The sequence below is a fragment of the Cyrtonyx montezumae genome, unplaced genomic scaffold, assembly GCF_038088225.1.
Source record: "Cyrtonyx montezumae isolate F1298 unplaced genomic scaffold, pur_monq_1.0 scaffold_30, whole genome shotgun sequence".
NCBI classification, from domain to species: domain Eukaryota; kingdom Metazoa; phylum Chordata; class Aves; order Galliformes; family Odontophoridae; genus Cyrtonyx; species Cyrtonyx montezumae.
The window spans coordinates 10,209,466-10,281,554 of NW_027072035.1; the positions used below are offsets into that span (position 1 = coordinate 10,209,466).

A 72,089-nucleotide genomic window follows, 5' to 3' on the forward strand; every position below is an offset into this window, starting at 1 on the left:
GGCTCATAAAACTTTATTTGGAAGGAGTGAAGAGCTGCATGTATCACTAGAGTGCAAGGGACGAGACACGGGGGGAGAGCACTTCAGTGCTGGCCCAAATCAAGTGTAACTGCTGGGTTACAAGCTGTTTGGGCTCACGGCTTTATAGAACGGACAGAGCTTGGCTTGGTATTAAGATGAAGGGATGTAGATTTTGAAACTGGTTGTAGCTGGGACAGTAAGTTGTATCCTCAGCCAACAGGAGTCATGGGCAGGAAATCTGGAAGTTCAATAGTGAAGAGATTGTCTGTCAAGGCAAACCTGACACAGCACCTGCTACCTGGCAAGTGCTTTCTGTGCCTACCTTCCCTCTGCTCAGGAGCTTCAACCAAACGCCCTTCTTTCTTCTGCACAGAGAGATGCAGCACAACACTGCCCACGGGGCTGGTTATCTTCCTGACAGAGGGCTGCCCATCTATTTTGTCAGCATGTCATGCTGACAAATACCTGGAGGTATTGAAGAGATGTGTGTGAGTGAGGCCTAGAGAAATGGTTTAGTGGTGCACTCAGTAACGCCAGGTGGAGGCTGGGTTTGGCAACCTTGCAAGTCTTCCCCAATCCAAATGATTCTAAGACTGTATGAACTACAGCTTAGAAGGCAAAAACATTTCCCTGACAACACGGCTGTAATGCTGTCAGCATGTGAAGTTAGTTGTACAGCAATGCACGGAAACGGGCAGCAGTGAAAGGAAACAACACAAAGAAGAGCAAGATGAACTCAGTAAGTGTACATCATACATTTATTACTGAACAACTCTCTCAACTCCAAAATTGGGCACAGGGATTAAAAATAAAACTTCATTGCACTACGTAGTAAAGCATTACTAGTAACTCTCATAAAAAATGTACAAATTTTGTTAAAAATTTATCAAGCCTTCAAACAATTTGGTTACAGATATTTATAATACATTTAAAACTACATATTAAATGACTCGAGTATGCTTTAAGGAAAACAACTGACAAAATATGATCCCAACAAAAGTCACAAGCTTTCAGAGCCGTTAACAGATCTGAAACACAAGTAGCAAAATGAGGTAACCATGTACCAAAGGAAAAAAACCAACCAAACAAAACACAAACACAGCTTTTATAAAGGCCCAAAGATAAGTCAAAAACGTGTTTTCTGTAAGTGAAATTAAAAAAGGTTGGTAAATCCCATCCCAGGTATTACATGAGTTAACAGCTGTGAAATCACATTCAAAAGCCCATATAAAACAGTATACAACAAAAGGCTTTTTTTTTGTTTTGTTTTTGTTTTTGTAAAGAAAGTCACAACATGAGACATTGGAATTATCAGTAGGCCTCAATATCCCCTTAAACTTCAAATTTAATTGGCAGTTTATGCCAAAGCCACAGCAGTGCCAATATGATAAAGCAAATGTCTTACGTTTTAGAGGGGAAGGGGACTGGTGGAGTCAGAAAGGAAGGAACATAAAAATCATCTTGCTGGATGCTGGTGCTGCCTGGCACCGCGGCAGGCGGAGAAGTTACACACAAATGTACAGAACACATGGCACTGAGCAGCTCAGCACGAATCCCCATCAGTAGCCACAACCAACACTGGCTGTGGCTCATCTGAGCTGATCCAGAACATGTGCACGTGTGCTGTTTATACACACTAACCACAGGAAGCAAGTCCACACACATCTGCAACAAACCCATGCAAACAAATGAACCATTTGAGAAGAGACAAGCTGTAAGAGTGCAACAAATCATTTCAGGATTTTACCACATTAGACCCTCCAACTCAGTCTCCCAGTGCCTCACAGAGTTCCACTGGGGAAAGGGACCTTACACATCAGGATTTCTCGATTCCAGAAGAAGGGTGACTTTCCCTGGGCTTCAGAAGAACGCGAATGCTTGGAGAAGTGCCCTCTTCCCATGCTTCAAAGTGAATATCAAGCACAGTAGTGTTACGGTTAAATTTGCACACACAGAAATTCTTCCTCTGCAGCTATATATAAGAGCCTAGGTTTTGTAAGACATGTGGTATATGCTTTTTTAAACAAGATTATTTCCCTTGTTAAAAAAATAAATTTTACTCTAGGTACTTTATAACCTGCTAGATGTTATTGTGAAAGATTACTCAGTAACTCCTCTGGAAGAGAAGAGGAATTTCAGTACTCTGAAGCTGACCTAACAGCATGTTTTTATTTGTTTAGTGTTCTTAGGTACCAACAGGAATGGAAAGACTCAGTGTTTTTGAGAACTACCTGTGTAACTATACGAACGGAGGCAAGAACATCTGACATCGGGCAAAACTGTGCTTTTATTTCATCTGCACCTTGAGCTGTGATTGGTTTGCAGAATTCTGAAAGAGGGCAAACAGCATGGAGGACATGCAGCACTGAAATTATAATTGATACTAAAGCATAGCAGCATACAAAAGCATCAAAATGATAGAGAATAAACTTAAAGCTGAGACTGGCAGCAAGTTGCAGCAATATTGCTAACTGTGCCACTTGTGCTGCTGCAACTGAAGTAATGACACAACTCAGGAGAAGCAATCTGATGTGAGAAGTGCATCCTCTAACTACGCCTCAGGTGGGCATCAGTATTTTGGTGGAACATGCTAAAGATGCTAGCAGCATGAAATGCTGTAAGTAGAGCTACTTTTATTAAAAGCACAAAGAAAACACTATTCAGAAAGCAGTTGTATAGAAGCTACCTCCTGTTCAATAGCATTTTGTTCAGAAGGTATTCCTGCTTTGTGCTGGAGTATTCTGGAAACTCAACTGCAAAGACCAAGGGAGTTCCTTCTTCACATTACACTCATCATGAACACAGTGAGGGACAAGCAGCAGCATCAGGGCAACTGAATTCTGCAATGAATGACCAAAAACCACCCTCTTTTGTGATACAACAACAACAACGAAAAAAACAAAAACAGAAGTTCTACTTCTCTGAGAAAATGCTAAAAAGTTTATTTTATTCATGAAGTCGCAGGAATAAAATTGTAACCTCTTACAGGTTATTTTACTAGTATACAAACTCCCTTGTAAATGACAAAGAATGTGTATGATTAAAGCCAAGGCTTATAAGCTAGAGGATTATCTAATTAGCAAGCACAATGGCAGAAGATGAAGGGCTGTTGCACAAGACACTCAGTGTCCTTTCTGCTTCCTTTCATGAAAGGAGTGCGTAACTGCAGCACCTTCAGGACTCAGCTCTGACCTCAAATCAACTAAATGTAATAATAGCCCAACTAGTAAAACTGGAAAGAGAACACGCTGACATTCAAATTACCAATTGAAAATGTTAATATTGCTAAACGATCTGTGATATTGCAACTTTACACTGATAAAACAACTTGTAAATCAGCAAAAAATCTGAACTTTGTAACGTATGCTAAAACCCAACATTACTCATCTATGAGCCATCAGTGACCCCTTTAGTGGTACACACTTCAAGCTTCCAAGTAAAGGGAAGCAAAACAGCTTGTTTGAATAGTAGGTAGACAGGTCCTTATACTTGTAAGCACATTGGGGAGGAAATACTAAATGTCTGTAATTGCTGCATCCATTGTATTTAGTGTGCAACTGCAAACACAAGGAAAGGAACCAGTGTACAGTACTAGTACTGTTTAAATAACACACAAGATTATACATTGCAGCATAATTAATACTACACACATACGTTCTCAGCACATGCTGGTATATAGGTTCTCAAACACACATGCACACTCATTCCCAAGCACACTTCGTGCATCCTCTTGCAAGCAAACACATTCACACCACTCACTCCCACTCACAGTACCTAAAGGCTCTATATAAGGTAGATTGCTATACTGTTTGTCTGCTGTACTGTTTTGACTGCTACCACTTTTTTTTAACTTTTTTTTCCTCTTTCTTTTATATAAAAGCACATGCTAAAAGATCACGTCCACAGTAATCTCGCTGCAACACTCAGAATGATCACACAAAAACCAGGGAATGTTAGTGCACACACAAAATTAAGCTAAAGAAAAAAATCTTTGGAGTTCCAATCACACTGTTAGAGTAACAATCCCGTAGATGTGAAGACTAGTTATAAGCTTTGCAATTGATTAAGTCACACAGTGCAAAGTAAGGTCCATTGACCTATTTGTGTAAAGGAAAGGGCTGGAAGCCACATGGGTAAGTTCAATAGATAGTTTATATATACACACAACCAGAAACACCCAAACCAGATTTGTGCTCTTAGATTGGTCACTCTAATCACGATGCACTTCTGAAGCATCAGCTCTGCAAATTGGGCAGGTACGATTTGCCTGTAAAACCAGAAACAAAAAAGAGTTCACTGTTAACGACAACCACACAGTTCATGTGTATGACATGGAACATCTGCGATGACCACCTTGCTACTTTCAGTGCTCAAGAGTACTCAGTAGTACCAGATGAGGTGTGTCCCTGCACTTTGTTACTTCAGAGCTTTATGTCTGTCAAGTCATAACTACGTTTAAAGAACAAAACAAAATGAGAGGTTTTTTAATCTTAAGAGAGAAAGAAAAGCAGCAAACTGGGCTTTATTTAAGTGACAGTGGTCACTACATTAGTGTAGATAAGCTGTAACTGTAAACTGCAGATAGGTGCAACTAGGAAGGTTCTACTGTGTGTTGCAGTGGGACCCACCAAAATCAGACAAGCCACCCTGCATTGGCAATAAATGCCCTAAACAGATAAATGAAGGTGCCATGTTGTCACAAGCTGTACTGATCTGTGATCACATCTCTTTATGCTCTCCTTATCCAACTATTCTTAAAGACACTCATCATACAGAACTGGTAAAAGCAAAAAGCAAAGCAGTGAAAAACAGAGGGCATTTTAGTAAAAGTAGAAGAAGGAAGATGAAACAACTAAATACGTAATAAAATTCAAAGCACAAGTAACACACAAATCTAAGTTTAGCCCTTCATTAAAGCACTCACTGAAGATACATATCCAGCAACTCTTCTACAGCTCCCTTAAAAATGAAGGACAGATGAAAGGTAACACTCCTTGAGCTACAGGGATTACTTTTGCATTCTTTTCCTCTTTGTAAGTGAAGGTATAATGTCAGTTGAAAAAGGTAACGATAAACAGACACATCAACTGATATCACATTTATGATACAAAATACACTTTGCAAAGGGGAGAGGGTATCTCCCAACTGTCCCAGATTTCACAGTTGCCAAAACCACAACATCAACCACTCTCAGCTCCACATTTTTCAGAAGTATCCAAACTTTTCAATGAAAACAAAACTGACAGCAACAGAAAACATGGCTCACCAGGTCCCAGTACAGAAATCACTGCCACGCATTTCAAGTATGAACTGTAGATGTCAATGAAAGTAGCATGGCATTACTAAAAAACGTTTTCTACTAAAGTAATTAAAATGAATCACCATGTTTTCTATTATTTCTGTTATATCTGAGATATAGTTTATGCTGTAGTTAATAATCTTTTATGTTTTCTATAAAGCATGGATTGGAGAATCATTCATTATTTACTTCTTGCTCCATCTCCAGCAGTTCTGTAGTTACTTGAGGACAACACCATTACTTGGTTGCTACTTTGCATTCTACACATAGTTCAGTTAATACAGTTTCTAAAATAAAAAGGCAAATTACTCAAAATTCAATGAATTAATATGACTCAAGTGGTAAACGCAAGATAGATAATAAGTACATACTAATGTAGCATGAAACATCACTCTTTCACATGACTCGTGTTGTTTTTAGGGTCTTTTTTTGGAGGGGCGTGAGACAACTGTTCTTCGTTGTCTCAAAGCTTGCTTCTAAGACCCTATCTGACAACTGCAAATTATCTAGGTGGGGCTACAAAGCCGGCAACCCTTCGTGTACAGTGTTTACATTTGAAAGCACTTCTCTGGGAGTGCTTTGCTCTGGAGTATTTACTTGTGGAAGATCAGGCCTGTAACCGGATAACTGGTAGGGGAGACTGGGAAATGATACCATTGTATCCCGTGAAGGCAAGATGCAATTCGGCATCTCCCTGCCCCCTCTCATCTGCCGGCAGGGCCCGGAAAACGGGAACAAAGAAGTTCCTGTGGAGATACAAAAGCCAGGAGCTGCCTCTCCAAAAAGAGCTGACTCGCGTACCTTGGACTTAGAAATAAGTTATACCTTTGTTAAGAATTTAGAGAGAAAAAGAAAGGGGAGAAGGAAAAAAGAAGTCAACATATTCAACCAAGCAACCGTGACCCATCGCTACAGGAGTTCACCACCTGAACTACGAACCTTGCTGGACCCACAGCGGTGATTCTCTCTCTCTCTTGCTTTCAACCAAGTCTCCTTGCTTTTTTCCTACCTCTTTTCTATCACCCACCTTCCCTTCCCCATATCCCAAAGCAACTTTTAATTGTAATAAACTGGCTGGGCTAACATTTGACCCGCTGCATCTTCATCTCACCATCGGGTATACATGTACAAATTTGAAAAAGAAACTCTTCTCCCTCCTATACATTGTAGTGAGACAGGGGGAGGGGGGCCTTTCTTAGGTCTGAAGCTCTAAAAGCTAAGATTTTTACCTTTCTTGCATATTTAACAATATGACATTGATTGGATGTTGTGTATCATGCGGGCATGGACATAACTATACTCTCAACATATGAAACACGTAAGAAAATGGACAAAAGAAAAAAATTATAAACCAAAATATCTTGTAGTTACCCTCACCTCCAGTTGGTTGCTGCTTTAAATGTAGATAAGGGCTTTACTTAAAATAGGCTCATGTTATACGGGTCACTTATTGTGGTTTGTAAAGCAAAATAATCTTCATTTTACGCGGCATCTTCTTAGCAGTGTAACTAAACCTATGTGGTATAAGCATACTGATTTAGCACCCTCCATTACAATGCTTTATCCTTGTCTAGCTCATTTTGCATCCCATTTTAGGACACATTAGCCCAATACAAGCCATTTTTGGTGGGTGCAGCTGCACCCCCTACTAAGTCCACACTGCATGCCTTTTACCTCATTCTGCCACCTAGCTGACACTTATGCTAACAACATTTTCCTCTGACAAGTTAGAAAATCCCACACTCAGACCTGCTGGAAAATAAGTGGTTCCTAACCTGGGAGAGCAATCCAGCTTGGGTCAAAGTTGTTTCACCACTACTACAGTACATCTAAGATTATGAAAATAAAGGCTAAAGTAGGTTGTGGGATTTCTTTAATTTCCTGGTTTGAGTTCAATTGCTAGTTGACTACCAACTGGAAGTACTGAATGCAACTTCAGAACTGCCACAGAGTCCCAAAAAAGATGCATTTAACTCAACTCCTGACTCTTGAGACCAATAACGCATAACAAAGGGTGCAAGAACATGACAACCACGGATGATAACTTCCCTGCTGCATTTTCCTAACTCCCAATAATCTGCAGATTAGAGACTTCATGGATCACAAGTATGTCTTCTGCACTGGTAGCCTGGGAAGAGTTTCCTCTTCAAAATCTTTATAACTAATTTAATGTACATAAGCTTACAACATCCTCTGTCTCACAGGCTGTGTGAAGCCCAATGAAGGAATTTCTTTTTCCATAAAATGAACTGAGTACTATCTGAGGTTACTTTGTCAACTGCATAAACTATTTCAGAAGTTTTATGCATTGAAAAGACTTCACAATCTAGTGTGAACACTTCCTGAGCACTGAGAGTAGGGCACAACAAAGAATGCCACTTTAAATATTTACTTAATTTGTAGTTATTGAAGGAAATAGCATACATCTTTATTATTATTATTATTACTATTATTCTATTTATTAAATTTGAAGTTGAAACAACTTGATGTTTATATTCCTCTTGCTTATTCTCACATATGTATGTGGATTCAGATACAAAAGAACAATAACTACAGAAAGTTAGCTGAAAGGATGCTATCAGTATTAACTCCATTTTTCATTCTTTGCACAGAATATTTCAGTGTATGCAAAAGAAAGGCACTTCCTTGCTATTATGAAACCAAAAAGCCAAGAGCTTTTAATTTCTTTTTCCAGCAGATCACATCTGTAAGTCTCTAGAGATTGTTTCCAGCATGCATTTTTTGACATGAACACTGCAGCTTCAAGTGTTGCACAGAGATTACACACAGATTAAACTTATGCTGAAGAAAATAAAATAAAGAAAAAAGGTGCAACAAGATGGGAATCAGTACCTTGCTGGCAATAGGTCTGGTTAATGCAATTTGTAGAGATGTTCTGCATGTCTTCATCTACTTATTTACATCTCCTATTCTTCACACCTTCTCCAAAGTTCCTATATCCTCTGTCACCTTATTAACCTTATTAAGCTTCTAGATCCTTTCATTTCTCCCCAAACTGTTTTGAAAGGTTATATTCAAGGTTATATATAGTCCCGACAGATCCCGGCAGCACTCTCTCGCAAGAGGTTAACGAAAAGTACGAGTGGTGTCCCCCAAGGGTCAGTATTGGGGCCCATCTTGTTTAATATCTTTATTGATGACCTAGATGAGGGGATTGAGTGTACCCTCAGTAAGTTTGCAGATGACACCAAGTTGGGAGGATGTGTCAAACTGCCTGAGGGTAGGGAGGCCCTTCAGAGGGATTTGGATAGGCTGAACAGCTGGGCTGAGCTCAATGCGATGAGGTTCAATAAGACCAAGTGCCGGGTCCTGCACTTTGGCCACAATAACCCCATGCAATGCTATAGGCTTGGGGCAGAATGGCTTGAAGAATGCAGATAGGAAAAGGACCTGGGGGTGTTGATTGATGCTCGGCTTAACATGAGCCAGCAGTGTGCCCAAGTGGCCAAGAAGGCCAACGGCATCCTGGCCTGTATTAGAAATAGTGTAGCCAGCAGGAGCAGGGAGGTGATCATCCCCCTGTACTCAGCTCTGGTACGGCCGCACCTCGAGTACTGTGTTCAGTTTTGGGCCCCTCACTACAAGAAGGACATTGAGGCCCTGGAGCGTGTTCAGAGAAGGGCAACAAAACTGGTGAGGGGTCTGGAGCACAAGTCTTATGAGGAGCGGCTGAGGGAGCTGGGATTGTTTAGTCTGGAGAAGAGGAGGCTCAGAGGAGGCCTTATTGCACTCTACCACTTCCTGAAGGGGGGTTGTGGTGAGGAGGGGGTGGGCCTCTTCTCCCTGATAAATAATGACAGGACGAGAGGGAATGGCCACGAGTTGCGCCAGGGAAGATTTAGATTAGACCTGAGGAAACATTTTTTCTCTGAAAGAGTGGTCAGGCACTGGAATGGCCTGCCTAGGGAGGTGGTTGAGGCACCATCCCTAGCGCTGTTCAAGAAACGTTTAGATGAGGTGCTAAGGGATTTGATTTAGTAGTTCAGTGGGTAGGGATGGTGATAGCAGGATGGTTGGACTAGATGATCTTGTAGGTCCTTTCCAACCTAATGAACCTATGAACTTATGAACCTATATCTTAATTATGTAAAATCATAATTACAGTTTAAGTCTTACTAGTGCATACTGCATTTACATAAACGTGCGTATGTATAAATGCATACGTACACACATTACATATTTGACATGTCTCAAAACCTAACACTGATAGCAAAGCAGAGAGGTAATATTAATATTTACTCTTTGCTATACAGAATATTGAAAAAAAAAACAACCCATGAGTAGAGAAGCTCTAATTTGTACTTCCGATGTTACCATATAATTTCTTTTTTGATTTCAGGTTTCATGAATTCAAAGGCACTGTTTTGTGGAAAATGAACAGATCTGACCGTAAAAATCACTCTCCTTATGCTCCTCCTTCCTTATCCCAAAGATTATAAGGAAACACACCAATTTAATTATTAAAAAACAACATAACTATACAGTGCTCTGAAGACTGCTGGCATTTCTCCTCTAAAGTTAGAGAGAAATGAAATAAGAGGAAATGAAGAACAGTAAAAGAACAAACAAATCCCAAAACAACAACCATCCCACCTAAAAACCCACACAAAATGAATTCCCTCTAAAACTTCTCTCTTTTTTTTTTTTTTTTTTACCTTAAGCCATTTATCGACACACTTGGCATGGAACTCGTGGTTACAGGGTAAGACTCTAAGTAGCTGCCTTGACTCAAAATCACACATGCAGACCACACACCTAAAAAAGACAGCAAAGTTCAAATTTATCTGCTATTTTAGAACACCAAACATATATTCTACACACAACTTTGCTGATACAACGGCAGCATGATAGCTGCAACAGTTACCTGTATTAGTGTTTGAAGATGTGCAGTCTAGCAATTCAAACTGTGAATACTAATTGAATTGTTTTTCATTAACGAAACTTTTTACTGATAATCACTGCTTTTAGTTCCTCTAATGTAGCTGAGGCTGCAATCGTAAGAAATGAAAACACAGCCAGATAAACTACGCAACTTTGAGAGAGATACTTACAGTGTCTGTTCTGACTGGTGGTTGTTTGGATTGAACCTATAGGATGGGAGCTGTTCAATGTCTGCCTTTGTCAGTCCTCGTGGTTTGGCTTCTCCCAGACGTTCTGCCAAATTCAGCAGTGCCTGCAAAACATGGAAATCAGACATTGAAAAACTCATTACTTAAACAAACTTAAACTCTGGTTCTATGAGATGTGGAGGTGCTGTTACATAGCACTACACAACGTGGCAGCACAAATCACCCTTCTATGAGGAAAAGTTCAGAACCATAGCTCTCCCCTATGAAAAAAGCCTCAGCAGGAGGATTTGTCCATTGTACTGTTTCAAACATCTTTCTGAACTATGCAGGATATTTCCTTGAGATTTCAAAATCCAGAATCAAACTTTAAACTATCCCTGTGCTTGCATATACAGCTTGGCGTATATTTTGTTTCTGTAAGATCCTCTTCAATCCACTATAAAATTAATAGTGTAGGTAAACAGAAAAAAAAAAAAAGCTCAACAAAGTTGCTTCCTAAAAATATACTATGAGTCTGGTCCTGTGAGAGAAACACTGGAGTTCAGGGGACAGACTCTGATTCTCACTTCACATCTTGGGCTAGTGGAATTGAGACATGGAGATTTTATAATGAATCTGAAAGGTGAATTAATATCATTGGGGTTTACCTACACTTTTTCCAAATATTATGCTGCTTTTCTATGAGTCAAACATAGCAATGAAGAGTCTCGCACATAACTAGTTTGCACTCTGTTACATATAACTTACACTCCATCTCCATGCCTTTAGTGAAAAAATGCCATTGTGAGCTTGATGGATAAAAAATGCATTGAAAAAAACTAATCAAGAGTTGTAGAAAGCTGCAAACCCTTGCTGATCACAGACATCTCTAATAATTTCAAACTAGGGGCCCAAAGTCTCCAAAACACGATGGTGCTTCTGAACTAGCAGAGAAGTTACTACAGAAATGCTTGCAGTTAAACTAGCAACAGTATGCTGCCACTGCACAGGGCTCTTCAGAGGAGCACACGTGAAAAAATGCAAAAGAAAGCACGGTCTCAAAGCCAGCAAAGGCACACAACTACGTAGGATATTAAGGAAGGTTCTGCATCTGTAGGTGTGAATTGGTGTATCCTCCTGAGAGTAAAGAAGAAAAGGCAGTGAACAGTTTTATAAGTGTTACACTTAATTAATTCTGCAAAATTAACAAATTACTCTGCAGTTATGCAAGTAGTTTTTCTTTTGAATGTGCTTCATTTCTGTTCGATGTTTAAAAACAATTACAGTTCAGAAGAGGAAGAGTAATATGAAGAACACAAAGGCTAAACAACTTAACTTCCAACATCTGGAAGGATGGTTTCTGAAGAAGAGTAGACAAAAAGTAAAGCACTTCAAACATCCAGTACCACGAACAAAAAACAAAAGGATTGTTTCTGGATTTTGCCTTCACAGTTATTACATTTCTTTAAAAGGCAAAAACAAGACTGAAAACAAAATTAATAATTCAATTTTATGTACTGCTTAAGCTAAAACTGTTCTTTAAACATAGCTGTCGTTTTCATACTGACCTCATAGTTTTCTACCTCTCCATCTTCTACATCCAGCTCAAAGCTGAAAGCTCGTCCAACTGCAGGTGGAACTGGGAACATTGATCTGTCATGACAGAAAACAATGTAGAAGGCTCAGCATCTTGCTGAAGAAAGCACAGAAAGCCATGGTGCTGCCAAAGTTGTCTTACTGATCCCTTTCAAAACTACAGGTTCTCAGAACTGATGGAAATTTTATGTTTGAAATCAAGAACTGACGCTTGAAGTGAAAGAATCAAGAGAGAAGTTAGTTCTGACACCTCCTGATCCTGGCAGTCCTGCTTTCTAAACTGCATGCGTATCTTAAGTGATACTTAGCACTGTTACAAAAACAAATCTCTTGATTAGCACATTTTATGGGAAGCTAGTGCTACTGACGAATTCATGCTCTAGATTTAAATGATATTTTATTTTTTAAGTGGACAAAATACACGCGAAGTTTTGGGAACCCTACATTCAGCTAACTCTCCAACACATAAGTTTTGTAAGCCTATAACACACAATGAAGTTAACCAGGACTTGCTTGTGGATCAACTCTCATACCGAAGGGAAGCAAAAACTGACTCTCTCACATACTGTGGTGCTGGTCAAAGCAGAATCTCTTCAGACAGAAGCAAGAGCATGTTTTTCAGTTTTTAAGGTAAACAAGTGTTTTTTTTTAAGGTACACCAGAGTATTACTGGTTAAAACTTACTGCACACGGAAATCACACATTCACAGTACTAAGATAAACACCAGCAGGGTGACTTCAAGTGCTCGTACTGAATGCCTCAGTGTGTTGCGAATGGACAGGCAAGAAGCTATGATATCACAGTCAAAATATAAGATGAAAAGTTAACAGTTTCACTGTAGTAGACTTCCAGTGTTATTTTCATGCTGTATCTGAAACTGTGCAGAGAGTAACCATAGATCTGGTGACAACTTCAGGTGACAAGATTACCTCTTTGTCAACGTTACCTTTGTCACCAAATATTCCTTTTCCTTTTTTTTTTCCAAAACTGTCGTGCTTATTTCAAAAAAAAAAAAAATTTGTTAAGAGTAGGTAAATCTATTTTAATATACCCAAAGTCCCACAGTGCAATACAGATAATAACTCCTAAATGTTACTTGTCCCACATTTTCTATTTCTTTTTGAAAAACAGCAGCTAATCAGAGGGGTAAGAGAAATTCAAATGGTGTAAAACGTTAGCAACCCAACCAATAAAGAGTGAACTATAATAGAACCCTCCTACCTTTCTATTTCAAAACTAAGAACAAAACCAAATTTATTTTGAGTAAAGACTACAGTTTAACTATTAAATCCACCGAAGTATCCAAGAAATAAGTTTTGAACTATGTCAAACATCTTTATGTAGAGTTCAGAAAACAGACACACTGTAGGCACACAGCTATGCTAGACAAAACTGTTTCCCTTGCACAAGTATGTTATCCACAACAGGTTGGAAGTGTTACACAGGTATTTTCTTGCTTTCTGTTGCAGCAGAACTATGCTTGCTTTCTAGCAGAGTTCAACCATAAAAACTGCAGGTCTCTGTTGAGAGGACTGGTTAATTCACATTACTTTGTAATAACCTACACAGAATCAAATGTACTTTGAACTTACAGCACATAAGGTAGTAGGCTAGGATGGTAAGGGTGTGGAGGTACTGGCTGCTGTGATCGGTATCTGCTGCGCCCTGTGAGTCTTCGAGGCATAAATGGTGGGTAAGGCTGCAAGAGAGAAAAAAGTAAGTTTCACCCGAAACCTTTGAACTGGTACTTGTGTCCAGTTCTGGGTTTCCAGGTACAAAAGGGACAAAGGGAGGTACTAAAAGAGTACAGCACAGGGCCACTGAGATAATGGACCGGAGTACTCAACCTCTTCTTCTTTTAGAAGAGGTTGAGAGAGCTGAGACTGTTCAGCCTGGAGAAGAGAGAGTTCAGGGAGGCATTTCATCAATAGGTACAAATACCTGAAGGGAAGGTGCAAAGACAGAGCCAGACTCTTTTTCAGTGCTACCCAGTGCCAGAGCAAGAGGCAGTGAGCACAATCTGGAGCACAGGAGCATATCAATCATAGTATTGTGGAATGGCCTGGGCTGAAAAGGACCTCAAAGATGGTCTAGCTTCAACCCCTGACTGTGGGCAGGGTCACCAACCACTAGACCACGCTGCACGGAGCCTGAATCTGATGTTTTCCCCCACTGCTTCCTAGAGGGACACGAGGTTTCAGATTGGGGTTGGCAGCATTACCTCCTCTGAGGAGATCCCAGAAGATTCCACAGGATAGTCTGCAGGTTTTTCCCCGCAATCTCCTGGCATGACAGCAACCCAAAACCTTTCTCTGTCCCACTGCAACTCAACTCTCTTTACTCATTGACCCAGACTACTTGCTCTGTCCTAGAAAGACTCTTTGCACCTCCTTCCCCCTTTTTAAAGTCCTTTCAATGAGTCCTGCGAGCTCTTGGGTTAGGATCTTTTTCCTTTACAGATAAGTGACACCCATCTGCAGCCATTAGACCAGGTGCCAAGAAACTCACCCCATGATCAAAAAACCCAAAGCACCAGCCTCTCAGCCATTTATTCATTACCTGGGTTTTCCTAGCCTACTGTCTGCCCGAGAAGGGATAGAAGAAAACATCACTTACACTCTCACTCCACTGACCAACCACCCTAAAGTTCTGAAATCTTTGTTGATAGTTTGCAGGCTCTTCTGAGCTACTTCATCACTGCCTGCCTGAACTATCAGTAATGGTTAATAGGCACTACTTCACTGTGCACGTGACAGAGCACTGGAACAGGCTGCCCAGAGAGGTACAGTCTCCTCCTTGGAGATCTTCAAAACCACTGTCATGGTTTTATGACTTTTTGTTATTGGTGTTCCGCATCATAACATCACGTGAAGCACTAGGAGTTAAAGAGTTAATGCTCCAGTTCTGTGAACTGCTGAATTTCTGGGTACCTGGCTCTCAGAAGGGAACTACATACCCCAGGACTCTGCATTCCCGTTTTCCACCCAGAGGGAAAGACAAAAACGCACACAAGTCCTGAGACTTCCTCTTTTTGCTGGTTATCTCAGCAGTGGATGCTGCCTAGCTGCCTCACCTCCAGCTTCACATAAGGCCTTCAGTTTTCGGACACTCTCTCTCTTTATTTATCTACTAACGTCAATTCCAATTATACTGTGTATTGTGCTACTTTGTGTTCTGATATCTTATTTAGTAAATTAGTTCTCCTCCTCACATTGTTGCCATTGTTTTGTTTTTAGTCCCATCTCCCTATCTCCCTTCCTGGGGCGTGGGCCTGTGGGTCCCCTGTCCCATTCATCATGGAACCAGGCTGAATCTGCCTACAAACAGTTGACAGCCACCTGGACACGGTGCTGGACAGACAGCTATAGATGTCCTTGCTTGAGGACAGGGAACTGGACCAGAGGACCTTCAGTGACCCCTTTCAACCTCAATCACTTTGTTATCCTATGATTCAACATTTGGTTTTCTTAATCATGAAACAAACTGAAACCTGAATATCAAAACCCACTTTCAATACAGCATTATTAAAAAAATCCAGCCAGTCTGGACATCAATTATGTCCAAAAAGCCTCAGCCTCTTGTAACAATTTGAAACAAAAATTCCTATCAGTAATGCAATGATACCGTTCCACATGAAAAATGGTAACATGCAGCAGAAATCCTTGCAAGACCTTTTGTGCTCACTTCACAGGTTTGCAGGGCTTTGGGAAGGAGATAAGACCTGAAATACTGACTCTTATGTAAATGCAACAGTCCAGGTTTTAGGCTTGGTGCTATTATGCAGGCCTGTGCACAGGACAAAGAAAAATCTTGAAGAAAAAAAAAATACAAGCTACCAACAATAAACCTCTTTAAAGATCTGTAGCTGTTATCTTCACAAATTCTATCATTGCCGTAAGATTACTACCTGGTGGGGGGCACCTTTACCATGCACTACAGCAGAATCTCTGATCAGATTTAAAAAAGCAGCAGCACACAATTATAGTTAAAATAAAGTTATTCTATCTGCAGAGTTAAGTTTGTACAATTTCTGCATATGGACAATGCTTAAGGAGGCTCTCAAGCCTACAGCTTCAATTTCCAGGGATAAAATAAGGCTTCAGTGTTTTCCATTTGCATGCCAAGTTCTTCACTTCAATATTTTAAGTTCTATTATTTTTTGTAATAAAGAATGAGGACATAAATAGTAGAAGTTGTCCATTTATTCATAACTTGTTTTATTATTGTTGGTTTTTTCCCCAGAAATATTCAAGGTACTAAAAGTGTCTATTTAATTTTTAAAGCTGAAATTGATGAACCATTACTGCATTAATATTTGAAGACCTGAGGCATTTATTTCTTTGGAACAAAGAACAATCAAAATATTTCTAAACATGTATTTATCCTTCCATGTTTGCAAACACAAAATCCCAATACCACTGATAACTAATCTACAGACCCTTAACTTTACAAGAGAAATATACCTAATAGATAGCTGGAGTTCTACGTTAGATTTACTATTATCATGAACATAATGTGGAAAAAATAGGGTCTTTTTCTTGAAAGAGATCTCACAGACAGAGTAAACACTAGCTTTTCAGCTTTGTGAATTCTACAACCCAGAAATAGCACAGTTGCAGTCATTACATTATAATTTTAATATAAATGGAACATTAGTGATAATTTAAAGAACATCAAGCTTTTCTTAAAATCGTTTTAAATCACTGGAACAATTTAAAAAATAGGATTTCCTTATCACAGTGACTGAAAATGTCAAGGGAAGACCATTCACATTAATTATGTTGCATGACTTCAAGGAGACTAATAAAGAAAAGTTAGCTCTACGTTCTATTGTTGCAGACCCTAAAACTTCATTTTCATCTAAAGGCTGAAGCAACAGTGTGCCTTTAAAATTTTCTGACAACATGACACACAGGGCAATTATTAAAAAAAAAAATACTGACTTGCAGTTATTCCTTCAAGCATTACACACATGGGAAAGGCTTTTTCAAAACAAAACTAAACCCAACTGAACAAAGTGCACCACAAAGACACCAGAGACAGTAGAGATACTGGAAGCACAAACTTCAGCACAGATTTTATCTTGCACCAAGTTTAATTATTTTGTGCTCTTGCAGTTGAACTGCCTACAGTGCTATAGAACACTGGCTTAATAACACCCTGAGTGCTTTTGTAATATACTACAGCCTGTAGTATGGAAGTGCTCTATACAACTACCTGCCTGTATATTGCAAATATTTCAGGGAAAAAAAAAAACAAAACACCATACTATTTTTAAAAATTCTTGTTTTTTTCTGACTTGTAGAAACTCAAAGTATGGATGAAAAAATAGCTACAAGATATCTGACAATAGCTTTTCTAAACCAAAATAACTAGCTTCTATAGTAGCAATCTTGGCAATGTAGAAATGTTTTCAAAGTAGCTACTATCACTGTATCTCAAGATAATGTTATCAGAAATCATTTACTGGTATCATCAGCAAAAGCTATAGTTAACCTAAGTAAAATAGGGTTAAAATACTGCAGTATGCAGCTGTGGTCATTAATGGACCACAAATGCAAGAAGTGCAAGTTTTCAACGAAACATACTACATAATTGAATGCAAGACAGCTAACAGCATGACTGAGAACACAGTATGTAAAACAGTACTTACAACACCAAACGACACTTCCTGGTGTAAAGGATCATGAGTTAGGAACTGTAGAGGAGCTGAGGGAGGCAATGCTGGTGGATGAGCTGAGGGAGGATACGTGAAACCTCCTACAGGAAGATGTTCTCCAAGTAGTTCTACCTCATTTTCTATCCTTTGAAATGGCTAAAAAAAACCCAACAACCAACAAACAATATTATATATATATATTTGCTGCAATAATATAGTATTTCCCCACTAAAGAACTGCAATCTCAGATGTATACTCTGAGCTACTGTAATCAATTTTACAGGATAAAAAAAATTACAGGTTAAACAATACTCACATTCACAGAATATGAGTATGAACACAGTATGAACAACTCCAGCATCATTAACATACCAAAAAGCAATGACAACACTACACTTCTGATATTAATTTAATTTTTCCATATAGTCATGCTAAATGACCAGGAATTTATGCCATCTAGCAAATATTAGAATTGCTGTCATTTCCTGTCTGCTGCATTTCACAGAACAAATATTTGCTCTCCTTGCCAGGCTGCTCTCATTTTACAACTATGTGAGAGATAAAAAAAAAAAAAAAAAAAAGCCAAACAACCAAAGACAAGAGCCGGAATGGGTTTAGGCAATCTGAAAAGAGGAGAGTGAACGTGGTGACTCCAGTGGCATTAAACTGTGACTGATACACTAATCAAGCAAGTGCTTTCCTAGAAGGATAGAGTAAGCAGTCCTATGAAGAACAGACAACACATAAGATTCCAGTTCAGTACTGTAATTTAGTCAACTGCAGTACATCTACAATCGTGCAGAGAAGGTCCTGGGTGTCCTGGAGGACAAGTCGACCATGAGGAGGTAGGGCAGACCTTATCACTTTCCAGTTTTCTGAAAGGATGTTGTAGTCCTTTCAGAAAACTGGAGGGGCTGGCCTGCTGTCTCAGGTGATTTACAATAGGATGAAAGGTAACAGCCTTAATTAAGTTGCATCAGGGTAAGTTCAGGTTGTATATCAGGAAAGATTTCTTTACAGAAGAAGCGGTGAGGTATTGGAACAGGCTGCCCAGGGAGGTGATGGAGTCACCATCCTTGGAGGTGTTCATATGGATGTGGCACTAGGGGATGTGGTTCAGTGGGCATGGTGGTGATTGGTTGGTCATTGGATGAAATGATCTTAACTATGTTTTCCAGCCTTAATGATTCTACAATTTGAGGGTGACGTCCCACCCAGAGAGGCTGAGGAGTCTCCTTCTCTGGAGATATTCAATACTCATGTGTATGCTTTTCCATGCAACCTACTCTAGGGAACTCGCATTAACATGGAGTTGGACTGAACGATCTCCAGAGGTTCCAACCAACCTCTGAAATTCTCTAATGTGTCAGGCTCAGCAGTTCCCAAGAAACATTCAGGAGCTATCCCTGTTTCATTAACACATCTTTCTGATGCTAAATTCCTCATTTAAGGAAACTCAACTAAGAAATCTATCTTCTGGCAGCAAAGCAAAATCGTTTCCCCTTTCATGCAGAACAAACTTTTAAATCAATGTACTCTCAAAGCACTAAAATACAGGCTATTTGCCAGAGCTGAAAGTTGGCAGTCAAATCCAGTCAATAATCTAAGTAAGCAACTGAAGCTAAAGCTGAAGTTCATGCATGCTCTGAAAGAATGCCTTATAAAGATTACCACTGGAAACTTTATTTTTCCAACTGTTCTCCAATTATCTAAACAATGCTATTACATCAGCTGGTCATACCTGAGATATGGCAGGGCAGGTCTTCAGAAATCTTGATAGGTAACAATAAAACTGTTTTCTGTTTTTGCATTACTAATATTGGCACCTTCTGGTCACAGGGGCAAACAAATGGATGGGAGATAACCCACATGGGTTAGAGAAATTAGAGCCATATGCCAGAAATGAAAATCTAATTTTGCTCCTCAAATTCAGAACCACATTTTCATATGTTTGCATAGTCCCTATTGCTAAGCCATATCTGCTTGAGTAAAAAATGCCAATAACTTTTGCAAGTGAAAAAGAGAGAAAAGGGAGAGACTACAGGCTCCTGAGTATGTCTGGAAGCTCTAAGGTCATCATGAAAACACTGTCCATTTAAAAATTAACTGAGAAGTAATACAGTGAAAACATATAACGAAAGCAACATTCTATCCCCTTTCCTATCTCTCTGCTACATTTTCACCTGAGACAGCTACTGTTCATATTCCTCTGGATTCTCCGTGGCTTCGTGAAACAGAAGTATCTGAAGAAGGTGGTAAGGATATACATCCTTTTGACAAAAAGTGGGGAGAAACAGCATCGACAATAGCTGACGAAATCCCGAAAGAAGTAGTGAATTTTAATTTTTTTGTCTTCACTCTAAGTTGTTAACGGACTTTCTAAGGAAGCAACAGTGCAGTCCTGTTACTTCTGAATGAGGTATCAGCACCGTTCGCGCCTCCAGCCATACCAATTCTAAGGAGAAAGGGTAAGAAGCATTACTTACCGAACGTGACTGCTGTGCTTGGAAAGGAACAAACTGTCCTGGAGGAGGCAAGTGAGGAGGGTGGTGTGGAGAGAGATGAGGAGGATGCAAAAGGAACGGATCACTAGAAATAAAAGGTGGAAATGCTGCATACGGTACTGGTAGGTGCTGAACTGAGCATGCTTGAAGCATCTGAAAAAAAAAAGAGAACAATGTATTTTTTGTCGCCAGCATGAAGCTCCTACTGAACAACACATGTTTATCATGGAAAGGTATCATTAAAAGAAAACATTTCTCTTGACTCCTTGGAAAAACCTCCAAAACGTACATAAATAGTAATTCAAATACACAATGACTAGCATACCACAGACTCAAACCATAGTGTGGTATCTCCTAGCTACAAAGCAGCTCTCAACTCTTGAAGACAGTGGGAACTGGGATTTTCAAGATGCACTATTAGATGGACTCCTAAGTAAAGAGTGGGTATATGTATCCTACTAACTTCCTCCCACGTTTTACCTTCAAAATGACATACTAAAACAAGTGTTCCAAACCTTTATAGACATAAACGTATGAGGGACTGCCAGCCATCAGACTGTGTCTTAAAATATCTTTCTTAACTCAGTTCTGCACTTTGAGGGTTGTCTTATGCCCTGAAGGTGGCTGAGATATACTTACTGCAGAAATGGCTCTTACTCTCTCATCTTTGAAACTACTTATACAACACAGAAGTGATGAATGCACTGTAGGTGAGCAGGAATATACCTCCTGGAAAAGCTCTGTTTTAATTCCAATTCCAAATATGAAGGAGCATGAAAACTTTCATTCTTTTTCCTATTCTTTGATTGGTCATCAGAATACCAGACATTTGTGCTAAATTTTTGCTCATTAAAAGACCAATTCATATCACACTTGTTAGCTGAGAAGAACAGTATCTTTGTTTTAGATGAACAAAGATGCTTATAAAGAAAGTTTTAAATTTAAAATTCCACCACCTTACATACAAGTCTATCAAATTTTACAAAGTAATATAAAACAGTCAGTTCTGATCTCTCACTATTTTGTCTTCTGTTACACAACACATTCCATGCATGCTGACTACAATGGCAAAATAGGAAAGAGATCTAGTTTGAGATTAGGTTACATTAGAGAAGGTGGAATCATTGCCTCATTTACTGTAATACTACGAAATGTGAACCTTTATGTGTACTGAAACAGCAACAGATTAATCTGACATAGAATTTTTTACATGCTGACTATTCTTCACCATCAGCTACTAGTTTGTTTCTACAGAAGTGTCTCTACTATTAAAATAAAATTGTTACTGTGTTTTACTAAATTCAAAACTGTTCTCTTCGGAGTAGCTGAAGCTGAATTTACAGGACAACACCATCTTTCTATAAAATAGGAAGTACTTTTGGGGAACAGCTTAAAATATATTTGACTCCAAGACTTCACATTGCAAAGATGCTGTAGCTACTTGCAGTTAATATGCTAGGAACAATCAGTGCTAAACCAGAGCCAATGAAATTGAATATCTTTTAAGTGGAAAATTAAAACCATTGTTTATTTATTCAAGTTTCTGAAAAACTTCTGCTGTTTGAACATGTGATTCTACAGGTTTTAGAATCAATGACTGCATTCTATAAATGACATCAGATTATAGTTAAATATATGGCGAACAAGAAAAATTTAGTTGAAGTGACAAAATGATACTGGGAAGTTCACAAGTGAAGTCAGAGAGTACAGCAAAGTACTCCCTGCTAGAGGGCAGGGCTGCCTTTCAGATGTTCTTCTCTAGGATACAGAAACTGGATGACAAGAACAGCATCAAGGCAAAATATGAAGTCTGGCACTGGGACAGAAAACTCTATATTTTAAAAAAAATATAAATTTTTTTTATATTCTGTATAAATTAGAAACATTAAATACATAAAATGTAGAAACAAGATAGAAATGATAGAAGATAGAAACAAATGTAGATATGATAGAAGATAGAAACAAATGATACAAGATAGAAACAAATGTAGAAAAAATGTTTCTACATAAAATGTAGAAACAAGAATCTCCGTAATCATGCATCTCTGAGTTGACACACAAACTTTTCCAAGAAAATGGATCATATTCTTTCAATTTTAAAGGTGACAAAAGTGAGTCCATCAAGACAATTTATTTCTCTCCCAGAAAGGCTAAGAGAGACAAAATTACTAAAAAAATACTTCAAATTTTGTTACAGTATTTCCAGCTCAGCTGCTCAGCTTTTAATGATCTTACCACTTGTCAGATGAAAAGTGGTTTCAGAATATCAGACCTTCTCAGTGTATAACCACTCCACGAACAAGGTTATTTATAAAATATCATTTTTTTTCTTGTTAAGCTGAGTAGTTAAAAAAAAGTATATACAAAAAAAGAATTGTTCTTCTAAATATCTGGAAGTAAGCAAAAAGCTCCTGTGGTAATATCAGATCATAAATCAGAATGTAGTTTGAATGAAAAGCCATCAGGACTTCATATCATATATGGCCACACACTATGAAGACATCAACCAAGCAACATACATATGCCCACCAGTTCTTAAGGTCTGCATTATTATGCCACTGCAATTCACCCCAGGAAAAGAAAAAAAGAAGGGCATTTTCCAATGTAACTAAAGCACACAAACAGTAAAGCTTCATGGTGCCTGCCATTACTGTCTAAATTTGAAGCTGGTTTAACTATAGAAGCCCACTTACTGGAGGAGGCACACTGCAAACTGGAAGGTGCTGCCCACTGAAAACCACTGAACACCCGGGGACCTGCTGTGTGCTGCAGGCTGGGATGTGCTGGCCTGTGCAAAGTGGTATTCCATGTGGAGCCATTGTTGTCACTGTGTATGAGACAGGAACTGTGCCCTGATGGATCTGTAGTGAAAGGAAAAGTGGTAGTGGTAAGAACTTACTGTAAACTGTACAGCATGCTGAGTAAATTGACAATCTTTTACCTACATATTGGAAAAAAAATGTACTCGCAATGAAGGTCTGAAAAAAGAGGCATGTCCCTGTAATTCCTGTTCTTTCAAATATTCTTCTCAAAGTAGAGGTTATTGATGAGTATGTTCAGGGCAGGGCAAAGAGGGCTCTTTCTGTTTAAAATGATAAAACTTTGAAGTTTGTTTGTTCTGTTTTTTTAAAAAATACTGAGTAAGAAATATCTGACGCTCTGGTAAAATAAAAAAGCCTTATTGTCAGGAAGCATGGATTCTCAAACAGGAATTATTCCAGGGAAGTTCATTCTTCCTTCTTCTTTCACTAAAAAGGAAACCATTCAAACAGCTCACTGGGAGATGAGAATAACTAAATTTAAGACTGCTGATTTACTGAACCGGTATCGTGTAGTCAGAAACAGAGGTCAAAACAGGAACACAGAATACTGGATGGATCTTAGAGGCTGTGCATCACCACAGACAGAGCCCCGTCTTACGAGAGAGGCTGAATTTGACCTGGTTCTAGTACTGATATAAAAGTTAGGCAAATAGTGTAATGCTGGTTGTTATTCAGAAATGCTCAAAATAAGAACGAAAAATAACCTCTTAAAATGGTTCTGTCTTGGAAGTATAAAATATCATCATGGAGGACCTCAGTGAGTCTGATCTTAGATGTTGCTTGGAAGGTACAGGCAGTCAGATGGAACAACTGCTTATCCAGGCTTTTCATGATGTAATCTTGCAACACAAAGCAAGAGCATGTTTTGATTTTTCAGATACCGCAGCAGTAAAGCTGTTCATCAGAACTTAAGGTTGTGAGATGACTAGCATGGTTGTTAGCTTCCACCCTTGCATTTGGCCTCTGTGCCTCTGCACAGATAATACAGTTCATCAGTTGTATGCAGCTGCATAGAATACAAGTAGGTTTTTAAGCAGAGTTGTTAAAAGTTGCATTCTATGTACATGCAGTTCAAGAAGAGCACATCCAGACAAGCAGTTCATGATTACGTAGCACCCAAAGCACATGTACTGCAGCCTGAAATTTTGAACAACAACAAAAGATGACAACCATGTCTTTTACAGGTCTTCAGTTATGAACTCTGTGCCAATTTCTGTCCCCTGCTCAGAAATTATTCGCTTTCTGGACCAACTGCAGACCTCTTTTTTTTTTTTTCCATGTGCTTTAAGGAAGAGCTGATTAGTTTGGATGGCTTATTTTGTTATGCAACAACACTATCATGATTTCTGCTGTTATGTAAGCAACCAACTACTGGCATTATGAAATCTACTTCTGAACAATATATTTTGATCATTTATAGATATCTATGCTAAGAAGAGATACTTCATGTGAAATAGAAATTCATCGTATCACATCCTAAAGACATTAAATTCATTTGAGAAGCAAAAGAACTGTATTTGAAAGGCCTGGGCCAGAGACCTACAGCGCTATGGAAATATGTGCACTGGAAAGTTGTTAACTTTCAATTGACATTACTAAGACTGGACATTTTTCCCCCTACTGCCTACTGTAGTGCTTCATACACCAAAAACAGCTCCCTCTGTGAAACAGAATTCAGAGTTACGTGACTTCCATTGCCAACTAATCTCGAAATGAGAAGCATTTGAACATTTGGGAAAAACAAAAAAGACATCTTTGACATCCTCCTGTTTGTACTCCAAACTTCTTACCTGATCATGAATGTCAACCATCACTGCATTCTGCTGTGGTGGGTGAACAGCTGGACGTAACATACGAGGAGATACATTTGGTGGGCGAAACGCTCGAGGCTCTTCTATTGCTTGCTGCTGTCCGTAAGAGAGATGGTGGTAGTTTTCATCTAGGCTAATGGAATTATGTTGAGACAGACGATCTCTCCTAGTTCTCTGACGTCGAACAGGAGGACTGGAAACACATTACAAAGATAAAGAGATTATATAAATGCCACAAGCCCTTCTTAGCAACTAAAACCAAATGAAAATAAAGTTTCAAGATAATTTTTTAAATTGTCCAGCAGATCGAAGCTTGGGGCAGCCCAAAACCTGAACACAGACTGGGTGATGAGCAGACTGAGAGCTGGCCTGCAGAGAATGATCTGGAGATACTGGTGGACAAAAATCTGACACGAGCCAGCAGTGTACAACTACAGCTCACAACAATTAATAGCTCAAAAGAAACATCGAAATATTTACTGTGTGACGTAGTAAGAAATACCAATGGCACTGAATACAGAGTCTAGCCTAAACACTCTTCTCTTGAGCTGAAATGAAGAGTCAAAAGTGCTTATCTGTCTATACAGTCTCTTTACCTCCTTCTGTTTCGTGCAGGTGTGTTGCATCGTTCCCCTGAGAAGTGGTGTTGGTTGGGTCGAGCCAAAGGAGGCTGCCTATTTGATGTCATATCCCATGGTCGCATTGGTGGCGACGAGGCTGGTGATGCCGTTGTATAGTCGAAGACTGAATGGGAAAGGCGCTGCCGCTTGGGGCTGGGACCGTCTTCACTCTATGCCAGTGAAAAACAAACTCCAAATGAGTGAATTATAACTGTTTCAGTATTACTTTGCAGCTAGCATTAGAAGGAGGCATTTGCTGCAGACTGCACTGAAACACCTTTAAGTTAATCAACTGCAAGTAGACATCTATTTATTACTCTAATACAAATTCGTGATAGGTCCCTAATTCCCAAAGAATAACCAAATTATACTTCAGAAACATGAATGTATCAAATATTCTAACACCTATCAAACCCAGATTTATTATCAGGAAAGAGAATAATGTGAGGAACATAAGGTACACCCTGCCCCTACATTTATGGGTTACAGAAGCATGAAACGTATGAGGACAGCCTTCACGCCTGTGCTCTGTGCTGCCTGCTTTTTTTTGTGAAGGCCAGGCTATCATGGTTTATCAGATATTTGATTTGACCTGCAGTCAATTTTAATTCTGCTGGCTTAGCACACAGGCGCTCATTTTTCTACTTATTAGTATAAAAATTGTCATTGGGAAGTACTGACACGTGATGTAAACAAACAAACAAAAAACCCTACAAATATCATCAACCTGCCTATGCCCTTCAACAAAATTCATCCAGCACTACATGACACCTAATTTTCAATGTTAGTGATGTAAAAGCCATTCATCTTCAAGTAACATTCTCCCAGCTGCTTCTGAACACAAGTAACTACTCATTTCCTCTAGGTAACCATGCTATTGACTCTATTTAAATAGAAACAGATGCCATTCTTGCCAAAAGATTGCATAGATGTCTCAGAATCCAGTACCAAAGGCATTAAAAATCCCTTCCCAAGCTCCAACCTACTCTTCTACCAGAATTACATTATTAACAAACTTAACAACCAAGAATGTTCCATTCCAGAACCTACTGTCTGAACTCATGAAAACTAAAAGCAACACAAGAACTGACATGCTGCATTCACCTTTGACCTCAAAAAACTTTGTATTTTTCCTTCTGTACCTGGAGCATACAAAGACAGTGGATATGTAAACTGCTCACTAGCTAGCCTTCATCACCACTTTATCTTACCACATCATACAGCTATTTTGAACTCTATGATAAATACTAGTTGACCTCTGTATTTAGCAATTGTATTTTCACTATAACTTGTTTCCTATTAGGAAAGAAATCAAAGACAAAATCAACTTTGGAACTATATGCAAGTACAATTTAAAAATTACATATTTTTCTCCTATGCTGAGGAAGAACAACCTGAAGGTGTCGGATTTAGAAACTGATTAAAAAAGCAAACAACCTCAATACAAAGATGACCTAATGTTTCATCTTAGTTGTTAGCATTTCATAGTGTAATAAACAGGATTGCTGAGTATTGCATCTATGAACTGTACTATCAGGATAGGTGCTACAGTCAGCTCAATTCTGACTGCATGCTGGAGAAGTGTGGGTGCAAAACAAGTGGCAAAGAGGAGCAAACTCTAGTTTTATTTGAAATGTTTTATTTCTGTTGCTTAGTAGAATTGACGTCAGTATATTTCCACTGAATTACAGTGAATTAATCCTCCTGACCAAGTCCTCCACCTAAAACTTAGCTCACAGACTTAGTCTGAGGATTTTCTGTATTTGCCTAGGATTTCTAGTCATCCTTCAGTCTAGATTCAGCACGACTGAATAACTCTGATGAGTCTGCCATTAACTTGAACATATCTGTACCACTTTTGTTCAGCGGCTGATCCTCTAAACAATCAATCCAACTGCACTAGTGGATTTCACATCATACACTACAATTTCAGTGCAGAAATTCTAGACAACAAAAATAAATTTTATGCTATAGAGATGAAACATCAACATGAAACTGAGTATAAAGAAATGAGGAACATAAAAACCATGTTTCAAACAATAAGTGAGTGAACATGAGCTGTGAGCTTCAGAGGGGAGGACGCTGTGAAACTAAAGTCAATTTCTAATGTGAAGATTAGAACAATATACAGAGAACACTGCAGAAGTTCTGGGGAAAATAAGCCATCACCTTAAATCCTGAGGTGGATTTTCTGCATTCACTTTTATATCTTAACGTTGCTCATGAGTAATGCTGAGAAGGGCAGAACCTAACAAGGAACCAATAGGACACAAGTGGCTACACTGACAATGGCTCTAAATTACAAGCAAGATGAGCTCTTCAGCAAGCTTTGGCAAACTTCAATTTAATCCAAAATTCTGTATTTTGCATGGATATGTTATTCACTTTCACATATTAAAATAAAAAAAGCAACCCATACATTAAAATATATCCAGAATTATTCTTGCAAATGCATTATTGTAAAATTGGAAAGTGTCCACGTTGCTTTATCATGAATCACAAAAGTCAATCAGAATCTATTATAATAAATTTATGTTGTTAGAAAATAATTAGACAACAGATAAATTTTAAAAGAATAGTTAACATGAAAGGCATTTTACAACAGCAGAAGGGCCTCTCAAAACAAGTGATACAGCAAGATTAAATCAGTTTAATAACTGATGCTTTGAAAAAGCATTAAAGCACACCTATATTAAGGGCACAAAACATGACCTGGCAGGTGTTCAATTAGAAAATGCAACAAATATCCTTATACTGATGTAAAATAGAGGGAAAAGATCTGCAAATCCATGTTAGGAAATAAAGGAAGATTTAAAGGTATCCGGATCCTTTAAACATAGGAACATACCCTATGTTTTACTTTTTTTTCAGCACAAAGCCCCCCACATGATCTACCTCTGGAAAAAAAAAATCTAATAGAAAGTAAAAGCTCATGAAAATCTCAGCATGATACTAAAAGATAAGAAAATGCTGCAACTATAGTCTAATAAATAAATAAATATAAAATAAAAATATAGGTATTCCAGGCAACTTCACAAATATCAAATCTTGGAACTACATAAATATCAGTGTGGGAGTTCTAAGTATATTATAAGACAAGAAATGTGGACTGCAGGAAATAAGCTAATGAGATGATTACAGCCAATAAAGTACAATTTGTCCCCAAAGATACAAAGCATCTTGAACTACATTTTTCATTTGTTTGAATGAGAGGAGGTATTCTTGGTCCTTAAACAGGAAAACAGGACAGGTTGTTTCTTTTACAGAGGTGTCTTAAAGATTCATAAGTCAATAAGTTTGAAGTGTATTTTATGTTTGAAATCAGAAGTTTGGTATAAATTTTTAGACTCTCCAAGTGATCAGTTTTAATTTGGACAATGTCTAGGAAAATATATTTGCGTACAGATTCTTTTCTAAGCAACTTCAGTTTTATGCTTTAACGTAACTGGAATTCAATACATTCAACTCAAGAATTCCACCTTTATTATATATTTAAAACAGATACCTGGGCAGCGAAATAAAAGACATTTTAATAAAAACAACTATCAAGGCAAAAAATAAAAAATATCCCACAATGCACACACAGGGAAGGAGAGGCACAACAGACTATCTGCCCACTCACTTCTCTGGATCCACAGTGGGACTGGGTAAGCTCTGGGGCCTGAGATTACAAACCACTGCCCCAGGGCTATGGACACAGGACCCTCAGGCCTGCAAGGCTGCAGCTGCTGGCCTTGCCTCCTCACCACAGCCTCACCAGCTGCCTGCATTCAGTCTGTGCAACACACACATGTCCACAAGATATGGGTGAGGTCATGCAGAGGGCTTGTTAAGAAAGGATGTAATGAGAAGACAGGACAGGCTGCAGTGCTCAAGCACAGGGCTCAGACAGACGAGCATTACCAACTAGCTACACAGATGAATGACTCCTTTGTGCCCTCCTCTGCCCACCCACTCTCTCCCCTTCCCAACACACCACCTCAAGAGCTGGCATAGCTCCACGGGCCCTCTAGCAGCCTGTTCCTTCGGTTGGCATCCCCATCAGTTGCAAAGTCCTTGTTTGCCTGCAGTTCCTTGACAGTCAGTATGGCTGACCAGGGCTGGCTTTGGACACTCTAATCCCTCTTTTTTAAGTCTGGCTGGCAGATTTGCATCTCTGAATACAATTTTGTTTGACACTTCTCCCTCTTCCTTATCATTCCACTTGATAATATACTTGATCATACAATCTCAGTCAGCATTCCCACATACTTTTCTCTGCCGCTGACTGACCAGATTTTGTTTGGTTATCATCTCCCTTACCATTTGTTGATCAGATTGTGCATTTTGGAGAGTTCCTTTTCATGGTTTCCCCCTTTTCTTAGCATTCCCTCTTGGCACTGAAATGCTTCTTGACGAGACACACAGGAGCACGCACACTCTCCTTCCACATAAAAACTTTTCCACCATGCAAAACTTTCATTAATTGCACACGGAGAAATCATAAGGATGGCAGACAATACAGCTGAAGAAGAATGAGATACAGACTTGTCACGGTGTTGTCCGTGACAGTGACCCAAGGGAAACCGAGAAGGGAGAGGGGAGAGAAAAAGAAACTGCGTCAGTGGCCGCGCGGCCGCCCGAGCAGAGCCGCGCTCCGGGGGGAGGGGGAAACAGCGGGAAGAGATGGGTCTACAAAAAGCAACGGCACGATCTGAGAAGGAACGGTAACTTTACTAAATCAAATAAAATTGAACAATTGAGAGAGAGAGAAAATTTCCAAATTCAAAAGCTGTGAGCTTACGCTAAGGAGGACCTGCAGGGGAAGCACACGTGCTGAACCTCCACGCAGCCCAGAGGAACGCGCCCAGACCGAGCGCCGCCTGCATCCGGTGCGGAGCTCCGCCCCTCTGCTGCTCCCACAGCATTAACTCCTTCACTGCTGCGTGATGCTCTGATGTGGAATACCGGCATCAACACCACAAAACCACAACATTCCACCCCTTATTCCACATCATCACATCATGCTTAACACACATCTATACATAACGAAAACAGTAATAAGTTACATAGAAACATATATATATATATACATACATATACATGTAATTACAGACTGCATTCCCCCAATATCAAATTCCCTTGTGGGACACACTGGACGTCCCCATTTTTATCCATTACCCACCAGGTGCACCCAGGTCCCTGCGCAAAAATGGTTCCACGGAGGGGTTTGCCCTTTCCAGAGGCTGGAAGGACCCACACCGCTTTTCCCAGCATGCTCCTCACATGTACCACAGGGACCTTATCTCCCTCTATGGTCTGTAGGGAGCTGAACTGTGTAGGACCCTCTCGGTTGACTGATCCCCTAGTGTTGACCAGCCAGGTGGCTTCTGCCAGATGCTTCTCCCAGTGCTTGAATGTCCCGCCACCCATTGCTCTCAACGTGGTTTTTAACAACCCGTTGTAGCGCTCGATCTTACCAGCAGCTGGTGCATGGTAGGGGATATGGTAGATCCATTCAATGCTGTGTTCTTTGGCCCAGATACCCACAAGAGAATTTTTGAAATGAGTCCCATTATTGGACTCAATTCTCTCTGGAGTGCCATGTCACCAGAGGATTTGTTTCTCGAGCCCTATGATGGTGTTTCGGGTGGTAGCATGGGGTACTGCATATGTCTGAAGCCACCCAGTGGTTGCCTCCACCAGGGTGAGCACGTAACACTTACCATCGCGAGTTTGTGGCAAGGTGATATAATCAACCTGCCACGCCTACCCATATTTATACTTTTCCCATCGCCCTTCCTGCCAGAGGGGTTTCATCCTCTTGGCCTGTTTAATTATGGCACATGTGTCACAGTCATGGATAACCTGTGCAACGGCATCCATAGTTAAGTCCACCCCTCGGTCTCTAGCCCACTTATAGGTCGCATCCCTTCCATGATGGCCTGAGGTCTCATGGGCCCACCGAGCTAAGAATAGCTCTCCTTTGTTCTGCCAGTCCAAGTCTATCTGACACACCTCAATTTTGGCATCTCGATCTACTTGATGGTTATTTTTCTGCTCTTCAGTAGCTCGATTCTTGGGCACATGAGCATCTACATGACGCACCTTTACACCCAACTTTTCTGTTCGGGCAGCAATGTCTTTCCACAGTTCAGCAGCCCAAATAGGTTTACCCTTCCGTTGCCAGTTGTCCTGTTCCCACTGCTGCAACCACCCCCATAAAGCATTTGCCACCATCCAAGAGTCAGTATAAAGATATAGCATGGGCCACCTCTCCCATTCAGCCACATCTAAGGCCAGCTGGACAGCCTTTACCTCCGCAAACTGGCTTGACTCTCCTTCTCCTTCGGTGGCCTCTGCAACTTGTCGTGTGGGGCTCCACACAGCAGCCTTCCACTTGCAATGCTTCCCAAAGATACGACACGATCCATCAGTGAAGAAGGCATACGTCTTTTCATTTTCTGGTAGTTCATTATGGTGGGGCCTCTTTAGCACGTGGTATCTCCTCTGATGGGAATGTTCCAAATTTCTTGCCTTCAGGCCAGTCCATGATCACTTCTAGGATTCCTGGACGGTTGAGGTTCCCCATCCGAGCTCGCTGTGTAATCAGTGCAATCCACTTACTCCAGGTGGCATCGGTAGCATGATGGGTGGGGGGAACCTTTCCTTTGAACATCCAGTTCAGCACTGGCAGTTGAGGTGCCAGGAGGAGCTGTGCCTCAGTACCAATTACCTCAGAGGGAGCCCGAACCCCGTCGTATGCTGCCAAAATCTCCTTCTCAGTTGGAGTGTAGCACTCCTCCAAACCCCTGTATGCTCTGCTCCAAAATCCAAGGGGTCGGCCTCGGGTCTCCCCAGAGGCTCTTTGCCACAGACTCCAAGTGGGACCTTTCTCTCCAGCAGCAGTGTAGAGGATGTTTTTTACGTCCTGTCCCATCTGTACTGGCCCCAGGGCCACAGCACAGGCTATCTCCTGCTTAACTTGCTCAAAGGCCTGCTGCTGTTCAGGACCCCATGCAAAATTATTCTTTTTCCGAGTCACTTGATAGAGGGGGCTTACTATGAGGCTGTAGTTTGGGATGTGCATCCTCCAAAAACCTACTACACCCAGAAAAGACTGTGTCTCTTTCTTGCTAGTGGGTGATGACATACTGGTGATTTTGTCAGTCACATCTCCTGGGATGTGACGACATCCATCTTCCCATTTTACTCCTAGGAATTGGATTTCTTGGGCAGGTCCCTTCACTTTGTCCCATTTAATAGCAAAGCCAGCTCGCAGGAGAATTTGGATTATTCACTCTCCTTTTTTAAAAACTTCCTCTGCTGTATCACCCCACACAACAATGTCATCAATGTACTGGAGGTGCTCAGGTGCCCCACCCTGTTCCAGTGTGGTTTGAATCGGCCCATGGCAGATGGTTGGGCTGTGCTTCCACCCCTGGGGCAAACGGTTCCAGGTGTACTGAATGCCCCTCCAGGTGAAAGCAAACTGCGGCCTGCACTCTGTGGCCAAAGGAATAGAGAAGAATGCATTGGCAATGTCAGTGGTGGCATACCACTTGGCTGCTTTTGACTCCAGTTCGTACTGCAGCTCCAACATATCTGGCACAGCAGCACTCAGTGGGGGTGTGACTTCATTCAGGCCACGGTAATCTACCGTCAGCCTCCATTCTCCACTGGCTTTACGCACCGGCCATATGGGGCTGTTAAAAGGTGAGTGGGTTTTGCTGATCACTCCCTGGCTCTCTAGCTGACAAATGAAGTTATGAATGGGGAGCAAGGAATCCCTGTTGGTGCAGTATTGCCGTCTGTGGACTGTTTTTGTAGCGATAGGTACCTGCTGCTCTTTCACTTTCAGTACCCCCACAACAGACGGATGTTCTGACAGGCCAGGTAAAATAGACAGCTGCTGAATGTTGTCTGCATCTACAGCAGCTATTCCAAAAGCCCATCGGTACCCCTTGGGATCCTTGAAATGTCCCCTTCTGAGATAGTCAATACCGAGTATGCATGGAGCCCCCTGTCCAGTCACTATGGGATGCTTCTGCCAGGTTTTACCGGTGAGGTTTATTTCTGCCTCCAACACAGACAGTTCCTGAGAACCCCCAGTCACTCCAGAAATATGAATCAATTCTGTCCCTCCATAACTCGAGGGCATTAGAGTGCACTGTGCACCAGTGTCCACCAGTGCCTTATATCTTTGTGGCTCTAATGTGCCAGGCCATCTAATCCACACAGTCCAATACACTCTGTTATCCCTTTCCCTCCCCTGGCTGAGGGCAGGGCCCCTCTATTGGTTACCTGCAGTGACGGGAGCAATTTCGTTGGTGGCTGATCTCTGCTGTAGTTCTCTCACCCGTGCTCGCAGTGCAGGAGTGGGTTTTTTATGCCACTTCCTCATGTCCTCTCCATTTTCTCGTAAGAAGCTCCACATGGCCACACGTGACATGATGTTACTGCTGTCATTTGCTCAAGCAGAGAGGTGGTTGCCTTTGGTGGCCGAGACTTTCATCAGTTTCATCAATTGCTTCACCAGATTCTTTGGGTCATGCTCATCTTCATCAGGTGTTTCCAATACTGACACAGGTTCATCCCTATTCATCAGTAATGACAGTTCCTCCAGTATAGTTTTCTGTGTCTTCTTTATCTCACCTACTTCTTCTGCTACTGCTGACACAGCTGCAATGGAAGCACGTGATGGTGGAAACTGTTGTTCAGGTTTTGGAGTGTAATAATTCATAAACTGGGAGTCTTCTGTCTTGACCCTCGAATCTATGGAACATTGCTACCAGTGTACTTGCGTACCTCTCTGGTGCTGTTTTTGAGAGCTTACGATATACATCAGGTGTACACCTTACTCTATCAGGATCATGGTCTGGCGCGGATTGTTAGGGGCGAAATTGGGATCATACAGCATCTCTACTATGGCTGTTTCTCTCAAAAATTGGATGCCTTTCTCCACGGTGTTCCATCTTTCCACCTTAGGCTCCAGATCATCTTTGTAAGGGTATCTATCCTTTACAGCCACTAGTACTCGTTCCCAGAGGGTAGCGACTCCATTCAGACATCTGCCAATTCCTCTGTCGATAGCTGGGTCTCGGGCAATGCTTCCCAGTTGGCGGGCTTCGCTACCATCTACGGACACGCTGCTGGCACCGCTGTCCCAACACCGCAGCAACCAGGTGACGATAGATTCACCCGAGCACTGTACAAACTCCTTTCTTGAACCTTGTATTTCAGTCATCTTTAGGGGCTGACGAGTAGTGGTAACAGTGACTTCATCATCATCGCTGTCTTCTCCATGTCTCTCACTTTTCTTAGTGGCCTTTCTAGGTGGTGGTGGTGGTGCTGAGGAGGGCCCCTCGCCTGGATCTTCCTTTTCTTTCTCTGCTTCTTCTTTCCGTTCTAGGCGCAAGGACAGCCGTGTCCATTTCTGGCCTACCACAGGGGCAACCGACACCGATACCGGTGCTTAATGTGATTGGTCAGGTCTAACTTCGAGGTTTTCATTTTTGCTTTGGACCTTGGTTTGGAAACCATTTCTCTCCAGAATATCAATTATAGCTCGATAAGCACAAGCCAAACCCCAAACAATCCGTTCCTTCTCAGACTGTCCTGAGTCACATGGCTCCTTACCTAAACACTCACGGAATTTCTCAGGATCCCACAGGTGCTCAAGATCAAAATTGCATAACACTGGGGGTCCCAGGGGGAAACAGTGGGAAGAGATAGGTCTACAAGAAACAGCGGCACAACCTGAGAAGGAACGGTAACTTTACTAAATCAAATAAAATTGAACAATTGAGAGAGAGAGAAAATTTCCAAATTCAAAAGCTGTGAGCTTACGCTAAGGAGGACCTGCAGGGGAAGCACACGTGCTGAAGCTCCATGGCAGCCCAGAGGAGCGAGCCCAGGCAGAGCGCAGCCTGGCATCCAGTGCGGAGCTCCGCCCCTCTGCTGCTCCCACAGCATTAACTCCTTCATTGCTGCGTGATGCTCTGATGTGGAATACCAGCATCAACACCACAAAACCACAACAAGACTATTCACGAAAACTGGACAAACCAACACCTCCCCATCCTTTGCCTAAAACAAGAATATTTTAAATTAAAAGTGTGCGTGAAAAAAAAATAACAGGAGAAAACAGTGATCATATTAACATTTAAGGCAACAAATGAAAAGCTCTTGGGCCTTACACATAAAGAATGAGATTACTCTAAATATTCAAAATTCTTGATCTATATATATTTAGAACAGATGGACTAAAAAGAAGCAAGTATATGCAATAAACTTGAGAATAATGTTCTAAGAATAGCCAAAGTAGGGATTATGAACAGATCAGATTATTTCCAAGCCTAATTGCTGTTCTTTTTCCAAGACAAAGTGAAAAAAAAGATTATCCAGTCAGACTCAGGGTCTCATCACAAAAGATATGCCTACATATAGATTTGCCAGCAGAATCATACTGACATGACACACAGCTTTTACAGGCAAAAGCTCTACAGAGAAATTTCAGTTGACAGAACAAATAAATATCATCAATAAGAGCCTGTTGCCGGTGTAACTGAGTTTGCCCAATGAATTTCACTGGCCTGGTTACCAGAGCTCTGTTTTGTTGGTTTGTTTTTTTATTATTTTAATTTTATTTATGTGCTGACAATCGTGTGCTAGAACAGCTAGTGTTAAGCAGGATGTGGAACTCTTGCTTTAACCCACACCTTTCATATCAACATCTTACTTGTTCTGATGAAAAATAAAATATCTGGATCAGACAACGTGACTCCAAAAGGAGGAACTAAAAAAATTATGTTCGCTGACTGGGAATGTAACCTGGCAGAACATAGCCGTGAAGTGGATGTAAAGTGGGCATGTAGTGAGAAAATAAACATTTGAATAGTGATGTCCACACTTTGCATCCTCCAAACACCAAATTAAAGCCCTAGATTCCAAACATTAAAGACAACTGTTCCATACAATGCATCACAAGAAACCTTCTAAGTCTTCATTAGGCTCCAGAGACAAGTTTCATTACCAGTAATTATTCTAGAAGTCTTTTTTTTTCTAGCTCACATTCAGTTTTAGATTTCTGACCTCCAGACATCTTGAACACATAGCTAGCAGAGAAGAAACAACCTCCTGTGTAAGAAATGTTACAGTAATGTGACTGGCTGAAGGAAGCCCAGTTAGGCAGCACTTATGGTTCAGAATTCTTAAGAGAGAGCACCCATTATCCTGTGTCCAGTTCTGAGCTCCTCAGAACAAAACAGAGAGAGAGAGGCACTGAGAGTCCAGTGAAATGTCACTAGGATGATGAAGGGACTGAAGCATCCCTCCTACAAGGAAAGGCTGAGAGACTTAGGTCTGTTCAGCCTGGAGAGAAGAAGGGGCCTCTCATCAACTTGTACAAATCTATGAAAGTAGAACGCAAAGATGATGGAGTCAGGGTCTTTTCAGTGGAGCCCAGTGCCAGGACAAAAAGCAACGGACATAACCAGGCACTCAGAAATTTCCCTCTGAACACCTGGAAACGCTTCTTTGCTGTGCAGGTGACACTGTACTGGGACAGGCTGCCCAGAGAGGCTGCAGAGTCCCTTCCTTGGAGGTTTTCGAGCTACCTGGTTGTGGTCCTGAGCAACTTGCTCTGGGTAGCTCTGAAGAGGTTGGCTCAGACAGACTCCAGAGACACCTTCCAACCTCACTCCTGTGATTCTGAGGCAGCACAAAGTAAAGCGGTAAATGATCTTCACTGAAGATCACTGAAGCTGTACACTAGGCTTTCAATAGCATTCTCTTGCCAAAGCAGGAAAAGCAAATCAGATAATACTTCAGGGGAGAGGTCCAAAAGTTACTCTACAGAGGTATCCTTGTGAGCACATATATTGTTGTCACTTGGCACATCTCAGACTTTTTAAAATGGTCCATAACTTGGCTCTGCTCTTCAGAAAGGACTGTCAAAAAAATAATATAGTTCTGTAAACAGAACTTGAGATGAAAGCTCTAGTAGTGACCAAGAAACACTAAGCATAACAGCAGCCATTCCAATGATTACAGCAAAACGCAGAGGAAAAATATAAAAAGCTCAGAAGAAAACTCCTTTTTGCCTCCTTTCTCTGTGTTCAGGCAAGAAATATTATGTACTTCAAATCCTAGAGACAAAATCTGAGTTCTTAGCAGGACTGAAAGGAAATAACTTGAGTAAGGAAGAACACCACACTTTTTCTTCATTACTCTAGAAAGATGACCATTTCCTAAAGCACTGATGAAGACTGCCAGGTAGAGCATTTGCTCAGCAGCTGCACACTATGAATGCTCTCACCTCTGATCAAACAATGACTTACCCATATCAAAACACAAATTAAAGAACTGGCTAGCTTTATCAAAGATGAACACAGCTGAGCTGACAGACACAGTAGGAAGCTGTGAAGGGAGGATACAGCTGAGTTTGTGCTATCATCAAGTTTGCCTAGGCCAGAGATGCCAGATTTAAAACAAAACACAGATTTGTCACAGCACCTACGTGAAGTAGTTTTGTTCTTGTGGGGTTTTCTGTTGTTTTTGTTTGTTTGTTTGTTTAAGTTATGAAATTGTTGTGATAAATCCAAAAGACAATGCTACTGTAAATGAACCAGGAGGTAAAAAGCTCTTAGGACAGAAACTCTGAAAAGCCTCATATTTCCCTGAAAAGGGATAGAAATTATCACCAGTCTTTTCATAGATGGAAAGTCTACAGAAGAACCCTGGTGAGGCAGTTCTGTGCTACGTAACTATTTTTCTATCAAGTGAGGAACAGTTCCTAAAGCAATCCAGGCAAACTGGTTGGACAGCAATCAGCAAAAAGCTTAATTAAAGTGCAATAGAGATTCCCTTCTCTCCAAGTGTTTTTAAATAGCTGCTGTTAGCATTTTACTGCTGTTGATGAAAAAATCTTTGCTTTAGACATTTTGACAAATGGAAATCAGTAGAGGGCACCAAAAAACAAAGGAAGTTTTCTTGATCTTTTGCAAGAGCTCAGTAAAAGAGGACCAACTCCAAATCAAGAGCCTGTACCTTACCAGATGTTTCAAGTATCAGTTCAACAGTAAATACTATTCTCCAACCTGAAACGGGAAGAAATAAAGTTGGTACTCCATCTGTATTCTTACTCTTACATTTCAGATTCCTCATGAGGAAGAGGAAGTGCTCCTCAGAAAGATTAAATGACAAAACTTTTAGGAATCTAAGACTTACTCCATACCAATTCCCATCCAGTTCAGTAGGAGTTTAGATCACATTGTTATGAAGTACAAACAAATAAGATTGGTTTGAAAAGGAATAAGACTAAAGTTCACGTTTCAACTTGCTTTTTAGTAGTTAGTCCTGAAGAACTGCAGGTCTTCCTGGTCTGCAGAAGTTGTACCACTCTTATTTGAGTACAGAAATAATCTAATTCTTAAGACTTACTGAAGAGCAGAACAAGTAACTTGACTTTAGAAATAGTATCACTTTAAATTATATTATCTCCTATATTCAGAGTAAACCATATTAGAAAAATGTATTTAGCCATGCTTATGCTAAGATACAAACAAGAAAATCTTGAGATCTTGATCCCTAACTTGCAAACCCCTTTAATTTATACTGCTCTTAGCATGCACTGCTTGCTGGTAATGAGCTCAGGGAAAAGTTTCACATTTAATACTATGTACACATATTTTATTTTCTGTGGATTTGGTGACTGAGGAAGATAACATTACAAACTTCTCCTGTTCCTTATAGCACCTCATCTACTCTGCTGTCTTGCACTCAATCCTCTAACTGTGCACCCTGTCCTCTCTAACTGCTTGGCCAAGTGGAGCTTTGTCCTCTTTTTCAGTACCACAAGTCTCTAATGCAACAGCGGCAATACCTTGCTAAAGAGAAAAAAAAGGTGTATATGTTTCAACCAACAATGAGTCTGCTGAGCCAGCAAAAAGCAAAATCCCCGAGACATGAGTAAACGTCGTGTATTTAGCAAAGGGCACCAGAGCTGGGTTTTTTTTTGTTTGTTTTATAGCAGATGGGCAGTATGAACAAGCATGTGAACAGCACTGTGGAGTCGGGCAGTAACGCCAGAACAAGGTAGGCTCTCAGTGACCACGTCTGTCTTAACTACCTTACCAGAGAGTCAAACAACGTATCAAGAAGCGTGCCTGCTCCCAATGCCACCTTCACGTGGCTTCATATCAGTAAGCATCTACATAAGTAATGACTATGCCACTTCGTATAATCACAGAAAACATCCGAACGCAGTAGTTTTAAAACACACTTCTTACACCTGGGAAACAGGAACCGGTATGCACTGCAAATCCCAACGGCAGAGCCCCAAGCCGCATACCCGCGAGCAGCACACGGCCTGGACAGGCGCTCCTTCTCGGCTCGTGGCGGCCCAGAGGCCCGCAGACACATCGCCCCGACCCGGCCGCAGCCAACCGACGAACTGGCACGGCCCCGCCCCCACCCGCCGGTACCTGCGGCCGCGGGGCCCCGCGGGGCCACGCCCCCGCCTCCTCGGCGCGCCCCGCGGTGCCCGGCGAGGCTCGGCCGCCGCCTCCTGTCGTGTCGGCTGCGGATCCCGCCGCCGTCCGGCCCGGGCCTGCGCCGCCTGCCCGCACGGTCGCTTCCGGGAGTGGCGGCCCGGCGCCCCCCGCCCATTACAGGGCGAGCCCCGACTGCGCTCCGCGACCCTCCAGCACCAGGCCCGCCGCCACCGCCGCCCCCAGCAGCCCGCCGCCGCCCGCCATCTTCCGCCCCTGCAGGCCCTGGCGGCGCCCTGGGGCGCCGGTGACATCACGCTCCGGCGGGGGCGGGCCGAGACGACTCAGCCCCGCCTCGCGCCCGGCAGCGCGCGACGCCCTTTGTTTGCACCTGGCAGCGGCTGGCGGGCCGGCCCTAGCGCGTCACTGCTGCGGCCGGAAGTAGGCGGTGAGCGGCCGGCGGAAGGAGGGAGAGGGGCCTACAGCCCTGGCGCGCATGCGCAGCGGGTCGCCGGCCTGGACCAGCCTGTCTCTTTCCGCCCCTGTTGCGGCTGCTTCCGGCCCTCGGCCACGGGGGGGTCTCTGCCTCCAGGGTAGCTGGAATGCTATGAAACTAGGCTAGTGCGATTTCAGAAGACAAGGGGAAGGGCCTCTTAGGAAGGCGCTGACATAGAATCATAGAATCACAGGGGTTGGAAGGGACCTCAAGAGATCATCGAGTCCAACCCCCCTGCCAAAGCAGGTTCTCTACACCAGGTCTCACAGGTAGGCGTCCAGGCGGGTCTTGAATATCTCCAGAGAAGGAGACTCCACAACCCCCTGGGCAGCCTGTGACCTCCGTCACCCCACTGTAAAGAAGTTCTTGCACACATTCGTGCGGAACCTCCTGTGCTGCAGTTTCTGTCCGTTCCCTCTTGTCCTGTCTCCACACACTGCTGAAAAGAGTTTGGCCTCACCACTTTGTCCCCCACACCTCAGATATTTATAAACCTGGATCAGGTCCCCTCTCAGTCTTCTTTTCTCAAGGCTAAAGAGACCCAGTTCACTTAGCCTTTCTTCATAGGGGAGAACCTCCAGGCCCTTCACCATCTTTGTGGCCTTCAGCTGGACTCTTTCCAAGGGATCCCTGTCTTTTTTATACTGGAGAGCCCAGAACAGGACACAGTACTCCAGATGAGGCCTCACCAGGGCAGAGTAGAGGGGGAGGATCACCTCCCTTGACCTGCTGGCCACACTCTTTTTAAGGCATCCCAGAATGCCATTGGCACCCCTGGCCATGAGGGCACACTGCTGGCTCATGGTCAACCTGTCAACCACCAGCACACCCAGGTCCCTCTCTACAGAGCTCCTCTCCAGCTCATCCCCCAGCCTGTACTGGTGCATGCAATTATTCCTCCCTAGGTGCAAGACTCTACACTTGCTTTTGTTACATTTCATCCGGTTTCTGACTGCCCAGCTCTCCAGCCTGTCCAGGTCTTGCTGAATGGCAGCACAGCCTTCAGGCGTGTCAGCCTATCCTCCCAACTTCATATCATCAGCAAACTTGCTGAGGGTGGCCACTATCCCCTCATCAAGGTCACTGATGAAGATGTTGAACAGGACTGGACCCAGCACGGACCCCTGGGGGACACGCTGGTTACAGGCCTCCAACTCTGCACTCTGCCAGTCAGCCAGCTCTCAACCCACTTCACTGTCCACTCATCTATCCCACACATCCTTAGCTTTGTTATAAGGATGCTGTGGGAGACAGTATCAAATGCCTTGCTGAAATCAAGGTATCCACCACCCTCCCCCTATCCACCCAGCCAGTGACAACATCATAGAAGGCCACCACGTTGGTCAAGCATGACCTCCCCTTGGTAAACCCATGCTGGCTACTCCTGATACCCTCCTTTTCTTCCAATTATCTGGAGATGGCATCCAGAACAAACTGTTCCATCACCTTTCCAGGGACAGAGGTGAGGCTGACTGGCCTATAATTTCCAGGATCCTCCTTCTTGCCCTTTTTGAAGACCAGAGTGACATTGGCTATCCTCCAGTCATCAGGCACATCCCCCATTCTCCAAGACCTCTCAAAGATGATGGAGAGTGGTTCAGCAATCACCTCTGCCAGCTCCCTCAGCACCCATGGACACACCCGATCGGGTCCCATGAAGATTTACGAACATTAGCATTGCCTAGGTGCTCACAGACCACCTCTTCCCTGACTGAAGGAAAGTCTCCCATTCCCCAGACTCTCACTAACCTCCAGGGTCTGGGATTCCTGAGGGAGAGCTTTTTCACTGAAGACAGAAGCAAAGAAGGCATTCGGTATCTCTTCCTTCTCAGCATCCCCCGTTACCAGAACACCCCCCTCACCTAGTAGGGGGCCCACATTCTCCCCAATCTTCCTTTTATTGTTAACATACTTAAAAAAGCCTTTTTTATTATCCTTTATCACTTTTGCCACGTTCATTCTGGATGTGCTTTAACCTTTCTTGTTGCATCCCTGCAGTCCCTGACAACCTTTCTATATTCTTCCCAAGTGGTCGGACCCTTGCATGCAGATCTAATTCTGATTTCTAAAGAGGATCACTTAGAACTTGACTATTACATGCCCCTTTCCAGGCACCTCAGGGCAAAAAGTCAGCTTAGTATCAAGTAAGCTGCCTTGCAAAGAGCAGGAAAACACAGCCTTGCTGTGTTTCCAGCAACCTCTCAAACTCATACATTCAGAGCAGCTGCAGTAAGGCATCCTACCTTCCCTCACAATTAGCAGAAACAATGCTTTATTAACCCAGAGCATCACAGGGCTGCAATGTTCAGAACACCAAGGGAATGCAAGCAAAAAGAAAAATACCATACATTCACTTCCTAAAAGATCATCCTTGAATGAAGTGTATTTTTAACGTGACAGAATTCAAAGTAAATCTTAAAAATGAGCACTATGCTTGCATAGGAAAGTCTTTATGCAGTAAAAACAATACATAATAAACAAACAAACAAATAAATAAATAAATAAACAAGGATCTTTTGAAAGAAATTTATGTATGCCTCACCTTGTCACCATCACTGTTGCAAATGTGTTCCTGATGGATTGACTGGCACTGAAAGGAAGTAGCAATGCTACCTGCAAAAGAAGATGGGTAAAAAACTTGTTAAAATGATAACCCAATTGCTGTGAAAAGACAAATCTACCAGCCAGAATTTTTGTTTCCTCTCCATGCAGAAGAGAGCTTTAGTTGCCAAACAGCTAAGTCTGACAAGTCATGCATTTAATTCTGATGCTGGAATAAGAATCGGAGATGAATTTTGTACAATGTGCCAGCAATAACTTCACTGAGATTTTTTCCAAACATTTAAATGGAACAAAATTTGAGCTAGTTCATCAATCCAAAGCAAACATATGCAGTAAAATACCATATGCACACAAACAGAGAAAATCTACACAGCTCCATGTACAAGTGTGATAGTCCTGCCCCATATCCATTACTAAAGAAAACGTTCAGCACCCTGGTTAGCCACAAAACGGCAGTTTCTCTCTGATGGTCTACTTGAAAAATCAAACATTGAAGCAGAAAAGTGTTGCTATCATGTGCATAGAGAATTTTCCACCTGCTTAAGGTTTTTCATCAGTTCCATTATGCCACATTCTCTACATGGTACAGCTTCAGCAATGACTCATCCCGGTTCTGAGACTCAATCCAAGCAGAGAAACAACATGAAGCTTGATAGTATTCCCAAGCATGTGCTTTTCCCTGCTCAGAAAGCAGAGGAGTTGAGTAACCACTACTGTTGATTTTGTACTTCCTCTTACTAAAAATACTGGGTGAAACAAAAATAAAAATAAAATGTACAGAGGAAAAACAAAACAAAACCCTCCAAAAAACACCACCAATAAATAAATAAATAAATAAAAACACAAAACCAACAATCAAACATCATCAACAACAAAAACCAAAAGCCCAGCCTTATTGTAAAGGTACAGTATTCTCTTGATGTTCCTCACAGAATATACATGTAGAATTTTTCTCCATGGGTTTCTTGGGGGCTTTCTGTTAATAGTTTTGAAATGTTAATAATCCTGTTCTGTAAGATAGACAAGGAACCCCATGCATAATTTTTTTCATAAATCTTTGCAGCTTATGGGATGGACAGCACTGATCAAAGAAGATGCTTATTTATGGAAGCAGGCAGACTGCCACTAGGCAGAAATCATGGCTGGTAAGAGCCATGATCTTACTGCCTCTCAAGCCTCTAAAATCATTCTGGAACTGGGGAGGGAACAGAATCCTACACTGCTTACTTTTGTCACTGCCTCAGCATTAAAACTGCATTATTTTTGCTTTTTTTCCCCATGACTTGTAAAATAGGATATATAAATGGGAAAAAGAGGAAAGAAGCCATTGCAGATGTGCTTGAGGAAGTGCTGCACAGGCAGCACCCTTTCAGCCAGCAAGAGCACACTGGGTCCTATGCAGCACGTAGCCTCTGGATGTTACTCATCATGACCTCAAGCCAATTCACATCGTTTTAGGCTTGAATCACCCCACTTGCAGACTAGTCAGCTTTACCACAGCTACTGGGAAACAATTTGTGTCATGGCTACATGTAAATAATGTCCTACAGGCTCCAAGTTTCTTAAAACAGCAAATGGTGTCCAGGTTTTCTATCAAAATTTTATTAGGTTGCACATGCTAGCTGAGTAAAGACAATGAGACATCTCAGAAGCTTTTTCATTCACTTAAATGCTATTTTACTAAAGCAAAAAGTCTCCAATCAAATCAAATGTAATCCACAAGAAAACTCAAATGTATCTTGACTTTATTAAAAAGAGTAATGCACTTGACTTTTTTTTTCCCTGAAAAACACTGTACAGCATATGATGCATGTATGATTACCTTATTTCCATATCTGCATTTCTTTAAAACCAGACATTTGTTAACAGCTTCTAAGTCATAGTGATATCTTATGGAAGTTGAGTGTTCACATATTACAATTCATAAGCTACACAAATTTCTTAAAAGAGGCACTCTCAGAAGATCCCAAAGGCTACCTGGCCTTCATCTCTGTTTAGTTCTCTAGTTCAGAAGGCAGAACACTTGGTCTCATTTTCACAGCAGAACATGTAGACTTACACTTTTATACTGAGTGCCTACCTACAGCTTCCTTCCACCATCACAAATTAACACATAGAAGCTTCAATTGATAAATACTTTGCTGTGGTTTTGTAGAATCTTGTTGTCTCTGAAGTTAGCTTGTACTTTTAACTACTAAAGCTGCAAATGGACAGGGTTCCTGTAAGCACGTTGTTTGGTTATTTCCTCTGTCTCAACACTGTTTCATGTTGTGGGAACTGTATATTCTCAGTAGGATGAGACTCTCCTGTTTGAGTTTCCCTGGCATTTCCAGGACAGAGTAATGCTTCAAAAGAGGAGAATTCATTCATTAATTCCACAGCTATGCTCCCAAGGAAAAAACAAAACAAAACAAAAAAAGGAAAAGAAAACAAAAACAACAACAGCAACAACAAAAAAAACAGAACTCTTCATGAACATACACATCCTTCTGGGAAAAAAAGTTTCAATTTAAATTACTAATTAATTACAGTTGGTATAAATAATGCATTGATATAATATAAGATCATTAAACATAGATAAAAGGGACATTAATTTATTAGGCTTGAGATAACAAAAGTGGCACCAGATGCTGCAGTCTTCTTTTTGGCATTTCTTAGTACCAAACTAAAAGCCCAACTCAGCTGTCACAGCCCATTGCAAACTGCACATGTGCTCCCAAGCAGGCTTTGAACTGAATCTAGATTCACACTTTTCATAGCTGTTATTTTTGCCTAGTGATTTAGAATGAAAAAGAAGAGTCTTATTTAAGAAAATCTATAGCTGAATTTTTGAATTTTTGCATGTAGATGTGCTTTCAGATGCTGAAAACTCAAGAGTTATTAAAAACACAACAAATAATTTAGAAACGTGAATAACACTTTGGCATCACTGTGCTAAAAACTGCTCCACAGCAGACAGGACAGCAGCAACAGCACATTCCTCTGGGTCCCTAATGCCATGACACAGTTGTCGACAGTGAAGCTCCTGCAGCCAGCCTGTCCCTATTGATTCTTAAACCTCCTACCAAGCCAAGGCTGGCTTTTAGAGTCCATCACTTCATGATTCTCAAAGGATAACCTGACTTTAAACACTGATTCTACTTACTGAAAAATGTTCAAAATTTGGTAATCAGAAAAACCAAATACTTTTTTCCTTGCTTGCTCTGTAAATGAGTCTTTACTGCTCTGTTTACAGATACATATTTGCTAGCAGATGGATCTATCTTAGCATGTTAGTACTTCATGAAGGGTTTTTTTTTCTTTTGGATGGACGCTTCAAAAGAATGTGAACCAAGACAACAAAGAAAAGCCTTGTGTTAGGAGTCTAGATGCACCTACTACTTACCACTATACTCCATAACTATCTGTGCACAGGCAACTGTATTCTGTGTGAATGCGTATACGCACATTAAGACTGACTCATATACATGTACGTAGATGCATATGCACATATGTAAAAATATAAGTATACATACATGCATATAAGTATAAATATTGTACATATGCATATATTGTGTTTATTATGGTTTTCCACAACTCCCCACTCAGTTTTAACATTGCAGCCTCCACTAAGTATCAGGCAACGGGAACAGTTGAAAAAGAAGAGAAACAGTGTTTTCAAGTAACTGTCCATAATTACCTAAGACAGAATTACATAAAATGCAACTTGTGGGCAAAACTGTTTCCAAATCTTTGTAACTTATTACTTGAAAAAAAGAAAAAAGAAAAAAAGAAAAAGAAAAAACCACTGCGGAGATATGCATGTTCTTTGACAGAATATTATCCAATGAAAATAAAATGTTAAATAAATGTTCTATGTTAAAATATCTAAGTTAAGAAAAATCCCTGGGGGTGGGAAACAGCAAAATGACAAGGTGGTAGTAACATTTAAGTTATCACAAGACTGAAATTATGTAACTAGATAAGCACAAAGAATTAGCAAGGTGAATAAGGAGTGTTTGTAAAAGAAGGCTCAGCAACACTGGAAAACAGGTAGGCTGGCAGATTAAAATACTAAAAATATATTTTACATAACATTCCAGTGTATACATAGAGGTTTTACTTTCAAAATGAAAATATAAGCTTTGATCATTTTATTTCCCCTGTTTCCACATCACTCTGGAACTTGCAAATTAAAAGAGATTTAAGTGCAGTATTCCTGAAATCAAGTCAGTCAAACAAAACAAGAAAACAACAAAAGCCCACAGAACTTGTTTAGAATTAGAAGTAGTATAGTTCAGTTGGAAGGGAACTAACAAAGAACACTGAACCCAACAGCACGACCACTTCAGGGCTAACCAAAAGCTGAAGTGTATTAATGACATTATCATCCAAACAGCTCTTGAGCATGACAGCCATGGAGCTTCAACCACTTCTCTAGGAAGCCTATTTCAATGTCTGCCCTCCTTCACAGTAAATAAATGTTTCCTAATGTCCCGCTTTAGCCTGGCTCTGTTGTGTGCCATGTCGATTCTCCCATCAGCTCTGACAAGCAGAGCCCGGCACCCCCCCCCCCCCCCCCCTTATTGCACTGCAGGGAGCAGCAGTCAGCCATTGGCCTCCTTCTCCAGGCCAGACAGCCCAGTGCCCCCATCCTGTCCTCACAGGACATGCCTTCAGCTTTGCTGCTGCCTCTGTATGTTTTCAACAACCAAAATGCTTTTTTTATTGTTGAGCCCAGAACTGCATGCAGTATTCAAGATGAGGCTGCACCAATGCTAACCGTAGCAGGAGAATCACCTCTTTTGACCAGCAGGCTGTGCTGTGTTTGATATACTCCAACATATGGTTTGCTCCTTAGCTGCCCACATACAGTGCTGGCTTGTGCTGCACTGCTGTCACCACTACTCCCATGTGGCTGTCCTATTGAGCTGCTCTCCAGACACTCATCTCCCATCTGTTCCTCTGTCTGGTATTGTTCTGTCTCAGGTGCAGAACGTGGTATTTTTCTTTGCTGAACTTCATGCCACTGCCAATTGCCCAGTGCTCCAATGCATCTACACCTCCCTGCAAGGCCTCTTGTCCCTCCAGAGAGTCAACAGCACCACTCAGACTAGTGCCATCAGCGAACTTCCTAGGGATGCATTCAGGTTCTGTGTTCATTTACCACTGCTGTTCACAAAATACATGCCAGTAACACATTTGGAAAGAAAAAGACAGCATGTTACAACAGCCTTCCACATACTTTCCTATAGAGGATAATGTAGCAACACAGATCAGTTTACTCCTCTATTGTGGTGTAATAAAACTACAAATAACTACACCTGCTGTACCATTAAATCTTCTCAATATTCATGATGCCTTTTGTTTTTTACTGGAGATCATGACGTAGCAAAACCAAGAACATACATTCTGAAAAGCCACAGACACCTGAAAGACATCAAGAAAATATAGGAAATAATGCACTAAAGAGAGAAAGAAGTGATAAAACAAACACTGGAGAGGAAAAGATCACTGGTATTCAGCCAGAGGACATTTTCTGATTGTACAACCAAACATAAGACATATTAAGGTAAATATGAAAACTAATTCCATTCTTTACATAGGGCCAAAATGAAACAAGCAAAAAAATATTTAACCTCCAACTGATAATTTTGGATAAAACATTAATTCAGTTCTGCAAATGTATCAGCTAATAGTCCAAGATCAAATCAAGAGTTTGGTGGTAGAATTACACAAGGCTTGTCCAAGATTTCTTGTCAAAACTTCTATCAATACAGATGTAATTACTGATTAAGATATGTTAAAGTAAGGAGCTGCTGGTGAATTAAATGGCTCACTGACTTCTTCAGGGAGAGGGGACAATTAAGAAAAATAATAATAATTAAAAGGCTTCTGACTCATCACTTTGGAAAAAAGTCTATTTGACACAAGGGTTACAGACAGTGTGGCCTACACAGGTCACAAGAGTTCTGGAAGTTTCTGTGTATTGCTGTAAGAAGAGAGTACAAAGAAATTACAAAAGTTTAAGTTTCAAGGTGTGATGTTAAGAAAGACCTGTTTCAAACTGTGCAGAACATACTAAACTAAATTCCCATTTGATTTAGACCCTTGCAAAGTGCAAGTATTTTCAGTACGAATGCTCCAAGTGCTTTATTGAAACATGGAATAAATTCAAGCTCAAAAGTAAATTAAAAAAAAACAACAACAAAAAAACAGAAAAAACAAAACCCACAAAGAGAACAGTGTTAAAGATAAGGCTTGTCAGCTTTCTGTCCATCACCTCAGATGCCGGATTAAATTAAAATAACACCTCTTGATTAGTCTAAGATAAAACTGTAGGCAGCAGATAATGAGAACAGTTCCATTCTACAAAATGACAAATACATATAATCTTGTTTGGAACATCTATGCATTTGGATAATAAAAGGATTTCCCAGGATGCTGCATATATGATATCTTAGCCCACATCTAACCACAGCGTCATCTAAAACTTGCTCTCTACCAGATTAAAACCGTAAATATGGACCTTGAATTACACAAGGAAAGTAGCACATGCTATTCTTTTATAGATGCAATCTTCAAGAACTGTGATCACATACACAATGACAATTAGAATTTGGCTTTGCTCTAGCTGTAATGTATGACTGCAGCAGCAACGCTGCTGCAACAGTACTGCTTCACCTGGTAAACAGAAACCTGTAGGGCACCTTGGCAGCCCACTGCTCTTTATGTTGTCACAACAGCATTTCAGGCAATGTACACATTACTAAGGAAGAAAGCTGTCTTGGAATATGCATGTTTCAATCATACACAGCTGCCCAGTAAAGTGAGCCACAGACCATCAAATACAGTTAGTAGTGGATACAGCAATGCTATCTTTTGCTACTTTCCACCCCTCTCCCCCCACCTTTTTCTTTTTGAACAGTCTTTCACAGTCTTTGCACCTGCTTCTGGTCAATTACTTATTAATATTCCAAAGCAGAATAGAAAGATATAAACCATGATTTCTTAGCTCTCAAGATGTTTTGACTACTCTGTACCTGTTATCTGGCCAATGTCATGCACAGTCACATACAGGCAGCCCTGAAGATGGCATTGCTAATGCAGTCCCTCAGATGGAGCCAGCAGAAGCAGCAGAGCCAGGAAGTTAGCAGAGAGACCACTAGCTAGAGGCTGTGCTTCACAACAATGCAGTCTAAGATGTTAAGCTACAGATTTTTAGTTTCTTTGTTTTTTCTTTTTCTGTTAAAAAAGTAGTTTTTAATAATTATTTTATAAAGCTTTTGGAGTACTTTCTTTCCAGAAACAGATATCTTCTCCTTACACTGAGACACCCCTGAAGAGAGGTGAATTACATCTCATTCCAGTGTAAGAAAGGCCAGCTGAGCCTGAGTCCCAAAGATAACCTCAGCAGCTTTCTACTCTATGAATGTATAGTGCCTTGACAGCACTGAGCAGATAGAAGCTCTACTGAACTACTTTCACACCCCCAGATCTTAGTCTGAACACCAGACCAACACAATTCCTTGTGGATAGCAGATCCTAATGCCGTGAAAAGGAAGGCTTTAATTTTGCTTGAAAAATTATCTCTACTACAAGGCAGACAGCAGCAATTTTGCACTGAAGAAGAGCTCAGCTCCACCACACTGCTCTCTCACTCCTCCTCCTTCAAAAGAATACGGGCAAAAAATATGATGGAAAAGGGCTCATGGTTGAGATAAGGACTGGGAGATCACTCATCAATTACTGTCATCAGCAAAACTGACTCAGCATAGGGAGATTAATGTAACTTATTGCTTATTTCTAATAACAGACTAGAGCAGTGGAATTAAATGCAAACTAAAAACACCTTCCACCCCCATTTATCCCCTCCTTCTTTCTCCCACTAAACAGCACAGGGAATGAGGGCTGCACTTGATTCATAATGCTTTGTCTCTGCTGCTCCTTCACCCTTACTTCTCCCTGGCTCCAGCATCAGGTCCCCACATCCACAGGGTGCTACCCTTCCCGATCCTTCGAGTGCTTTCCATGTGCTACAGTTCTGCAGGAACTGCTCCAGCATGGCACCAGCGGTGCAGACCTTTAGGAGCAGACTGCTCCCCCAAATCAGCAGCAGCTCCCACCAACTCACCTGCTCCACTACGGGCTCCTTCACAGGCAGCAGTATGGAAATCTGCTCCACTGCGGTCCTTCATGGTCTGCAGAGGAACAGCCTGCACCCTCATAGTCTCTTCCATGGGCTGCAGAGGAGCAGTATGAGATCGCACAGTCCTCTCCGTGGCTTGTGGAGAAACAGCCTGCTCTCCCATGGTGCCCTTTGTGGGCTGCTGGGGGACAGCCTGCTCCTCCATGGTCCTCTCCATAAACTGTTGAGAACTTCAGCTGCAGCAGCTGGAAGCTCTTGCACTCCTACTGCACTGACCTTGGCAGCTGCCGGACTGTTTCTCTTACTCCTCTCCTCCAGCTGCTGTTGTGCAACAGTTTTTCCCCTTTCTTATATCTGCTCTCAGAGACATACCTAGCGCTGCTCATTGGCTCAGTTCTGTCTAGCAGCAGGTCTTTTTTGGAGCTGGCTCTTATCTGAAATGCAGCAGCTCCTCAGCCTTTCTCACAGAGGCCATCAATGCATTTCCCCCACTATCCAACACTCGCCACATAAGCTCAATGCATAAACTTAAAGTGGGGAAATAATGCCAGTAAGACCCCTCAGAAAGTGAGAGAGCAAGGTATGCAAGCCAGTGTGCACAGCACCTTGCCAAATGCACTTCCTTGCTGTGGTGTTCACAAGATGCAACTATGAGGCCTAATGCCTATCTTCTCCCTATGCAACATCCAAGATGAAGTTTGCCACAATCCAAAGCAGTCTCCCCACTACGGGAGTAACAGGGCAATTTGTGAAAGCAAGTTTACTCAAACTCATAACTTCTAATGCCTCAGTGACTGTAGCCTCAAGTTATGTCGAAAGATCTCAAAGAGACATGACAACAGCCATTCAGAGAACTTCACAGCAACCATCCCTTCAGCACTGACAGTATCAAGACAGAGTACTGAGTAAGGCCCTTCAAGTGTACAAGCATAAATTGTGTGTGCAACATGTACACATGCACATATATATGTTAAAATATACAAACAAAATTTCAGACATTTCATGAGAAACTTGAGCTTTCCCCCAGTTAAATTGTATTTCAGTTCCTTTTCAAATCTAAGTGAGGCATTCTCCCTGACATTGCTTTTGAATCCAGGAAAAATAATCAGTTATTTTCTAAGATAAGTGCTGCACTCCCCAGCTTCCAAAGCAAGGGGATTGTTTTCCTTCTAAACACACACGTTAAACCAATCAGCAGAAGGAAACATTAGAATTTCTACCTAACTTGTGGACTGTTGTAAAAGAGAATCTACATCAAGTCTGAATGACTTCCTTCATGCCTGTCAAGATGAAACTCACACAATGCTAGTCCAAGGGAAAGAGGTGGGAGTTCAGTGCTTTAAATTCACTCATTTCTGAGCTACAGAAAGCATATCATTGCTTAAATGAATGATACCAACTGATGCACGCATTACATTCACTTCCCAGGAATCATTTGAATATGCCACCTATACTACTAAAATGAACTTTGTGTAGGATGTCACTGCTGAGCTTCATTAACTTGCATGAGTCAAGAGAGTTTTGTGGTGAATGCTAGCAGATTTGCAGGCTGGAGTTCACAAAGTAGCAAATGCATGGGAACAATTACAGTTTGAATCAATTATTCCTTTGATAAAACCTGTGAGTTGAGCAGAGGATGTGTTCTCATGAGATAGAGCCACAGCTGTCCAGCCCACCCCGGAAGGTGCAACAAAGACAATCAAGAGGTTAAGCTCTCTGTGATTTGAGAGTCTTATCATTAAAAAACATACAAACAAACAACAATCAACAACAAAAAAAATACAAAACAACCAAAAAAAACAAGAAGCAATCAACACAAAACATTCCTGTAGATGTCTGCTACCTGCTAGTCTACAATATTACTGTTAAAAACACACACCTTTTCTTTCAGATGCCCCTTCTAATTTAAGAGCCATTCAAACTGCAGTTTCTAAAAAGCAAACAGAATATTTAAGGATTACAAAGAAAAAGGTTAAAGATGACTTTAAGAAATGATGCAGTGTCAGTCACAGCATCTTCTTAGCTGGGGCATGGAAGAGATGGTTGCATGTCCACTGTGCCACAGCTCCTCTTAAATTGTTCCTAGACATAGAAATCTCACCACAAATAAGGAATAAGCTGCATCTTTGCTTGGAGGCTTTAGCTATAATAGCTGCATGTAATGCATATTAGGACTGTCCCTCTTCTCTCTTTTTCTCCACTCTTCCTTTTGTAAACTCCAATAGACAAATTCCATGGTTTTTCCAGAGGTGGGAAAGGCTACTGTTTTTCAGCTCGGTGGTGTGGCACTTCACTGGTAATTTTAGAAACTTCTGAGCATAAGATGCTGGATGACAAACTCTTCAAGAAAAAAACCTAAAGATACTAGAGGAAAAACAAAAATTTAAAATGCCTTCTGAACTGCTGCCTCCAGAAAGAAGAGGCTGCTGGCATGGCACTTGGCACAGGGCATATCCTCTCCTGGCACATTTTCAAGTTATGCACATATCTATGTGGATGTCTGTAACACATAGTGCTGTCTCAAGGATCTGACCTGTCAGTGGCATGACTCTCTGTGCATTCCTATGTGAAGCTGATATCAGGTATCCACTTCATCAAAGACTGTCCTCAGCTGAGGATGCGGTATTCCAGAATAAGTAAACAATTCCAATGAGAACAGAAAGTTTTACTGACAGTAACTAGAAAAATTACTACAAAGATTAATACCTATTAATACTAAGCACACCTAGGGCAAGTGATCAGCTTCAGTCAGACTTCAAGTAAGATGAACATCCCAAGACTTACACAACTTTTGAAATCAAAGGCAGTAATGACAAGGAGTTTTATATTTACTTTTATAAAGTTAATCAGTACGCGGTCTAAAAATCCCCCCAAAAATGCAATTACTATATATGATAAACAGACTTTTCAACATTCTTCAGCGTTTAGCCTTGTTGTTAAAACACAGAAGAATGCAACCCTTACTGTTAGCTTTTTCGTTTCAAACATTACTCAAATTCTATTTAGGTTTTCATGCAAGAGCAAAACAGAATATTAAAATTTGTTTTTCTGTATCTTTACAGTGAATGTGTAAAAGCCAGCGATCCTTAAGGTACTGGCAGCTATGTGCTTTGCTCTGGTGATCAGCTTTTCCTGCTTGCTTCAAGGAGCAGGTCAGCAAGAAGTCACCCACGGAAAACACTTAGAGCAGCCATAAATCTTCAGGAAATTAGGTTAATGCCAATGCAGAAATACTTTTACACACATAGGCACTGTGCCACAGCTCAACAGGTAATCCTGGTACTTAGAATATCAGGAGATGAACTGCAACCGATGAGGTTACATAGAAAAGTGTCAATAAAATCTGTTAGCATGTGTAAGTCTGGCTTATAATACTATCAGAAAAAAAAACTACATAAAGCAGTAAGGTCAAAGCACTACTTGGAATCAAATTAGCTAATTAATCCTAGAGCCAAAAAGAAGAAGTCGCCTCCTGTTCTGAGAACAACCTCTACAATCTGTGAGTAAGAAGTGGTCTTTCTAAAGTGATACAATATATAATGATTAATTTGTTATTGTAAAGATTTTCTAAAAAAACCCAAACCCCACAATTTTACATGTATTAACAGTATATAGTGCTCCCCACAATGCCATTTTTTATTTCATCTTCCTAACAGCACTGTATCCCATACTACCTTAATACTAATGCTTTTGAAGACCTAGATGTCCAAGTTGCTGAGGCACCTAAATCTAAGTTACTTTTATAAAGCAAAAGCTACCAGAAATTTCATCTGTTTTTCTATATTTGTAACTAGACCGGTAAATTGATTTTCTCAAAATTTACCATCTCTTGAAAATTTCAGTAAGATTGAAAAATCAGACTGCTAATGTAAACTGTCCAGAAACTTACTTTTAGATACAATGTAGTGTGCTTTCTTTGCCTTAAATTTATTGTCACTTTTTTATCATTACAATATCAAAAACGTCAACCAAGTACAGAGCCACAACTTCAAATGTTAAGCTCTAAACTTTACAGGCTTGTTGCCTTCCTTCTATAGCTCTGTGGAATCTCTCCCTCTCAAAAAAAAAGCCAAAATAGTAAGCCCATCACTAGATGCACAAAGATCCAGCCTACTCTGGAGAAGACTTCAGCAGTAACTTCCACTACTGTTGTCTGCCTCAAGCTGCTTTTAATCAGGATAGGAAACAGCAGTCTATACCAGGCATTTGTGATCAACTATTTCCAGTTTCCTACTTTTGTGAAGAAAGAATGCAGTGAAATATTGGAACAAAAATTTCAAATACATCTCAGTTTTACAGTGTTTTATGTTTCTACTGCTCATTCAAATCTAGCCATAAAGCAACGATAACCACTGAGGCACTGCTTACTTCAAAACTGACCTTGCAAACATTTGTTTGAAAGAGGGCCAAGTCTGAAAGCTTGCTTACTTGAAGCTATAGGAACAAGCCACCTCTAGGAAACAATTTCAAGGGAAAGTCCAAGTTCTCTCTCAGTACAGACTGTCTCCTAGAATAGGAAAATCTGAATACAATTAAAATTGACCTCAGTTTGGAGAAGCCAGAATTAGGTAGCACTTCATTATCCTATGTGAGCTTTCTAAAACCTCAACCTCCTTGCAGCTGATGAAGTGTTTACTACCATAACTTAGAAATAATTAAGAGTGACTTGCCAGGATAAAATGAAAAATTTAATTTGTATTTCATGGGCCATGAAATAACTTCCTCCTTTCCTATTGTTTTTGTTCTTGCTCTCGTGAATCAGCATTTGCACCAGTCTTGTTTCCTAGAAGAAACCATATTCATGTTCACCATTTTACTTTTGTATTTTTCTTCCTGTATCTGCAGAGCAAGGCCATTAGCAGCAAAGATACCATATTATGTAACAATTCCCCTCTGCCCCTGAACAGCTTAGAAGGATAATCTGCAGCTTACTTGAAGGGAAAATTAAAAATAAGTTAAATTAAATTAAAAAAAGATGGAGAGCACATTGATTTTATCTCATCTCTATTATCATGTTCAGGGCTATTAATACATTATATCACACTGTTCCCCCAGGTCTGGATATATCATATCATGTCACAGTGTTGCTTGCTCTTGACAGGGAGAGAAACTTTCCTAAGGAATCTCAACTTCCTTAATCACAAATGAGCATATGATTGTAAACATGGAGGTAAAGATCCTGAGGAAAACAAAAGGTAAACATGTTATCAGCATAGCTGAATGTTTCTCTGGAAAACCAGATTCCTCTTTTTAGGAGTATCACTCAGTAATCAAGTTACATCAAGTTTTATAGCCCAGCAATTTTGAGTTAATTTGTCACACCTCTCTCAGTGGGGTGCAATAATTCCTTCTGACTCTATTTCTCATGCTCTGCTTTTTAAAACCAAAGTGCATAACCGCATACTTCATCACATCTTGCTGCTCCTTTCCCAGCTCCCCACCCCAACACCTTTGGTCAAGGCATCTCCACAATTTTTATCTCCTGTAACCACATAGATTCCACTTGCTCCTGCCCAGACTGCAATCATAAGGAGAGAGAAGGACTACCACACAGTTTAGTTTGGAGTGGAAGGACAGAAATGGGTACACAAACACCTCAATTTCAACTCTGGTTTAAATATGGTACATGCAGTCATAACCTGTAGGTAAAACAATTATCTGGCAACAAATGGATACGCATAAAGCACTGCATTCATGGCTGGAAATTTCCAGCACTTCTGAATTCTGATTCTTTTTTTATTTTGTTTTGTTTTTAAGGGCTCTTCTTTTCTGTAACAGAAAAGGGTTTCCATGAAGACAGTACAACACGGATATAAGAGTACAAACCATTCTCAAGTTTAAAATCTCAAGAGCTTGTTACACCAACAGAAGTTTTCTTATAAAAAAATGCTCTGAAAAACTGCAAAATACATTTCTGTCTGTCTTGGACTTTACAGACAGGAGAAAATTTTATCTGAAGTCTTCCTAAATGTTGTGCTGGAAAAATTTCATCTAACAGGTCACAATTTGGGAAAAAAAAACAACCCATGAAAAACTGAATGCTATCTTGTACAGGAAACCATTGTACTCTTAAAAGCTCAGCTATCAGGCTATCAGAGATGTAGACACATGCTTCATCTACACAAAGGACTTTTTTTTTTTAATTTTCTTTTTAGGTAACACCACTCTTTAAGTGTTCTCTGAGAGTTTCAACTTCTAATTTAATTTCAAAATTCAAAAAATATTACACTATTTTGTTTTTCCCTTGTACCTCAATGTATCTATTTGAAAAGGTGGATGGCCAACACTTAATTCACATGCCACCAAACACCATGTTCTGCCCCTCTAAACTGTTCATGTCATCACACCATTTGTTTTGTAAGCAGGTAAAGAATACTATATAATCCAGCAATCTCAATAGACAAAACAAAACAACCCAAAACAAAAACATCAGAATACATATTATAAAATACAGATGTAGGCATTAGTTGAGAAAACCTTGCAGGGCAAATTAGACTTCTTTTTCAGTGTTATGAAAAAACCTTGTGCTGCCCCATCGAATAAGGCAAAGTTTTGGTATACTCCATTTTTGCATATAATCACCTTATCTAAAATTAAAATATAGAAAATCTTTGGCCTACCCTTCCTGCTTGCATAGGTTACCAAGTCTGAGTAGGTTTATTAAATGTTAATGTTGGTATTCTTGATACATATTCAATATCTAGATTACAAACCTGTCAGCTATGAAATGGGTTAGTTTCACACAACAAAGCACATGGAGAAATTAAACAAAAAATTGATGTTTATGTTTATTTTGCTGTTGTAAGACATCACTACTTTTAGTAAGAGCACTATGGAAGCTTGTTACCTAACAGATACTCAAGCTTAGATGGACAGCTTGGCTAAACCCGTGTGTTGTTTCATTGCTGGTCGATACAGATCTGTCAGGAATAAGCACAGAAGAGCAGCACATAATTTTTCCTTTTTTTGCCTTGCCGTGTCAGCTCACAACAATCAATAGTCTACTGATCCCTGACTACAATTGGCATGTGAATAGTGTTGTCTAATGAACACTGATGGATTAATCCCTCATGAACTGTCCAACTGTTTTCTGGGACACTTTGTTTTCTGCAACAAATCTGAACTTCATTCAAATCATCCTTTCTGATAATTCTTGCATCTTCCAAAACACACCTACTTTTCTTAACAATAGTCCCTGAAGTTCACAGCTGAAAAAAAAATCTCACTACAATTGTGAACACATTCTTGATGTAAGCAGCTGAAGTCATGCAGAACTCAAACTTTAAAGTGTGATAAAGGGGTGGTCTGAGTTTTAATCCACTTCATGGTTATTCAGAATTAACTAGTTTGGAAAATTCTGAAAGCACCAGAATTAATATCCATCAAAGATTTCATTTACCTTTCTGCCAAGCACCTATTCAAGCAGAAGCAGGCTGTACTGAACACATCCATTTAAGTTATAAAACATTGCCATGATTAACATCAGCAGGACGGATAATACCAAGGCTAAAAGTAAGGTCCCTCTTGTGTCTGTGAGATATACAGCACACAGACAGATTAATCCATGTGGAAGACTCATGAGACCCAGGAAGAAACTCACAGCAACATAGTTTAGACTGGAGAGCCAACTTTCCAATCCTTTAAAGCATAAGATCACTTAGCTCTGAATAAAGCATCTCCATCCCAAACCCTTTCACAATTAAGAAAGGAAAATGTGGAACAATTGATATTAATAATTGCCTAGATTTTTTTAAATTAATTTATTTATTTTAAGTTGAAAATCTTTGGCATCAATCAAGCCTCTGGAGAAAATTATTGACTGAGAAAACGAAGTCAAAATTGTTTAGGGTACTCTTTCAAAAGCTGTAGTCTTATTTCTCCCCTCTATCGAGTGAAAAGAGACTAATGTAATTCAGCATTTCAGGATGATAAGCTACTTGTTAAAAATAATGAAACTGTAGGAGAAAACAAGCTTATTTTTATAGACTAGAAAAATAAGGCAAATATATGCTACTTGCAAATCTACAGATTCTACAAATACTCTGTACTGAGAACAAATTTGCAAATTCCTCAGATAGGAAAGTCAGGAAAATGAAAACAAAACTAAGCTGTTTTATTTTTAGCACACTGACATATCAACATGTCTTACTTCCAGGAGTGCTTTCATAGGTTCCTAAGTTCATTAGGTTGGAAAGGACCTACAAGATCATCTAGTCCAACCATCCTGCTATCACCATCCCTACCCACTGAACTACTAAATCAAATCCCTTAGCACCTCATCTAAACGCTTCTTGAACAGCGCTAGGGATGGTGCCTCAACCACCTCCCTAGGCAGGCCATTCCAGTGCCTGACCACTCTTTCAGAGAAAAAATCTTTCCTCAGGTCTAATCTAAATCTTCCCCAGTGCAACTTGCAGCCATTCCCTCTCGTCCTGTCATTATTTATCAGGGAGAAGAGGCCCACCCCCTCCTCACCACAACCTCCCTTCAGGAAGTGGTAGAAGCTTTAAGAAGCTTTTAAACTAAATTTAATTATATTACATTTCTATCCAACAGCATCTCAGCATCAATTATGAAATAAAAACTAATTTTATCAAGGCCAAAAGAAAAACAAAAACATCAGAACAAAACAAAAACAAACAAACAAAAAAACCAACAAGAGAAGACCCATACCTCACAATTTTCCAGAAGAATAAACTATGGAACATAAGAAGCCAATAAAGTGCTAGCTACATAAATTACTAAAGTATTATTGTAATACACAAAACATTTTAAAAATTCAGCAAATAAGTAACAAAAGCTATGTCTGTAGTAAGAAGTAGTAAGAATCAAATCAAAAAAGTAGTAAGAATCAAATCTTCTTTAGTATAACTCTCAAAAAATTAAACTGAAAAACATCATTCAAATAGAGGTTGGCATCCTACTTGGCAATTTAAATTAATTAAAACCAATGCACCCTAACTTTTGAGATAATGATTTGTTCTTTTCCTTTTACTTAAAAAAAAAAAAAAAAAAAACAAAAAACAAAAAACTTTATTTATTTATTTTATTTAGTTTGGTATTTTTTTTCTCTTGGAAACAGAATATAAAACATGCACACACTGGTATTTGTTGCTTTTGAGATGCCAGAAGTATGTAGAAAGCTTGTAATTTCATCCCCCAACTCTGTACTTCAATTACTGACCAACACACTTCTCCATTAGCTGGTGTGCCCGGACATGCTGGTCCTGTTCTGTGTAACTGTGATGTTAGTAACTCCCATTTTATCCAAGGTTCTGGTCCAGAGGCAGTTGCACAACCACCACCGTAGCAGCACAGGGTGCCAGATACATGTATGGTATCTTCTGTAAAGTTTGAAAATGAGTGCTATGACGTAAGTGTGAGCTGTGAGGAAACATTGAGGGGAAACATTTATTTGTATTTATTTGTAAGTTACAAAGCTGTAAAATGTAACCGGATTGCTTCTTGTAAATGCAGAACAAGTTGCTAATTCGTTACTGGGATTGGACTAGAAGCACAACAGGTAACAGCCAGAACTTCAGTGGAGCAATTATCAGAGCAGGATGTGACTGCTACATGGCTACAGACTGATTACTAGAATCGTCTTGCTAAAATGTATGTAAATGATTCAGTGGCTCAGATGTTTAAACTGTAGGTGCTTCTGAGTACTCTCTCTATAAGCTCCCTTGCAGATGCCCATCCTACACAGCTGTGCAGGACCAAGCACAGGACCTTGCTGGGCCTTGCTCTATGTCTCCTCCTACAGCTCTTAGGCTGCAATACAATGACCACGAACATATGAGCAACAACTCATGCACAAAGTCCTAGGACCATGCTACTGCTTCCTCCATTATCCTGCAACAGATCTACACAGTGAATCCCGAGGCAGCAGCACAAATGTCTTCCTCAGTGTCACTGGCCCTCCTAGCACTGCTCAGCTCCATGCTCAGCAGGGACATCACCTGAAAAGCTGACTTAACATCACCAAGCAAGGTTGTAAAGGTGGCTGTCTCATTCCACAACTCTGAGCAAACTACAGCTGCAGCCCAGCTCTCTGTTATGGGAAAAAGAGTGTTCCTTCCCTTTCCTTACATAGTGTACAGAGATGTAATACAAGAGGAATTAAAAGAATAACTTAACCTATTATTTATTTTGTAAGCATCAAAAGTATGTTCAGTAAAGAGAAGAATTTAGTCTCTGACCTTATGATTAAATCTTGATATCCTTCATTGACAAAGCACTCATAGCACAGTCTACAGCCAACAACAACAACATATACATTATGTTTCTAAAGAAAATCTAGGGTAAAGATAGTTTTTAGATATAAGAATGAAACAGTTTTTCTTGGTCAAATGTAATGTTGCCAACTAGGGCACAGGACACCCAGTTTCACAGTTACATCGGAAAACTCACACTATCTGGCTGGTGTTTACAATCTTGTCGATTGCCCTAGCACAACTATTCATTCTGAACCTCTAAACCCCACTTAAGAGTACAAATACTATTCACCATTTATCAGCTGTATGAGCTAGTATGGAAAACCAGAACTGGACACAGAGCTACCTATAAGCCGTATGGTAAAAATCTGCTGAAGAGGCTCCTCGCTAAAACACCCTCTTGCCAGGAAATGCACAGATAAAGACCTCCTTTTTATTCACTGCCCAAGTCACTGAGATCATTGCAAGACATCTGCACCAAGAGCTGAAGAGAATGAAGAACAACCAGAGGCATGCACATGCTCGCATGGCAGGAGGCCCAGCCCAGGACAGCTGCGAGCACTGTGCTATTAGCCTCACCAAAATTGCTTGCAAGTGTGCACAGGTGAAAACAAGCTGCTGGAGCCACAGCTCCTTCACCAGCTATGACAAAGTGTGAGCCCTCCCACATCTGTTTCTACTGTAGAATGTGTACAGGGAGGTATCAGAACGTATCAAAATGGGTATGCAACAAATCCTGGAAGAGTCATCTGGGCTTAGATAACTGACGGTAAACAGACAAGTAGAATTTTAAGACTGTGTACATACAATGGAAGCAATTACTATACAAACAAAATAGCTGTAGGAACCAGAAACACTGGCCAAAACCATTAAACCTCTAATACCTGGGCTCCTAGAAATAATAATAATAAAAAAGATGTTTTGACATAAAAATAAAGCCTAAACAAAACAAACAAATAAACATAATAATAATAATCAAAAACAAACAAACAAACAAAAAACAATGGCATCTGCATTTCCTTGGGCTCTGGACAGGAATACCAAGATTCATTGCCTGCAGTACATTTCTTACCACAAAGTACTAAGTTCTGCTGTGAGTTAGAGTATAGTGGTAGAGCGTAGCAATTATTTTAACTACAGTTCTAGTAATGGGAACAGCTGCTAACAGGTTTCTTGAAACTGTTGATTCTGTCTTAAGATTTGAGTTCAGGAAACAAATATATTTTCCTCTCCTCCCTTTCTTGTAGAGTTCCTCCTCCCCCCTGGTCCCCTCCCCGGTCAAAAAAAAAAAAAATTAAATTAAAAAAAAAAAAAAACACCCAAAACTTTCTGCCTCTCCCAAGAGAATACTTTTCTCACTAAGAATTCTGCCAGCTTCTGGCAAACAGTTCTGCAAATCAGTAGTTTAACCTGTTGGGAATGTGACATGAACAGCAGAAGAGCAGGAAGAAGAACCAGAGTCCTCTGCTGGAGAAAGACTCTCTAGAAGCTTTTAAACAGAATCAAACTAACGCCTCTGTTTTTACTCTTCAACCTGTCTGCAGTCTTTTTAGATCAAAATCTAAATAGCAATCCTTGCTGGAACAAAAAGCTGAAAAGGATTGTTGAGTTTTGTTTTGTTTTGAAATACCTTTGTATTAAATAAGCATCACACAACTTCGTACCTTCTTTGATTGCTGTACTGTTCCCTTACACAGAGAGCAAAACTGAATACATAGCCAAGTCAGGATGGTACTGCACAAAGGTTCTCCATCCTAGGGCATGGTGGAAAGCAGGCCATATATCATTTCTGGACAGGCACTTGGCATAAAGGGTGTACACAACATATTTATCACGGCAAGAATTATGCGCGGTCCCATTGTCAGAAGGCAGCACCACAAAACTGAGAAGGTGCCCATCTGGAGTTCAGACCAAAAGCAAGGCAAACCACAAGGAGCATTTCGGAACAGGGTGTTCCTTGTAATAGCCCACTGACTCCACGAGTGGGATACCATGTCAGATGTTACACAGACACTCCAGATGCTATTTTTAGGCAAAGGTGGCAAAAAACAACTGTACTAGAAATAGACATGGGCAAAAAAAAGTGCTGTTGTAAGCAGAAATATACAGGCTTACCACAAAATTCAAGCAAAATGAAGGTTAAAACAGTTCTCCTGGGAATCCCCAGCCAGAGGTGCTCAGCACTAACTCCCTGATTTCAAAGCAGGATGAGAGAACATTCCTATGCTACTGACATGGATAATCCCCAGAGAGAATATTTTGTCTGCGGAAGCCTACCTTACCTGCTGAATGGTGCTATACTCAGTAAGGGCAGCTGCTGTCTCACATACTGGACATCACACTGCATTGCTGCTTGAGCCTCTGGCATGTCACAAGCATCTGAGAGAGACTTGACCACCTTATTGTTTCATTGCATTGGGCATAGAGAGGGTGACAAACCATACCAGTGTTTATGTTTTGCAACAACATCACGAGAAGCCACTTTAGCAGCCATAAAACATGAGCAGCTTACAGCCACCATAGGCTTTCCTTTCACAGGAGTAGAGAGGATATGACATGACTGTCATATGAGCACTTAAAGCCACAAGATGTTTCAGAGGTCTGAAGAACTAGCACTGACTGACAAGCATATCCTGCCTGGGTAAAACTTGAGTCTGGAGATCAGGTCTATGTGGTGTCCTTTCAACAGCACATGTACATGGCTTGAAGGAGAAATGACCCTCACCTGCATTAGTCATGCCCAAAGCAACAGACAGAACATATGTAGCAGTATAGAAAATCTGTGTTACCAATATCTGACTTCTATGCATAGTTGGGCTTTGTGTTTACTGCAGCACTCATCCCAGAAGCACTTTGCCACCTCAGCATCCTACAACAGTCACACCTGCCAGGCACTGTGAGGGAGTTGGACGTGGTGCCAGACAACTCAGTAGATGCAAACACTGCTGGAACAAAGACTGACACAAACACCGAGACAGGAAAAGCAATGCAGAGAACAGAGTATATAACTGGGTCCCATTGCCTGCTACCTGAATAAGCTTGAGAAAACATCTACATCACAGTACAGCTGCAAAATTGACTTTATGCAGAGGATTCAAAAGCAATCAAAGCGTCACACAATTCCCCAAATAATCAGCAGCCAAGACTACCCCACTACAGGAAGAAAGGCACCAGAATATGACAGCAGTAAGAGTGAGCACAGCACAACACCACATTTTTACACAGTATGAGCCAGAAGGATGCAGCAACTTCAGGCAACTATTTGCTTAGAAGGGCATATGCTAAGTGACAATACTAAGGCTTAATTATGAAGTGCCACTACCAAGGCACACCCATCTCAGCTAACAGGCAGAGTGAAGGAAATAATGTATTATGCTATGCTATCCCCCCTACTATTTTTTCTTTTCTTTTCTTAGAGAGGAAAGGGTTGCTGTGTGCATGGACAGCATGAAAGCTTATAAACTAATCTGAAAAAAGACAGCATGCGATCTGGCAGAGCTGAAAAAATGGGAGAGCATAGACAAAGTCTGGCCTTTCATCATTTTACTACAAACAGGAGGGGTGGGGAAAAGGATCCCACACACCCACCATCTCCTTTTAAAAGGTACAACTGCAAAATAGTTTGAGACTTATTTGTATGTGAGACAGCTTGTTTTAGACTGCCTCCTCCTGGGTGCTTGACTTGGAGAAAGGACAAGATAGAGAGGACAATAGCCATCTCTCAAATATATCCATGTCTACATGTTTGCTTTTTCCTTTTTCTTCTTCCCCCCCCCCCCCACTTGTTAAAGAACAAAATGCAAATTCAATAAATAAATTAATTAATTAAACAAGCAGGAAAAGATGCAGTAAAAATTGGCATTCTGAATCCATCAGTCTACCCAGGACAGAAAAGCTCATGGAGACGCTTTTCCTAGCGTCAGTAACCAGATCTGATTACTCAGAGCTCCAGCAAGAAAGCCCTGTTATTCTACTGTGAGCAAAATTATACGAAGTTAGTATCTTAATCAGCCTGATTTATTTAGTTAAGTTCTTATACCTCATCCTCTTTGAGCAAATTCTTTTTCTGACCTCACTTTAGTAATTCTTTTATCATGATAACAAGATGAAAGCATTTGTTGTTTTCCTTCACATTACCACACATAGCCCTAAAGATGAAAAGTAGAACTACAGATGATCCAGGCACATGTGTATTAATTAAAACAACAGAAGCAGGATTTTAAAACATTCTGTAGCATTCCAGCTGCAGTGGGACAGGTGCTGGGAATCATTCTGACCTTCCTGTCTTAACTGGAGAAACTGAAGAAAATCAGCTAACAGTCAAACCTTGAAATGACAACACTCACATACTTCAGATGCTCAAACAAATACGAAAGGGAATGAGAAGGTTTACATATAGGTAAAAACAGAAACATCTTCCTCAGCACTGTTATAGACCTTCTCTTAAGCACTAACTACTGCAGGGTACAAATCACGTCTAGAGTGAGCAACTGTATGCTCTGCAAATCACTGAGAAAGAGGAGAATGATAATTTAGCCATTTGCTTCATGTACAGCATGCTCTCCCTCAGGCAATACAGTTTGATTCTAATGTGTGATTCATAAGCATAAAATCACACGTGAGACCTGCAGGACATTTTGCAGTGCTTCATAAAGAAGGGAAGACTACAAATTACCCAATTATTTGATAATAAACAAACAAACAAAAGCAGCCTAAAAGGACACCCAATTGCATTTGCAAATAAATTATTTGGGAAGATAAGTATCACTTAGGAAAATGAGCTGATGTAGAGACTGTACACAACACCTTCAATATTCAAGAATAATACCTGTTACAATCCTTCGCTGTTTAATGCTTAGGTAAAGGCTTAGTAGAAAATTTCACAATCTGAATGCCATAAGCAGACTTAGAGATTTTTTCAGGGTTTTCACTTCCCTGAATTTTTATTTAATTCAAGTCAAGCCAAAGCCCTGCCAGTACAACAGCTTCACCATATGGCTGATGGGTCATTCTCTGCACAAAGCACATTCAGCCCATGTCCCAGGTGAAGCAGAAAGCACGGGGACCCAGCTACTAAGCAAGGATAGAAACAGAACTGTAAGCAGCCTACACACAAAGACTGCCAAAGAGCTCATATTGTGGTGCAGAAACACACTGAAAAAGCTGTGCCTGAATACTGAAGTTGATTCCTGTCTCTCAAGACTTGTATGAAGAAGGTTTGGTACATGACAGGAGCATGAAAGAACACTTGCTTCCATGCAACAATATCAGTTATCATGTCTCATTCCTATGATGTTCTCTAGTGGATCAAGAGCTGAAAATACTTCTATATCAAGGCATGAGATAGATAGCTCAAAACAAGTGCATGTAGCGTCCATCTCCCCCGGTTCACACTCCAATCCACTCTCTGCAGACAAAATACAACATTTTATCTCCAAGCATGACTTGGAACAAACCTTAATCAAACTGTGTTCCCCCTCCCCCCCCCCCGCCCCCAGCTAATCCCAGCAGATAAACATGCACAGAGCCTTTTTTTAGTATTTTATACCACATCGTTACTTAAGCTCTTTGAAGGGAAAACAATCCTCTTGCAATTACAGCTAAAGGGGCTCAGAGCTCACAACCCTCAAAATGCTTGCTTCATGCTATGCAGATAAGCAGCAACCTCAGTGTTGGTAAGCACCTGGAGCTATCCCATCAATAAAATCAGTAAAACGGTCCAGCAGTCACACACCCATGGACAACACAAGACCTGGGCAGCAAGCTCCCTGCAGTTCCTCTTAATTCCTGTTTCTAAAGCAGAAAATGCCTGTAAATAGGATCTGTACACTAGGGTCAGGCTGCCTCTTATTTGAGTAAAGCACAAAGGCTGCCCATTTCATTACATCTCTACATAAGGGACAGCCAGAGAGCTTTGACTCCTTGGATTTTCAGAGTTAAATACCTTTGAGCTATTTTGACTCACTGATTGCACCTTCACACAAACCATTCATGTCATTTTAAGAAATGACACACAATTTTCTATGTAAAGTTACAAAAGAATGAGTAGAAAACAGTACTGGTTACTAAGCAAGCACTTTCACCTCAACCAGCTGCTGAGCAGGGTCTGTGACTGTTTATTTAAGGAGGAAAATATAAATCCTCCTTGCTCTACTGATGCATGAAAGATACATGAAAGGACACAAAAGTCAGCATGAAAGGTGTGCTGAGGGAGATGCAGGGGGTGAAAAGTTAAGATTCCATACAGCAATTGCTGTCAGATTCTTCAAGCAAACTAATGAGGAAAAATGCTCCCAACTAAAGTCGATGATTTCCAGTGTTACACATAACAGTTCATACAGAACACAAAGAAATGTAGCTTTTAACAGTTAGAGAATAAACAAATGTGTACATTCTGCCTACATATCACAACACAAGATGCACATGCTCTAAAATAAGGATATGGTGAAAATCAGACCTAACAGTAGCGCAATGGATCTGTATTTGGAGCAAAAATCATTCTCTCAGGATCTTTTCAATACTATATATTATTTATTTCTAATACCAATGACCCAAGTGACATCTTTTGGACAGAAAGATTCTTAAGTGGTGCTAGTGCTATGACATACAAAAATTGACATCTTATTTATTAATTCCAGCTTGGAAGCAAAGGCTGTAATCACCTCAAAATTACTGCATGCAGTGGACAGCTATGAATATAGATCCTTCTCAGATTACTTGAATTTAGAATGCACAGTGCAATCTACAACTTCTCTATATGAAAAAAATGACAGCACTTAACTGCTGATGATCACAGGCTTCTCCCACTAGGAAGACAAAGGAAGATAAGAAAAAATTCCCTGATCAATAGGCAATACTTCAGAAAAAGTGCTGATCATTCAAATTTCTTTCTTTGACATCCCCCCACAAGGATCTACAGGGAACATTCTGAAGAGAGGCATTTTGTTCAGGGAAGAAAGAACAATTAATTCCTTTTTCTGCCTCCCTAGATTCTACTGTCACTCAAATGCACACAACATGACAGAATTACAGTCTGAGGGAAAATATGGTGTTAATTATTGAGAGACCAACACAAATGAAGAATAAAAATTGGTCCAAACTGGTTTGTGTAAAGTCTGTTCTATTTGGCTCTATAATACACAGTTCAGCCCTTTTCCACAACAACTATGCTATGACACAGGCATTGCCTGCAAAGTAGAAGTCACAGTAGATACCACGAAACTGGTTTCAGGATTTGGTGAAATTCAAAATCCAGCTGGATCATATGCTTAACAGCTTGTCTAGGTGAGTGATCTCAATAGGTGCTTTCTGATCTTGACCATTCTTTGATTTTATTATTTGACAGCACTGTCAGAGGCCTTTCTAGGCTAATTAGATAAGCTGTCTGCTCCAGAATAAGTTACACAATCCCAAAGAAACATTGTGGGGAAGTTTAAAGCTTCCTGTATCCCTGATAGCAAGCCCACATGAAAAGATGTTCTGGACAAAAAACTGTAATAGAATAATTTAAGCTATCATTTTATGATGTAATTCAATTTGTGATCACTGTTTCTCATTCTCCTGCCCTACATGTGAGGAGAGACTTGGGTATGACCTTTGTCCAGCTCCTCCATAGGTAGAGGTAGACTGCAACTTCCCTGGATGTCTTTTCTGTCAGCCAAACAAGATTCAGACCCTCAGCCTCTACTAAAGATTACTCTGAGCCCCATATTTCTTGCTAGTTTTTCATCATTCAGTTTTTCACCCATCCACACTGCACCATCCCAGCTTGGATACAAAAACATAATGGGAGACCATATAAATTGCTATCAATTTTCTAATGATCATGGCAGACAACTGCCTCTGCTCACCCAACTTCCACAGACCTAGTCATTTCATCACAAAACATAATCAGATTCCTGAAGTTCGATTTACTCCTCTCCTCCTTCATGCACCAGATGTAGTTTCCAAGAAAAATTATTCCACTCAAACCAATGTGGTCTATTTCCCTCACAGACAAGGAATGCTGTGCTATTTCTTTACACAGTTCACTGAAAATCCAGATCTCATAGAGAAAAGAAGATTCTCCCACCCAGCTGTATATCTTCTAAGTCAGTCTCCCACAGTTTCACAGAACGTGTATTGATAGGCATTGCAGGCTTTACAACTTTTCTTGATATATCATGCAGAGCTTTTACATGACCTCAGTGTGTTTTGGTTTGTTGTCTGCATTTAAAGGCATGAATGCCTGCATTTTTCGGTTTTCCTCACCCACAGCTTTAATTAATACTAGACAACAGGGGTCAGCTAGTCAAGCTTTTGCATTATGCGCATCTGGAGGAGAAGCCTACAGCAAGAGAAACTGCCTTATTGACACCCTGGGATCCTTTTACACCTTTCAATAAAAAAGAATCACAGGTTACTACTACAGGTCTACAGCTTGTCTGGTAGCCCTGGGAGAGGCTGCTCACTTTTCTACTTTTTGAGCACAAACTCCCAATATATGCAAAGACCACTAAAATGAACATCTGCTTGACCTCTCCTCGGTTTTAGTTTGCATGTTTCTCAAACACCAGCAACAGTATTTTGAGTTACACATCTAATACATATTTGATTTTCCAAGGATTTTGAAAACAATGTGTGATGCAGGCCAAATCTCCATGGATTTTCTCCATTAGAGAAATGTACATTTCACTGTAGACCAATTTGCTGATAAAATGCAGAACTCCTAGTTAATGAGAACAATAAATAACCCAGTGACATCCCAGCACTCAGAATAATTTACAAACATGCGGGATGGCTACCAGCCTCAGGAAAAATCACTCATCTAAGATCTGAGAGGCAGCTAGAAGAATTTTTCCTGCTTTCTCTTGTACGAGAGGACTTCCACAAAAAGATTTTGAAGGCTTTATGAGCTGCAAGACACTGCAGCTGACATACTCCAAAAGTCCTCATATCGTTTGAGCAGAGGGACACTGTTAGACTGTTAGTCAGTTACTGTAGTACAGTCATTAGGCCAACAAAAAGCAGAGAAGCATTAAAAACAAGGGAATACCAAGCAGGATTTGAGGGTCAGAAGTCGAGCCAGTTATGAGAAACTCACTCAGCATTATTTGAATTGGAATCTGCCAATCAATCAAAAAAAATTTTGTCAGTACTCTGCAAGTGCTCCTGGTTTCTTATTAGGGAAATCTGTGCCCCTTGGCAGCTGCTGCGCAGGCTCCACAGGATCAACGACCACAGCAGTGTCTCTGGGGCCATCTGCAGGACTGCCCTCAGGCTTACACACACTCACACCACAGGAATCAAATCCTCCACAGAACGCCACACTAATTCACTCATCAACAGCCCTAACCAGGGACATAATGAACACATATCATCTCTGTATGCTCCAATCGTCAGCATCACCTCTGCATGCCCTGGAAGCAAGAACAGAAGTAAGGGAATGGAAACGAAACAAAACAGCACATACGTAAAATTCCAGAGAAGTAAGTAAAAGAGAAACTGGTGAGACCTGTTAGCAACACCATCCAACCAGTTAGATGTGAGCATGGCTGGGGACAGGCTGAATGAGAAGAAAATTTTCTGACTGATGCTGGAGGAGTGGGAGAGGTCACTTTTTAAAGGAAGGAATATTTTGTCACAGAAGTTAATGCACTCCCAGAGTGCACTCCCATCCCTTGCTACTTTTGTCCCTCAAGAAATAACAACACATGCAATGGAGAATGTTTACAAAAACATTCTGATGTACATTCTACAAAGGCTGCTCCAATCATATTTTATGATGTTGGCCCATGGATGTTGGTGGTATGGCAGTAGAGGTGGGACTTCCCACCAATATCCCACCACAGGTTGTTGCCGTGTGACTGATGGCAGCAGAGGGGCACCCTGCCACAATGGCAGCTGCCATGGAAGTACTGACGAAGCAAAGCTGTGTCAAAGCTTTTTTCCCTCTATGGGGAAAAAAAGCACTCACAGACATTCTATGATGCTTGTTGAAGAATTATGGAGGCCAAACAGTAGACGCAGTACTGCCTCACACAGTGAGGCAGTAGGTGGTACATTTCAGCAGTGGTGATAACAATGAGGTAGGCAAGCCATATTCCAGATAGTCATGCACAGTGGTCACACCATGAAATGAAGAGTGTCTTGATCAGCTCATCCACAGAAATCAGCTAACAGTGGTGACTGTGTTGAAAAATAATGTTTTCTAGCTGAGATTTGACTCCATTAAAGAGTTTTACTCTGCTCTCCCAACCTCTTAAGACATGTGGCCCAGCCTCCTGTTTTCCACATTCACTAAAGTGAGCTTCCAGAGCACTTCAGTTAAGAGATAAACATTTTCCAATATAAGATACTGCCTCTGCCTCTGGAAGAAGAAGCTGTACTGTTAAGGAACAATAACGACAAATAAAATTTAAAATCCTTTTAAGTGTAACAGGACACACAAAGAGCACTGCATTGGAAGCATGTTAAAGCTGCAGTGCCAGGGCATTAGCCAGCACAGCACAGCAGCTGACAAGCCTGCACACAGCCTGAAGAATCTCTCTTTGGATCTCATGCAAAGAAGGGTACTGACCACTGGAAACAAGATCTGCTACCAATAAATCACATAGTGACACGAGCTGGTGGGCAGGCACACCTTGGAGAAGCAATTCTGGAGTTGCAGCGCAGCTCTCCTGATCAGTGGGAGCTCTGACTCAGCCAGCAGGCAATAAATACTGCTGAGCTGCTGGGGAGCTCCCTGTCAGAGGAAAAGCTCACAGAAAGTACCAGTACAACAGAATTACGAACCATTTCATTTCGCTTGCTTTCAAAACCACAGCACACAGTC

The 72,089-nt window shown here is 40.8% G+C and overlaps 1 protein-coding gene across 2 annotated transcripts; it reads right to left on the minus strand.

The window, feature by feature from the left end:
• Nucleotides 1-3,859: 3,859 nt before the first annotated feature.
• RNF38 (ring finger protein 38) lies at nt 3,860-51,276 on the minus strand. Of its 2 annotated transcripts, XM_065744271.1 has the most exons (12): nt 51,045-51,276; nt 42,912-42,982; nt 25,379-25,572; nt 24,762-24,975; nt 22,843-23,010; nt 20,132-20,302; nt 17,640-17,801; nt 13,579-13,685; nt 11,958-12,042; nt 10,393-10,514; nt 9,997-10,096; nt 3,860-4,288 (listed from the first exon to the last, which is right to left on the minus strand). In XM_065744271.1, exons 1-12 carry the CDS (start codon nt 51,274-51,276, stop codon nt 4,232-4,234), a joined length of 1,683 nt encoding a protein of 560 aa, XP_065600343.1. In that variant the 3' UTR covers nt 3,860-4,231. The 2 variants fall into 2 exon arrangements, with proteins under 2 accessions (XP_065600343.1, XP_065600342.1); XM_065744270.1 differs by lacking the exons at nt 42,912-42,982; nt 51,045-51,276 and adding an exon at nt 39,868-40,050.
• Nucleotides 51,277-72,089: the final 20,813 nt, after the last annotated feature.

Excerpts from the sequence above, each read along its gene's own strand:
- RNF38 (XM_065744271.1), bottom strand. The coding sequence starts at position 51,276 with ATGGAGAGGACCATGGAGGAGCAGGCTGTCCCCCAGCAGCCCACAAAG. Across the intron at positions 25,573-42,911 it reads GCAACAGTGATGGTGACAAG|AGTGAAGACGGTCCCAGCCC; the intron begins GTGAGGCATACA and ends TCACTGGCATAG. Across the intron at positions 10,097-10,392 it reads CACCAGTCAGAACAGACACT|GTGTGTGGTCTGCATGTGTG; the intron begins GTAAGTATCTCT and ends TGTCTTTTTTAG.